Raw genomic sequence first — 72,089 nt, 5'->3', positions numbered from 1 at the left:
AGGTCCAAAGAGGATTCATTGTCTAGCAAATGAAGCAATGGTGGAGTTGCTACAATCATTCTCCAAGTGGGAGATTGTTGAGTATGGAGCATGATTGTTTAGAGGTCTTTGTTTCAGTCAGATGTATACCCCAGGGAGTTTGTACACTCCTCCACGTGGGGGGGTGCAGGGGGGACTTGTCCCCCCTACGTGGGTTCGGGGGGGCCGATCCCCCTCGGCTACGGGGTCTGGGGGCTAGAGGTCCCCCGGCAGGGGTTTCGGGGGCAGTGCTCCCGAAGCTAAAAAAAGATGTAAAATTGCGTTGTAAAAGTATAGTAATTTCTAGTCAATCTGGGCCATTCATTAGGCAGATGATCTAACGGTAGAACTTATGTTTAGTTTAGGGTTTTTTCCCTAGAAGGCAACCCCTCTCTTTGTATGAGGGAATTGTATTGCGTCTATGTAGATTTGTATTCTGAGTGAGAAAGAGAGAGGATATTGAGAGCGAAGAGGGTGTTATAGCGGATCTGCTGTAGGTTGTATCTCTTCAGTTTGATGGATAATATAAAAGGAAGGACTGGTTGTTTCTCCATGGACATAGCCCAAACTGGGTGAACCACGTATATCTGTGTCTCTCTTGTTTTATGTGTTTTCTGTGTTTATATTTCAACAATATTTTATGTGTTCCATAGCTCCGTAATATATAATTTACTAACAAAGAAAAAAAAGTATTTGTGTTGCTGCTAGTAACTCCTATTACATTTTCTTTATGATGTCACAAAAACCTACTTTCAAATTTCTTCCATTTTTTACTCAAATCTTGTTCTTGTTTGCTACATATATTTTTGCAAGCAACATCTTTGTGATCTTGTACCCCTAGAAGAGAAAAATGTGCAACAATTTATACAAAGGTGTAAACAACATTGCCTTTGATCTTCAGGGATGAACTCATATTTGTTTCTCTCTCTCTCTCTCTAGGTGTTATAGACATATTTCGGCACTGAAACTCCAATCACATATGTCCATAAAACAAGGGCTTCTAAGTCCCTAAAAGTGTTGTTTCATACCCTAAAGGAGCAAGGTCAGCTGATTACATCATCTCCCAGAAGTTCTCCATAAAAAACTACTCAGAACTGGTCAAAGCAGGACCATACAGACTGCCCAGTGCTAAGGGTGCGATGCATCTCACCTGCCACATGCAAAAAGTGCGATGCATACTGGAAAGCCCTTCTGTAGGGTGCAATGAGTAAGAGCAGACAAATGGCACAAGCAGTTTGCTAGGTGGAGACCGTGAGAATCTTCTAGAAGCTGCTCATTTGACACTTGCCACCCTGAATTCGCACAAGGATGAGTAAGAGATCATGAAATCTCCAAGTGGAATCAAGAACTATTAGAGAGATGACACTAATAAAAATCCCAGAAGCTGACTCACCCCCCGCAAATATCTATATGTGGATCCCTCATCCCAGAGATCTGGGGGTTGGAATTAGGAAATTTGCAAATAAGTGTTGTTGGTTTCTCTTTGAAGACATTGTTGGGTGATCTTTCTTTGTATGAGGTGAAGAGGGCTTTCAAGCTGGGAGGATGGCACTGGGTCAGACCAAGTGGTTGTAATCCTCTCTTCTACTACTTTTATCAATAAAGCTATTTGCGTTTTCCTCCATATTCTTGTGTATCTCTAAATATTGTGTTGATATATGCATTTGTATGGTCAATATATATCTGATCCTATATTTTTTACAGTGATAGATCTCTATGCTTTGATGGTATTATGTTGTTGTGATTCTGTAGGTTTTCTTTGGAGCGGGACAAGTAAGGAAGCAGTGGCGAGATTCTGTCAAAGGGGAAAGGAAATAAGCAAGGAGCCAAGCGAAAGACTGAGGTTGGTAGTCTTTGCTTCTTTCTCATCTATCTCTCGTAAAGGAAAATACAAGTAACTTTAGTTTGTTTGTTTCTAAGATAGCTACCCGTCTTAGTGGGACTAGTAGTTCTAAATAGACACTAGATTTCCCGATAACAAAATGGCAACTCCACTAGGGAGTGAATAGCTTGTTTCCTTGTCTATATTTGTTTGCTTTATAAACTACAGACAGAGCCTGAAGTTAAGCCAACTAGCCTTCGAACTACTTTTGCTATGCAACTTCAAAGTAGATCAATGCTGCTTCTGTCTATCTCCGGGTCTTGTTTATAAACTGAACAATTGATTTGCAAACATCCTACTTGCCCTGGTGGTGGCTCAAGTAACCTAATTAGATCAGGCCCTATGATTTGTATTTATTGACTATCATTAGCTTGGCCTAAATCCCTGAACTAAGCTGCAAACTGTGACCAAAAACCAAGTTAAAGTCTTGTCCCTATACCATCGCACCTTCTCTTCTAGGAAATCTGGATGCATCGCACCTCCCATGTGCAGTAGGTGAGATGCATCCTTGTTTCCCTATGTTACAGGTGTGATGATCAGATAAGACTAATTTTGTCTCCAGATTTTGGTTTTTTCTTCACTCTCTTCAACTTTATTCAGGAGTTTTGTTGTCTGTGATCAGTATACCACTGTAGAAACTCCCTTCCTTTGCATTATTCAACCTCCATTGTACAAAGAATTGTGAATGTTTTTATGTATTGTTAGCCATTTACAGTTCTCGTTTACAAATAAGTAGCTTAATCGAATTGTCGTCTTTTGATTTGGAAGTGTCGCAGGTGTCATTTTTAGTCAAAGAAAAGAATCCTACTATTCTTGATGTTCGATTACACTGTTACTCTTGTATTTGATTTGAATTAAAAGTTTTTCAAGCATCCAAAGTAGTTTTCGATTCAAAATCGCAAAGTGTCGTCATTGTCTTCTTTTCGTCTTTTGAAGAGAAAATTGCTAGTACTGTCGCTTTGAAAAGATAATTCAAATTTGTACTTAGCATTTTTTTTGTCATTCACACATTAAGGAAGTGAAAAACAAATACATGCATGTGCATTTGCATTTATACTGCTTGTTGATTTTGATTTAGGATAGTGCGTCTAGTGTGTCCTCTCTACTCTATGTCGAAAGAATCTTGCTTCTCTTTCCTTAGTAGCTAGGATTTTCATTGCAAAAAGAAGATTAAACGACTGTTTATCATCTTAGATTTCATTTTAGGAATTGTATATCTACATCACGCGGTGAAACTTAAAGGAAAAATTCTTAAGAAATATCAACAGTAAAATAGATTCAATGAACATAAAAACGGTTTGGAACCTAACGCACAACGTCTAGAAGTCTAGGCCAGAGACGTATTCTGGCATCGTAAAGCCTGGTAATTGTCGCTTTCATCGTAGGTTGGGTGATTCCTCCTCTTTGAGATGACAAGTGCCAGTACGGACTTGTGCTCCCACGTACTGTCGAGTATATATTGGGAGACCACAATAGGCTATATCCTTTATCCTTAGGAAGCCATGTCTGCCACCCTATCAGTCGCAATGCACTGAACACAGCATTCGAGAAGATTGACTGCCATACCGTAAAAAGTATTTTGCAGTCTTGCGATTGGTTTGGTAATCCCTCTGTCTAGATTTCTAGAGTAGTCTCTTTCATTCCTTTTCAGACTCCTTAAAGGAAAAGTTCCATCTGAGCACTTGTCACTTCAGGCTCATTAAAAATCGAAGGCGACTAGAGTCATCTTTAGCTTTTTCTCGACTCTTCAAAATTGAAAAAGCAAGTTTTGTCAAAGCATCTAAAATTCATTTAATTCGGAATAACATTTTCCCCTCTTATTTTGAGTTGATCAAATAATCCGCAATCGTGGAAGAAAGTCAATAAAAACCTCGTCGTTCGCGGAGACTGACGAGTCAGCCATCTTTGACTCCGGAAATGAAACCATTCCGGACCAAGCGAACTCATTTAACTGGGTCAAAGTCTCCTGGTTTGTTTGAAACTTGTGTTTCAACATCCTCTAAAACTCTAGTTACTCCAACTATTTCTAGCATCCCTGCCTCTACAGAAGAAGTTCCGCAGTTACAAGAGGACATTAGAACTGATCCTAGTATAACAGTAAACACTTCTATTCCTGAACCAGCTCCATCTAGAGATGATTCAGAAGGTGTTACCCCTCCAGCATTTGTCGCTACAGAATCTATACCTTCTTCGGCACCAGAAATATTTTACGGACCTGGCGGTCTACCTCTTCCACCTGGATTGATTGTTATAGAAGAGATTACAGAGGATCTTCCATCTAGTACTCCATCGCATTTTGGGACTAGGATCCACTTATATCCTTCTAATTCAGAAGTTAGTACCCCTTCATCGCAAGTTCCTGTAGAATCACTAGGAAGTCTTTTGGATAGACTCGATATGTCTGGACAACCATCGACATCTAGGACTCTATCATCCAATACAGTAGTAGCAGAACCTCCTACCGCCACTCCGACGATGTTACCTGGTATGCCATCTGTCCCAACTAGCTCTCAACCACTAGAGGGAGTCCACCCAGGGACTGTTTCGACAGTATGGTCTGTTCCCATTTGTTCATCTGGAATAATATCTAGAATTTCTTGTGTTGAGTCTCAGCAAATTGATCCTTCACGACAGTATCAATTTGGGCAGTCCGGTTGTTTCCAAAGGCCAATCTTTACTGTCAGCACTGGATTGCCGCCGTATGAGGGGCAGTATGCCCTTTCATTGTTCCCTTCGAGAGAACAACCATATGAGAGTTCTCAACCAAATTCGGGTCAAAATGGAATCACATCTAGTGGTTGGGTGCCAATACTGCCTCAAAAACCAAGAATTGTATACTCAATACAACTGAGTCTATCTGTGTTGAATATCCCCACTACACCAGCTATTGTGACAGTGCCGCAAGTACAAGCGTTTCCTGTCGTATGCTAGCCTCAAGTTTATCAAGTCGTAATACAGCAGCCTCTTCTCTCTACGATGACGCAACCGCAATCGCCGGTTAGTGGCTCCTTAACTGAAGCAACTCAGGCTCAAACGGGTACTATTACCCCTTATCTTGGTCAAACATCCAGTATTGGGCAACAACAAATGGTTTCACAACCATGGCTGGTGCAACACCAACAACCACAATTCCAGCAAGCTTACCAAGGACCTGAGCAACAAAGCTTTGCAGGTAATGGGCAGCCGTATTTTCAAAATAGTTATCATCAATCATCCTAAATTGGTTATGCCCAACAACCTTATCAAAGTTATCAACATCAAATGCATTATGCTGGTATGCAAAGACCCACTGCTCAGGCGATCCCATCTTATCCTGGGTACGCTTCACTGAACCTGAATCAACAGTTGCCCTTCATGGCGACTTTAGAGTTACCAGATCTAAATCGGCTAATGAACGATACAATTGCTTATGCCCCTTGGTGGCCGACAATTCCTCATAAACTTCTGTCAGATATTCCTAAATTTAATGGAAATCCGAGTGAAGATCTGTCGAATCATGTGATGACCTTTCATCTATGGTGTTCCTCCAACACTCTAAATGATGATTCGATTAGGCTTCACCTTTTTCAGCGAACGTTAACTGGTCCAGCAGCAAAATGGTACATCGAATTGCCTAGAGCTTCGTTTGATAACTTCAGTGCCCTTGCCACCACCTTTTTAACCCATTTTCAGTTACTAATAAGGTACGAAACAGGAATAGAGCTTCTTACCAATTTAAAGTAGACGACGGCCACTCACATATCTGATCATATTCATGAATGGTGACGTTGTCATAGAGTGGTTAAAACATATATCCCTGATTAGCTACTATATGAATGGCTTCTTAAGTCTTTGTTACCTTCTATTATAGAAGATGTGGCAAAGGGAGGAGTCGTCACTGAAGAGCAAGTCATTGCTCGTGCGCAATATCTAGACTTGATCTATACTTACTCTGGCATGCTCTACGATAAAATCCCTAATGCTCCTAGACCGGAGTTCTTTGTTCCTCCTCCTCCTAAATCAAACAAAGACTCTTATGCTGGTGATGGCGTGATAGGTACAACTAGCATGAAACCGTAAAGGCTACATCAAAGAAAGCTCGTACAGTTTCTAGTCAAAATGCAAAGGAGGAACTTCTCACCTCGGAGGTAAATGCCGTGTCGACTAACAAAGGCAAAGAACCAAAGCAACCAGGAGGCAAGAAGAAAAAGAAAGGGAAAAATAAGAAACAAGAGGAGTCATCTCTTGAAAAATCTTTTGCGAACCCTTCTGGAGAAAGGAAACCAGGTCATCCATGATTTATATGCAATGAGGATCATTGGACGAAAGATTGTCCACATAAAGCTGAGATTAGAAAATTCTTCAAGAGTTCAAAAACCTTGGCAGTATTGACTAATCCATTTCCAAACCCAGGAACCAATCTGGTTGCTAGTGAAAATGCTTCCCCATCCCAAGTCCTTATGCTATCTATTTCAAAACAGCAAAATGATGCTTTGATATCGACAAGGAATAAAGATTACGGGAATCCACAGCTGTCAAACAACAGGACTAATGATCAACCTAGTAGTTCGACAATAACTTCAATTGAAGTTATGCCACCCACCATTCCTGAGCTAACGATAAAACCGCCAAAGGGAGTAGTACACAAATAGACATTTAATCCTCGTGCCAGAGTAGCACAGCATTATAATATAGTAAAGGACTTGACCCAATTTCCGTCCACTATGTCGACACTTGAGGTACTATAAAATTGCCCCTCCTAGAAGTAGGATTTATTATCAGCAATAGGGGGGATTGACCCAGCAGATCCAATCTTGTGGCCTTTAATCATAAAGGATATGACCCTCAGTTACCGGCTCAACTCACTTTCCTTATTCAAGTGAAAGCCCTCAACAAAATTGTTCATCAAACAATTATTGATGAGGGGGCATTTACATGTATTATGTCAATGAGTTGCTGGAAAACTTTAGGCTCTTCACCCTTGTCGCGATCGTTAATGACGTTAAAAGCATTTGGTGGATGAACATACACTCCATATGGGATTTTAAGTAACTTGCAAGTTGAGCTAGGGGGCAAGACAATAGAAATTGATGTCGAAGATATTGACGGAAACCTTGATTACAAAATCCTACTGGGAAGGCCCTGGATATATGCTATGGCTGCCATTGTGTCGACATACTTCAGAAAGATTGCATTTCCCTTCCAAGGAGGGATTACAATCTTCGACCAACAAACATTTCTCCCCAACAGTTCACAAGTTATGGGAAGAATTCCGATGATCCACGGAAGCCCTCAGTCGCTTCAAAATATCGGAGTAGGCCTCCTAAAGGACGCTTCCTTAATGGGTACTTTTGCCCTACCGCCTCCGAGTAATCTGGCGAAAGTGACCACGATGGAAACCTGCAATATGATATCTTCTATATCTAAAAGATTCGGAAGATTCCTGAACATTTTGTTGGCATGGATCATCACCATTTTAGAAATATTGTAGCAGACAATTTTCTTGGCCTCAGGGGTAAACCCAAATCAACGCTCATCGAGTGTTAGGATAGATAGGTCTAAGGAATATGGCACCTCTTCAGATCCCTGGTCGCATGTACATTCTACAGATGAAGGAATCATTCAATCAATGATGATAGGAAAGGCACCATGGGAATATTACCACCATCTTCCCCATCTTCTGGATTACCACGAAGAATATTCCAGTGACCTTAATCATCCTTCAGTTTTTGATTTTATATCAAATACTGTAAATACGGTGGATTATGAGGATAGTTATTTGACTGTGTCAACCTCATTAAAAAATGAAACAACTCCCTTTCCAAATCGAGTCTTTGATCATGATCTTGTAAAATCCAAGTTGAGTCTTTCAAAGATTTCGAAGGTAAACCTTCATTCCAACCACTGCGTTGAATGCAATGAAGCTTGGGGGGCATGCACCTCGATTTAGGTCATTATGTTGGGGGCATGCGAACTTATAACAAGCATAGTTTCTCGTTTCAAGCTTGTGTAAACATGAAACAAAATTTGAGCATATGTTGTCGCATGGTTCAAGCTCATTAAAAAATGAACCAGGCCACGAGCAATGTTTTTGCAAAGTTCAAGCTCGTTAAAAAATAAACCTAGCCATGAGCATTTTTACGCGAAGTTCAAGCTCGTTAAAAAATAAACCTAGCAACGAGCATATGTTCCACCAAAGTTTAAGCTCATTAAAAAATGAACCCACCTTGGGTAAATAACCATTGTGATCGCATTATTATCAGCTTTTGAGCCTTGGTCGTGTTCTCACTATTACCTCCACTCTGTTTTAGCCAATCATACGCCTCCATTTGATTGTTTACCCCTTTTTTGAGGAACAGCTGTGACGAGTGATTCTATTAGCCATCTTCTTGACACTGCCATGATTGGAAAGTTCCAGCCCTCACCTGGAACCAACTGCTACCCAAAATATCACTTGTTCCTCAAAAACGAGTCTCCTTTAAGCTCATTTCATCTGACTCGTAAAATATGAAAAGATTGCCGAGCAATTGGCCTCTCCAGCTCGTTAAAGTGATTGGAAGTGCCATCCCTCCTCTAGATTTTAATCTTTTCAGACCTGAGGGATTATTACCCAAAAAGATCGAGCATTTGTATTGTTCGGCTCGTTAAAACTTTCAAAAAGTGATCCCTTTCGCATTGTTTTATACTTTTTCGGACTGAAGGGATTATACTACGAAAAAGGAATATTGGAGTTTCTTTTCTATCTCTTTTCAGACTCTCTAAAATTGAAAAGGACTGAGTTATCCTTGCCGTTAAACTTGTTAAAACAATAGCGACAAACTTGTCCATTCAGGCAACAGCGAGTTTCACTGTCTCTAGGCTCGTTAAAACATAGTGACAGGTTTGCTTGAAGGGAAAATTATAGAACAAGCATATGTTATCCTCCTAAAGTTTGACAAAAATAAAGAGGTACTGGTCAGAAATGACTGGGGAAAATTGGGAAGAAAACCTGAAGAAACTTTATTGGTAGTAGGTCGCTCTTGAACATGACACTTTCACTCCATCACCATGATTGAGTCGGCTTGGGTTTTTCCGTTCACCAGTCATATCACCATTGGTCCACCGTACCATCCACTTTTGGGGTTAATGCTGCCAATCCATTTCAGTGTTGCTGATATGTTAAAGAGAAGTCGCTCAAAGAATTCACCTACCCAGCTTGTGTCTCATCTGCTGCAATACCTTCACGCTTCATTCTTTCATGACCACCACCCTGAACCTTGTATCACCAGATCGTTTTCACCTCTACAAAATCATTTGCTCCATTCCGTGTCATAGATGTGGGATCCATCAATGCCCTCCTACGACAGGTCACATCTTGTCGACATCAGCTCATTATCTAAGAAGCTGACCTGGGAACAACCCTTTCAGTACTTTGAAGCTTGCATGCCTCAATGGCAAGTTTCTCACTTCCGGTGATAGGTTTACATTAATGGCCTTCAACCGAAAGATTTTGCTTGGTGTTCGACATTGACTCATGTATTTGCACCACGCGAACTGTATTGCAGTACCTTGAGGTTCATCATCATCATCGATGATTACTCTCACACCTATTAATAGCTTACATCATTGGCTAGTAATCAGGCGATGTCCTTCCATGTTCGACATCAAAACATATTTTCACATGGATCAACTTGTACTTTTGGGTGAAGATTGAATGAGTTTTGAAGACCCCGGATCTAGTTTCATCCATCCGGGCTACGATATGTTCAGGAAAATAAAGACATCAAATTTACATCATTGCTGCACAGATAATCATCCAAACTAAGGGATGATGGCTCTACCAGAATCATCAGTCTGCACACAAACGGTTTTATATCCTACGTACATGAAAATGAATTTATCAAGCTGAGCATGGGAATCCCCGCCTCAGCCAGATCATGAAAATATTATGAAGATAATGTATTGTATTGTATCTTATTACAGTTCACCTTCCAGTACGATAAACCTCAAATCCTCATTATAAAGCACTTCACCCGACATCAAAAGATTTACGACCTCATGCTTTAGGGGGAAACTGTTATAGACATCTTTGGGCACTGCAACCCCAATCACATATGTCCATAAAATAAGGGCTTCTAAGTCCCTAAAAGTGTTGTTTCATACCCTAAAGGAGCAAGGTCAGCTGATTACATCATCTCCCAGAAGTTCTCCCTAAAAAACTACTCAGAACTGGTCAAAGCAGGACCATACAGACTTCCCAGTGCTAAGGGTGCGATGCATCTCACCTGCCACATGCAAAAAGTGCAATGCATACTGGAAAGCCCTTCTGTAGGGTGTGATGAGCGAGAGCAGACAAATGGCACAAGTAGTTTGCTAGGTGGAGACCCTGAGAATCTTCTAGAAGCTGCTCATTTGACACTTGCCTCCCTGAATTCACCCAAGGATGAGTAAGAGATCATGAAATCTCCAAGTGGAACCAAAAACTATCAGAGAGATGGCACTAATCAAAATCCCAGAAGCTGACTCACCCACTTGCAAATATCTATATATGGATCCCTCATCCCAGAGATCTGGGGGGTTAGAATTGGGAATTTTGCAAAGAAGTGTTGTTGGTTTATCTTTGAAGACATTGTTGGGTGATCTTGCTTTGTATGAGGTGAAGAGGGCTTTCAAGCTAGGAGGATGGCATTGGGTCAGACCAAGTGGTTGTAATCCTCTCTTCTACTACTTTTATTAATAAAGCTATTTGATTTTTCCTCTATTTTCTTGTGTATCTCTGAATATTGTGTTGATATATGCATTTGTATGGTCAATATATATCTGATCCTATATTTTTTACAATGATAGATCTCTATGCTTTGATGGTATTATGTTGCTGTGATTCTACAGGTGTTCTTTGGAGCGAGACAAGTAAGGAAGCAGTGGCGAGATTCTGTCAAAGGGGAAAGGAAACAAGCAAGGAGCCAAGCGAAAGACTGAGGTTGGTACTCTCTACTTCTTTCTCATCTATCTCTCGTAAAGGAAAATACAAGTAACTTTAGTTTTTTTGTTTCTAAGATAGCTACCCATCTTAGTGGGACTAGCAGTTTTGAATAGACACTAGTTTTCCCGATAACACTAGGATGCTCCATTTTATAGGCATATTGTTTGTGCAGAATTCAAAGTACTTTGAACATCTCTTTTGCTATTAAAAACTTTATGATCTACAATTTCAACACATACCTTAGCTAAATCCATCTCTTGCCTAGTAGAGGAGTCAAAACATAACAGATTTCATTGACCTCTATTTTTTCAACAAATGATCTAAGAAAGGAGTGCATGCATCTATTTTCTCTTTTAAAGAAATAGACAATGGATCGAAACATCACAAAATAATACATCGAGTCCTATCATTTATGCACAATAAAAGTGATGACCACCAACTAATGCTTTCATTCCTTCACAAGCATGTCTTCAATCAACCTTTGCTCCAAACCCTTCAAATTTGTCTTGGACCCAACTCTTAAACACATCATAAGATAGTATATTAACATTTCACCATTGATATCATATTTCAAACTCAGGGACTGTAAGACATTCATGGTGACTTCTACTATGGATCACTGCCATGCCAAGCTTTCATACTCATAATATTTGCATGATGACTTTTGAATATATTGCACACTATTTCTTGATGACAAAACTTGTGGATAGAGCATGAATTTGGTATGAGGGATAGATCAATGATGGAAAAGATGGTTGAGGGTTAAGTCAATGATGAAAATCATGGTTGAGGGCTAGGTCAATGATGGAGAAGATAGTTTGTAAGAATGGTAATTGAAGTGGTTATTCATCATATTTTCCTAAATCTTTAATAAACTAAAAAGCCTTATGCAAGTCTTTTACGTCAACTTTTATCTTTTGAAGAACTTGAAATGTTGAAGTAGGGGTTGTAGATGTTGGAATAAAATCATTCTAACGGAAAATAGATTCTTGAATCGTAGGCTTTTGAAAATTCTGAAAATGACTTTTGATGCCATCCAATGTTGCACAAAAACATATGTCATGAACTCATTTTAAGGCAAAATTGAGTGCTTCAAAAGGGAAATGGTTTATTTTTACCTTTTTCACCACCTCGTACCTTCGAAATCCCCTTTTGATGAAGAAAATATGCTACTGTAAAAAAAAGACTGAAATATGGCCTAATCTGTCCACAATGGTGAGAAATGAAAATCAGCGTTAAAAACATGCTGAAAAGTCCTAGAAAATTGCACTTTTTTGGAATTATGCCTATGACTTACTCAATTTACCATATTCTGAGAAAACCTAGATGCTCAAAATTTTTTATTTCTACTCCAATCTTGAAATATTTGTGCAAAAACAGCCTCTGGAACAAGCTGCTAGAACAAAAACAAGCTGTTACAACAATAGTTGTAGAAACTACAATTTTCCGTAGATATCGCTGAAAATGTCAATTTTTGCAAAAAGTTGTTTTCTCCGAGTTTGAATTTCTGATTTGGATTGTGTACTACGTGATGAAGTAGAAACCATGAAACATAATGCATATTGACTGAAATACGCCCAATTTTATTCATTTTCTTTGAAAATTAAATGAATGAAAAAGGTTTGTAGTGGTGCCATCATGTTGTTGTTGAATTAAAGCATGTTATGAAACTAGCTGACAAGAAGATAGAAAAGAAAGATCAATGCCTTAGAAATCAGCCTCTTCGAGGGGGGAACCTACTTTACATTACACAAATGAACATTTCATGGATGATACAATTGAAAAAACCTCCTTTAATATATAGGAGTATAAGGGGTCACAATATAATCAAAGTTGACATAACAATAATAATATAAGGGCACAATGAGAACAATAGCAGGCTTCTATGGGGCACAATAATAACAATATGGGGACAATACAGGCACAACAATAACAATAAGGGCTACAATGACAATAGTAATGGGGGAATCACTAGTATTATAAGGACCTAAGATGCCCCTCTCCTTCAAAAAAGTGTTGTCCTCAATGCTTGAGTAATTCTGGATACTTCTGTATAAAATTCTCATCCTCCCATGCAGAATCTTCAATGGGTAAGTTCTTCCACTTGACAAGATACTTCGAAATTGATCGATTTCGCAGTTGTCGATTTCTTGTTTCTATGACTGCTTCAGGTTCCAATAGGATTTTTCCTTCCTCGTTAAGTTCTGGCAATATTGTTTGAACTGGGAGCTTGTCATTAACAACCTTCTTTAAGCATGAAACATGGAAAACTGGGTGCACTCGGCAAGTTGTAGGAAGCTCCAATTTGTATGCCATAGTACCAATCTTTTGCAATGCCTTATGTGAACCATAATACTTTGGTGATAATTTATTATCTTTCTTAGCTTGCTTGAGGGACATTTGTTTATATGGTTGTAGCCGTAGAAATACCCAGTCACCTATATCAAAACTTATTTCACTGCGATGTTGATTTGCTGGTTGTTTCATTCTATTATGTGCCAAAGTTAGGTTATCCTTTAAGAGTTGGAGAACTCGCTGTTGATGCTCGATGTGATCTTCCACTGCTTGAACCTTAGAAATTTCATTTAAATATGATGTGATGGATGGTGGGTCATATCCATAAAGTTCCATAAATGGGGTCATTTTTGCTGCACTATGGAAGGAAGTGTTATACCACCATTCAGCCAAAGGCAACCATTTGACCCATTGTGTCTATTTATCTGAGACAAAGCAACGAAGATATCCTTCCAAACATATGTTTACTATCTTAGTTTTCCCATCGGATTGAGGATGATAAGATGAGCTATGAGCTAACTAAGTACCAAGACAAGAAAATAATTCTGTCCAAAAATTTCCAGTGAAAATGGGATCTCTGGCGCTTACAATAATCTTTGGCTTTCCATGTAGCTTTTGAATTGTTTCCATAAATGCAGTAGAAACTGTATTGGCTTTAAATGGATGAGATAATGCACAAAAGTGTGCATACATGGTAAGTCTGTCAACTACCACCATGGTGACACTCTTGCCCTTGGACTTGGGTAAACCTGTGATAAAATCCATTGAAACCTCCTCCCAATGTTGACTTGGAATGGATAAAGGTTGTAATAGACCTGGGCTCTTAATTGTTTCAACTTTTTTTGTTGGAAAACCAAACATTCTGACACAAAATTTCGAATATCATTTTTGAAGCCATCCCAAAAAGGTTCCTTCTTAACCCTATGGTAAGTTTCTAAAAATCCTAAGTGACCTCCTAAGAGAGAGGCGTGCAATTCCATAAGAATCTTTTGTTTGAGTCGGGAATTCTAACATAGGTACAAGCGATCTTTGTACCATAACGAATCATTTTTCCTACTAAATGTATCAGATGTACTAGGAACATGTTGTAAATTTTGAATGAGGGCCCACATTTCTTCTTCAATTTTCCATTCATCCCTTGCTTCATTTATCCAATCTAGTTAGAAATGGCACAAATCAATGCTTCCATATCCTCATCCTTTCTTGAGAGTGCATCTGCCACAACATTTTGCTTCCCTTTTTTGTATATGATTTCAAAGTCATAACCTGTTGTAGTGGCTACAACCACCCTCCAAAATTTTGCCTTAGCTTTGTTTTGGAGCCTCCCTATAAACCTTTCACAACACATTGTCTTTCTTCATCAAGTACAGAAGCTTCCGTGTTTTTCTTGCACAAATACAACATTTCAATCAAGCTTGATGCATTCCCGTCACAGTCTGATCACGCAGACTTTCACAACAACTTGTCTTTCTTCGTCAAGTACAGAAGCTTCAGTGTTTTTTTTGCACAAAGACAATGTTTTGATCAAGCTTGATGCATTCCCGTCACAGGCTGATCACGTGGACTTGGTCCAGCTGTATGCTGAGCATCTCCCCCAAGGAGTTGCACAATTCTGGAAGGAAACTAACCTTCCCTCTAGAAATTGTGCAATTCTATTTGGCAGCCTATTGGACTCCAGAATTGTGCAATCCCGCTAATCAGGTTTCACCCAGAAAACTAAAAAATCCTTCCCAACAGGCCTGCTTAGCCCAGGAATTACGCAATCCTGGGCAGCAGTCAGCTGATTTATCCATAAATTGCACAAATCTCTGGGCAACCATCCCAGCTCCCATCCAGAAATGTGCTTTTTCTTTGAGTAGTTAAGCAGCCTCATGCATGAGTAGTTTGGTTGAATAGTTCCACTTGGACCAAGGAAACTTGACTTTCTTTTTCTTGGAATAGAAAAAGGTAACATGAAAAAAATCATCCCATGATTCAGGGAGCTATTTTTAGCAGCCAGAGGTTACATGCAAAATTGTTTTAGAACCTTTCCTCCAAGTGTCGCTTTGTCTAGATTTGTGGCATGCACATCATGAGCTTGAACTTATTTATTCAACACTTCAGAGCTCATTCTTTCACATTGATCTTGGAGCTCTGAAATCTCACAACACATCCAAGACTCTTCGACACATCTAGCTCAACTCTTCATGGGTAAGTGGTCTAAACTTGTATTTTTCATCATTTCTGTCACTTTTTGTGTTTTCTCTTGTGTGAGTGTTATTTGCTTGATTTCTTTGAATGCTTACTGTCATTTACATGCATACTAGTTTGTACTAGCATTGTTTCAGTTTTTGTTTCTATCTCACTGTTGTTGCATGCATGAAACTGTTTTGCATGAACAGTCACTGATTCGGCGACTTGCTTCACCCACAAGCATGTTGACCTTTTTACTAAATCTTTCATTCAATATTTTCATGCACGATCATTCACTTCTGATTTCACTTAGTGTCGCCATGCATTCTCTTTCATATTTTCTTTCAGTTGTCCGTCAGCATGTTTGGGCAGTCTTGGCCCAGACTCTGCCTCACCAAGAAAGCATTGTGCAATTCGGGGAAGGAAGGCTCTGTCTTCCTCTCCAGAAATGTGCATTTTTTCCTAGGCATTGTCCTCCAGCACTAATTTTTTCATTTATGAGGGACAGTGACTGCTGGCCCAGAAAATTATGCAATGTAGTCCCTAAGCCTGCAGTCATTTCCAGTTAGAATTGTGCATTGCACAATCCCAATAGTTAGCAGTCAACCTAGTTTGTGCATTGTGAAAATCTAGCATCCATTCTTGCCTCCCAGACAACCTAGACTGCCTTTTTCATAGTTCTAGTAGCTAGTCACCCAGCCTCCGAGAAGAAATTGTGCAATCTTTGCCTATCATTCTCCTGGTATGTGTTATGTCATTCCTTGAATTGGCTTCAGTTTTCGCTGTCAGATTTTTTGCCATGCATGTCACTTTTTCTCCGAATCGTTTAGGTGTTCATCCACCTCTTAGCAGTATAGGACAAATGGCCTCCAAGAGAGTAGGATCAAAGGACACTAACAGAAGTGCTACTGCAGTAGTAGTTGAGTAGGTGTCTGCATGTCTACCGATCTATGAAGATACTAAGTTGTTTTTAGATAAGGACATCAAGCTAAAATGGAAAGAGGTCAATGAAGCATTTGCAGTTACTTTTGGGGAAGACCTCGAAGATCATCAGATGTATGTGAACATTTACAAGTATGGCCTATACCAGATTGCATGCAGATACTACGCGTTCCCATCTGCGGACATGATACATTGCATCGTCTCGCACACTGATCCAAAAACGATGACTCTGAGCAGTGTTAGTGGTACGAATCTTGCCACCTTCTGGGCACTTGATTATGATGAGATGTATCAGATTTCGAAGCCTATGACTGTCATGGAGACTCCTTTCAGCTTACCAAGCAGCAATGCCAACTGTAGAGACATTATCAAGAACTAGGTAAAGCAGCCAGCTAGATTTAGGATGACACCCAACAAGATCTACAAGATGAAGATACTCCAGAAGGCATATCAATACTTGGTCATATTTGCATGTCAACTGTATGGCCAAGAAAGCACAAAAACCTTCCCATAGAGTTGGGTGATCGCACTAGACCAATTGGCCAGAGAGGGTAAACCATGTAACTGGACCAACATGTTGGCTCTTTAGTTGAAGGAATAGCTAACGAAGGCTCGACAGTCACCCGGAGGTATGCAAGAAAATATCTACATGTTCGCCTACATCTTAGATGAAATATGTGCTTGACAAGAGTTCCTGGCTTGGAATGGGCATGGTCACTGATAAATACTTCTGTGAACACATATTGTAATATGTTGTCCAAATGTAGCTTTAGAGGAGTAATCACACAGTTGTCCAATCATTTTGTCACCCCAGTTCACAAGATGATATTTGAACAGGATCTACCTTGCATGTCGAAGGAAGCAATGGAGGCACTGATAGAAATTGTTGATTGGTATGCCTCATCGTCTGACACCTTCATACGAATGTTCAGCATGGAGAAGCCTCTGCATGTTCTACCGAAGCTTGCCTTCGACATACTCGTCATGCAGGAAGTAGCATATCACATCTCGATAGGATTGACAACTAGACTACACCAGAAGAAGAAGGAACCTTGGCCTGATCTTCAGTTTCATATTGGGTTATACGAGATTTGAAGTTTCAATCAAGAGGATGCCGAAGCAGAACTATGAAGAAGTCTCCATTCGACCTCCAAAGTTACAATCCATATGACCACATTGTCTTGTGAAGGATAACTACACGAGAGTACCATTCAACTGGATCCATGGGGCTTGTCATTGGGTGGAGGAGGACCCATGGAGATATTGTTACAACTCCTCCAGACCTAATGAACTGGTCGACTTCACTGTGGAGTGATTAGTGAAGCAACATGAAGAAGCATCCCGGAGAGCACCAGCACAAGAAAGAGCAGTAGCAACAGAGGTAAGCATACCTATGCATGACAAGGGCAAGAGGAAGATTATCGATTGCATGGAGGAAGAGAAAATCTGCAAGTTCCAAGTAGATCCATTGGTAGAGAAAGAAACTATGGCTATAGAGGCAAAGAGACAACAACATGACAAGCGAATCGCACAAAGGAAGAGGGAGAACAGAAAAATGGAGGAAGAAGAGAAGGAGTTGCATGAGCTGAAGGAGCAACTTCGAAAGGAACAAGAGCTGTGAAGGTAGGAGAGGGAAGCGCAACACCAACAGGTATAGCAGGGGGCACAACATGTGCAAACATATATAACAATGCTTGTACTAGTAGTGGATTCATCAGAACAGCTAGCATCAGGCAGACATGGTGAACCATCGCAAGAGTAGGACTTCGCTTGTGAGATAGAGCAATCACTTCAAAAGCTAGATACAGATATGGAGCAACGGGAATTGGAATAGGACATCAAACCTATGCCTCATCACCAAGAGGTCACCTTACCTACTTCACCACATCCAAATGATGAGAAAGTCTCAAGCGACCGAGGAGGCACTGAGATCCTCAGAGATTAGTTGGAAGGAGAGATGCACAACATCTCATTTGACGAGTCTCAACATAGATTTGTTTAGTCTCGTAGAGTGTCGACTCTAGATGACCATACATCTCCTACATAAGTTGAGGAACGAGTGATTGCATCTGACATGCACAAACATCCAGTAGCCTTGGCTGATGCAACTAGAGTATATGTAGAAGCCACTAGCCCAAGTGTTCTCTTTCTGATAGCTGAGAATGAGCGAATGGATAAAGAACTTCAGACGAGCAAACAAGGAGGAGAGTTGGTGACAACGTCTGCCCAAGCTGAACTGAAGAAGGAAATACTATATGAAGTATTTCCTTTGACACAGTCATGTGAGAATTGTACTCCAAGTTTGGCATCATGCATAAGGTAGTCGTCCATCTTAACAGATGGCAGCAATGATGTGTTAGAAGAGCATGTATCTTGACAAACTTGCAGGTTGTTGTTGATTACATGCAAAAATGGAAAATGAGATACAAGGGAGCCCCGCTTCACTTACCTAAGATGATGAAGGCCAGTGTGGTCGAGCTGAAGGCACATATTTGAAGTCAGATCTGGAACTATGAAGAGCTTCCACAACTCATCTCTAGTATATGGGATTCCCATGCACATGTGGTTAAGAGTATGGATGTTGTGGTGCATGCACATGTGATCCCATCTATTGAGCCTCTCACCCAGGTGAAGACAAAGGCACAAGTCTGACTAGAGCTTGACTCATACTTCAATAGGTTGATGTGCATTGGTACCAGCCCAGACTTACCCATCAATGCAGACATCATGTAGAAGTATGTTGTTGGTCCAACCACATTGAGGACAATGATGCACATGGTTATAGATAAGTTGGATAGAGGATCCCAAGTAATGTACCCAGATGCTATGGAGGCAAGAGTCTGGTTCCAAAAAGATGTCACCTTGGAGCACATAGACTCCATCGCAGACTACCAATCTTGGCATCAGTATGTTACTGTTGATCAGTGCGGGGATGTTGAGGAGTCAGACTTCCATGGTTATCTAAGTCATAGTGATGTCTAGCATGGCTTGCTCAAGCCATTTCTCTCACATGGGTACATGTGCATTGTAATGTAATGTCTTCTCAAGTGTAAGTCAAGTGTCGATAGTTGGATGTAATAGTCATAGAGTAGATGAAGAGTCATGAGGTTAGTTGAGCTGTCACAGAGGGGAATGTCAAGGGTCACCCCACCGTTTGCTATAAATAGTCCCTCATAACTCATTGTAAAGAATTTTGGTCAGCCAAGCTTCTGATAAGAATATCTTGGAGAGAGCTTGGACAATATTGTAACAAACCTTGGCTCGTCCACTGTGCAGAGCTTGTACATCTCTTTGGAAAAGTAGGTGGTTGTGGGTGTAAAGTTCCACTATCAGAACTAGTGGTTGGAAATGGATGTATTGTATGACTGGAATTTACACTTCTTAATATAACAAGAGTCAACATGTTTCATGCATATGTTGTATTGTATTCTATGCTACCCATTTTACTCTAAATGATAGATGTATTGGTTTTATTATGCATACATGTATAACTATCTGTCTGTGTATGTATGAATCTTTCTGAAATGTGATGTTTATTTGACCATCACTTTGGATTTCTTCCTAACTTGCCTTCCTTGTTTTGATGTATCTTTACTCGTGTGTTCCCTTCTTAACTATGCGCTATCATAGGTTTCCATGGGGCACACTCATCTCAACCCCCATGTGTTAGAACCTCTCATGCACCTTCCTTGGCTCACTACAACTTTCACACCCTTTCCACCAACAGAGTTATCTTACTTGCCTCTATGCAAAATCCTAGTCAAGACATTACCATATGACCACTGCTGGGACTCCTACACCAAATGGTCTGAGGTCTAATTGGGACTACTTACCGGGGAGATCCATGACATGTTGGCGGTTCCAACACCATCAAGATTTATGGTGCTAGAAGGAGGACTAGATTAAAAGTTGTGTCCTCTCATCCTATTTTGAACCTTTGCATATATATCATGGATTCTTGCACTCTTCTCCCTCCATGATGTTTTTTTAACCATGAAGATGTCACCATCATGAGGGAGTTTTCTGATCACTTGTCCACTTACATGTATGATGGCGAAGGTGAAGTGGCCTCGACTGAGTTCTTACATGACTTTCTTTCCATGCTACATGAGGAAGTTGGAAGTTCTGACGAAGAGGCCAACTTGTTGCTTGCATACACACTTCGCAAATCTCCACATTGGTGGCTGCGTAGCCTACCAGCTGATAGCGTGCACTCACTTGAGCACTTCTATGATCTTATTGAAGACACTTTCCATAATTTTGATCCAGACCATCTTGACCAAAAACTATTACAACAATGGAAGGCTCTGCATGAATCGACTATAGACTTTTGGCAATGCTTTTGTGACCTAAAGTTTTAAGTTCTGAAGAGCCAGATGAAATTTTTCTATCTTTGGGAATAGTTCAAGTATTGTGTTAAGAAATCTACTCATCCCAAGAAGAAGTTTGAAATCAAGCCTCGCTTAACATTCTTCAGTGACGGAGCTGCACAATCTTAGATGTATGCGGTCACTAGCACAAGTGACTGTCCACCATCCCCTCATCAAATAGCTCCACCACTATAGAGTGATGTTGAGGATCATGCTCACACACATGTTTAGCTATCATATCCTCCCGAAATCACTTCGCTTAATTTTCATGCAGATTTGGTTGTAATCCCATCGTGTTTTCATATGCATTTTGTTCCACAACCTCCATCTTTGCACTTGGTTTTTTCTCCAGGTGATACTATCTCATGTTCTTCCATTTCGGACTCTACACTTATTGTGAATGAGGAACAAGCCACTGACAGAGATGGTGTTTCACAACCAACATGCGCTATCATTCATGAAGAATATGAGTGGGAGTTTGAGCATCAACACTCAGCGACAGATGACTCCCTTTCGTTCGAGCCTCCTCCATTCTTTTCTGACATCTTTGGTGAACCTGCCATCCATGATTTCGCATGTGTATCTTCATCTATGGATGCACCCATTGTTAATCATCCGCAGGACACACCGGATATCAGTCCATCATACGACAACAAAGAGAATAAGTTATTCATTGAAAATCCACTTGATCTTTCATCTATCTTTTCCAGAAACACAAGGATGATTTTGTCCACTTTTCATATACCCCTCTATTTGATTCATCAGATCATGAGGATGCCGATGAAATCATTGATTTTTTTTATCATGGCTCTCATGATCCATTTACTCCCATATTCAATCACGATCATGTTTCTATCACAATTGATTTTTCGAAGCCACCGGTTTATGATGAAGTCAAAACACCCAAGACTGTCGAGGCACTTCAGCCTGAGCCAATGCCTATGTCAAGCCCTTGCTCTCTTTAGGTAGGTCTCACTTCCGATCAGGAAAATGTTCCATCACCCAAGGTTCCTCATCAGTCATATGTATGCATTGAAGACCAATCTCACACATAGATCATGCTTCCTCCACTCGAACTACATGATGCTATCACTCATGCATTGGAGGAATCTTACATTTCAAGCACACGTGCACAATGCAAGTTGTCTTTGTTTCTTTAATTTGCTTACATGTCACAGTTAAGAGTGTGCATATGCTTCAAAGCTACACACAGTGTCGCACAGTACCGTGGTAAGTCCACAGGTTGCTCTTCATAGACTTGCACTCACTTATGTCCTGTGGGCATCTTGGAGCACAAAGTATGGTTGTCTTATTTTTTATATCTTTCTTGCTTGTTGTTTCACATAACTGGGTTGCTCGCAGAGCAAGCCTTCACCAACATGGGTCAAACAATGCTCTGGTGGTTGCATTGGAAATATCACTTCACGTTATTAGGCCCATGTACCATTAGTTTAGGAGTAGGAGTAGTGTTTGATTTCAGTTGGTTTTGTTGCATGCTTGTTTTGTTATTTGCTTTGTTCTCTTGTTTGTTTGCTTGCTTGTTTTCTTACTTTGCTTTCACTTTTTCTTCTACTTCTGCTTTGCTTGTTGTTTGTTAGTTTGCTTGTTTTGTTCATAGGTTAGTTTCACATGAAACCATGTATGACTCTTGAAACAAGATGGGTAAAGTACAAGAGGCCTTCTGTAGCTATCACTACTTGGTTATCTATCATCTTGCCTTTGTATGAAGAACTTGTTACTTTTATTCCATGCTACATTGAAGGAAAATACATACTGTTCGAAGTGAACCTTGGTGAAAACACAACGCTTGCATGCTAACTAGTGTCACCTACTCTAGTCAGTTGTTTTTGGGTTAACCTTCTCAGCTTAGTCAAGTAGAGTAAGGTGAGTGGGAAAACCTTAAAAGGCACGTCAGAGGTATAATAAACTACTTCTCTACTAGAAAAACTTCTTCTGCTCTCAATAAGTCAGGATCCTTCTTCCCCCTTTGAAATGAATAAGTGTTATGCATAGTTGAAAATATAAAAAATGAAAAAATAAAAAAGTGAAAAAGTTTGAAAAACTAAATAATGAATAAGGTGAAAGAAGAGAAAGAATTCCTGTGAAGAGAGGTGATGCAGGTAACCCTATTGCCGTACTGACCAAGATCACTGGTAGTGGAGCCATGCTTGTGTTCTTATGTGACTCCATCAGGGTATTGTCCAGGCCTGCTAGCAGCGGAGCAACACCAAAGATGAAGCTATGACTCTGGCAACTATACTGCTTGTGCATCAATATACCCTTCAACCCCAATCAAAACAACTGTGTTCCCTTGGCTTGGAATGTGTGTCAATCGACTAAGAGCTTTGCAGATGCTACATCTTACAATCAAGCTAGTGTGAAACCAAGTTGAACTAAGAACTGAATAATACTTCTGGAGGTGTTGACTTGATTTTCATGAACAAGGTCCATTTAGAGAGCTGGAGTTCTACCAGTGTGTCGCCAAGTGTTGTAGTGGCTACAACCACCCTCCAAAATTTTTCCTTAGCTTTGTTTTGGAGCCTTCCTACCAACCCTTCACAACACCTTGTCTTGCTTCATCATGTACACAAGCTTCAACATTTTTCTTACACAAAGACAGCCTGTTGATCAAGCTTGATGCATTCCCCTCATAGGCTGATCACCCGGACTTGGTCCAGCTGCAGGTTGAGTAGCTCCCCCAAGAAATTGCATAATTTTGGAGGGAAACCAACCTTCCCTCCAGAAATTGGGCAATTCTATCTGGAAGCCTGCTGGGCTCTAGAATTGTGCAATCCTGGCAGTCAGGCTTCACCTAGAAAACTGCATAACCCTTCCCAGCAGGCCTGATCATCCAAAGAATTATGCAATCATGGGCAACAGTCAGCTGCTCTGCCCAGAAATTGCACAAATCTCACAGGCAGCCACCCCAGCTCCCATCCAGAAATGTGTTCTACTTACTGGCCTAAGTTTGAAATTCATAGTAGCAAATCTGGTCCCTGTTTTATTTTTTTTTTCTTGGCTCCCTCGCTCAGCGCGCTTAATCCGTTGATAGTCATGTCGATCAACACGATATGCTGAGAAATAATCATGTCAATGCTTGTAAGTGAAGATTAGGTTTTTTCCCCAATCTTGGCCAATGTGATTTTCTCTCATGATTTCGACCCCGTAAGCCTTTTAGACCGTTTTCTCCTTGACTAGAAAGCTGCTTTTCATTTGGTTTTGTTTGTTTGTTGGCTTATCATCTTTCTTCTTGGTTTGTTGAGTCATTTGATGGTTAGTGACACTAGGGCATCTAGATCATCATCCATTTAGTTGATTGTGCAATCAGTGAGTCGAGTTGTTGGTGTACTTACTCCTTACATTTCGTTTGCGGTCCTTTTATGACTTTGAGCTCCATTACACAAGTTTGAAAAGTTTTCGTTTGCTTCTCTAAACGTCTCTTTTTCGGCATGGATTACATTTCTTGTCTTGTTTTTGGTAAATTTGGTGCTTCATTAGTCTGAATGAGTCTCTCTTTTCATGTTTTCATTTGCTTGAAGAGCTAATTGTCTCAAAAAAAAAATTCATTGAAGTGTTGTATACGAAAATTCATTTTGTTGTTTCATGAAAAAAGCATGAAATTCTAGTTTGTTGCATCATTATGCTATGATAGTCAACATCATTAAAGACTAGGATTGCATTAGAATTTGAAAAAGAAAAGAAATCTTTTTTACTTTTGAAAGGACTGTTAGAAATGTGCTTGTCCAAAAATTAGAAATTGGAATGCATTTTTCATTAGTTTATTTTTTCGAAAAGTGAAGTAGTGAAAGATCATTTTGCTTTCAGTTGCTTTGTTGTTTGCATTTGATTGTGTAGTTCCTACCCTCTCTAGTGTAGGCAATTCATCGAATTGAAAGGGTCTTGTCTCATTTAGTTACATTTAAAACACATATTTCATTAAAATTGGAAAATGTTTATTACAAGGACATCACTATAATTCAATTTTTTGGTTCTTTTGAAATTCTAGATTCACTATTTAATTCCAAATTTAATGAAATATGTGTTTTAAGGTTTTTTGAGTCACATTGATAAGGCTTGAAAACTAAGACATAACTCAAGAAAAACATTGAAACAAATTCAATTAACCTAAGGCGCATTTGACATCTAATGATTATATCTAGAAGGTCTAGGCTAGAAACGTGTTCTAGCATCTTTAAACCTAGCAGCTGTCATTATCTTCGTCATTAGATAATGCTAGTACATATTTCTGCTCCTTGTACCATCACGTATATAACAAGAGACCCCTCTAGGCTGCAATCCTTTATCCTTAGGAAGTCGAGTCGGTCGCCTTGCAAATGTGATACACTGAACACAACATTCAGGGAGATTGTCCACTCGTACTTCTCGGTTCATCAGGAGGTATTTTGTAGTTCATGGTTGCCTGGTAATCCTATTACCTAGATCATCTAGAGCAGTCATTTGATCCTTTTGACTCATTAAACTTAAAATATCATTCGAGCGCTTGTCCTTTCAAGCTCATTTCCAATCAAAAGCGATAGATTCATCTTTGTTTCTTTCTCGACTCTTAAAAAATGAAAGAGCACTAGTCTATTTATGTGTCTTAATAGTTGATTTCCCACAACCTGATAACATCCTGTTACTATTTTCTAGACAAAATCATGAGTTTCCTTTAAAGAACATTTTAAAGCCTTGAAGTTTATTTTTTCTGTCAACTAAGATAAGTTCATCGTGGCTGAACCATCTGGTTCACCTAGTTCCTCTTTCTCTTCTCCATCTAAAATATTACCTGAGGAGCCATTTCCTAAGTTACCAGAGTCACTCGAGGGCCAAGGTGTTGAACTCGGAATAGTTCTTAGAATTCAACCTTTGTCATCTCATCCTCCGCCTACTTTGGATATTGGGTCATCTGTTGATCTTGGCCCTGAATCTCCGGACTATCTCGTTTAAACTCTTTTCAATTCATGTACCACTGATGGTCATCTTGGACTGGTTATCTATCCTCTAAATCCTTTGTTTAACCCTATTGTGATATCACCGCAGCATCCTTACAGTCTGTATGATCAGTTGGGTGTTCCTTTGGAATTATCCTTTCATACTTCTTCAGCCATTCTTCGTTGTTTATTCCCAGATATGGAACCTAAAGGCAATGCTCTGGTCACCTCTCTGAAGGAGTCAGAAGTTTCTACCCCACACATTGTTGAGGAGGAATAACATTCTTTTTCTCATGAAGCTTTCCCCTATACAGGGAGAATCCCTGCTAGTGTGCCTCCTAACTATGTGTCTTTGACACAATTGGTTTCAAATACACCCAATGCCTCATCACTTTACCATAACCCTGTTTGGGCATCAAGCACCATGCCTACCTCAGGTCCGTTCATTGTGAACACGACCTCCTAGTGGGCATGCAAACCATCGCACTTGTATCATCAGTCCCAATCATCAACCCTCACGAATGTCCTTGTCAGTTCCATCTGGCCAGTGCCAAGCTATGCTGCTACCTTGGGGGGAAAACCTGAATGTTTCTAGGCACCACCAATGTGAGTAGCTCACAAGATCACATCTTTGGTATGAACCAACCTTATTCTGGACTTATTCACAACCCTGCTGATCCTACTGGATGAAGCAATGTCTAGTACAAACAGGTTCAAAATCCCATTGGTCCATCTGGGTCAAGCAATGTCCAGTATCAGCAACCCTATGAGGCTTAGGTCCAATACCAAACCCATTATGTTCCATATGGTTCTCAAGAAATGGTTAATAAACCTTACACCCTTCAGTCTAGGCAGTAAATTCAGCCTGAGTCATCCACTTTCCACTGTGGCTATGGCCAGATTTAGTTTGGGAATTTTCTAAGCACTGTTCAAGTACTCTCGCAACAACAAAGACAACCTCTACAAAAATAAGGGCAACCTTTTTTACTGCAAGTGCAACCTTTGTTGCAGTAAGGGCTATCCACGCAACCGCAAGGGGAAATGATCCCACAGCAAGGTCAATTGCAACAACCAAAAGGGAAACCCTTGCAACAGTTGCAGCAAACTGTGCAACAGCAGATGCACTATGCTCTGCAAACCTCCTAGCCCATGTCCTCGCAGGGCCAACCTTTGTAGCCCAAGGGCCAAATTTTGCAACTGCAAGGCCAACCCTTACAGTAGCAAAACCAACCCAGGCATCAGAAACCCTTGTATACATATCAGTAGGGTCAACCCTTGCAAGGGCAAGACTAGGGTCAAGTCCTACAGTAGTAGGCCCAAAACCCTAATGCCCTAGGTCAATAGGTTCAAAATCCTTTTGGTTAAGGACAGTAGGTATATAATCCCTATGTCCAAGGGTAACAAGTGTATCAACCTTATGCCCAAGGACACCAGGTCCAAAATCCTCTTGTTCAAGGAGAACATGTTCACCACCCGTATGTTCAAGGACAATAGATACAATATCCATATGTCCAAGGTCAATAAGTTCAACAACCTTTTAACCTGTATGTTGCTTATCAGCAACCTATGACTAGATAGTTCCAAGGTATTCAAGGTCAAAATCCTTTCTATGGTGAAGGTAACCTACAATGGGGGTAGCATCAGATGCCATATGGCCAAAATCTCCCACTGTGGGGCCAAAAACCTTTATAATAGGGATGGGCTCCTCTGCTCAGACCCGCTTACAGACCTCCTATGCCTTTTAATACTCAGTTGCCATTCTTAGCCACACTAGAGTTTCCTAATGTGTCTCACCTTACAAATGATCCAATCCTTCATTCGCCATACTCACCTCCAGTGTTGTCCAAGATACGAAGCGATTATCCAAAGTTCAATGGGAAAGAAAAAGAAGATCCTCAAGCCCATGTGATGACATATCACCTCTGATGCTCCTTGAAATCTTACATTAGCGATTCCATTTGTATCCACCTTTTCCAACGAACCGTCACAGGCACTGCAACCAAGTAGTACATCAAGCTTCCTCAAAGTACTTACCATGACTTTAAGTTTTTAGCCATGGATTTCCTCATGCATTTTTAGCTTTCGGTTCGCTATGAAACTGGAACCTATTTGCTCACATCACTTAAGCAAGATAATATGACACACATCCATGAATGGAGACATAGACGTCGCCTGATCAAATTTGAGATTGTTGATGAGTTGCTCACTGAATGGTTCACTAAATCATTCGTGGCCCCAATTGCCCGCGATATAGATATTAGTGGATGCATTGCTAAAGAACAAGCCATTGCTCGTGCCCAATACTTGGATCTAGTTTACTCCTAGTCTGGCACTTTGTATGAGTTATTACCTGATGCCCCGCTACAATCATCCAATCCCACGACATCAAAGTCACAAGCTGCACCTCATGTCGATGGAGTTATTCGTTCAGTATCCCAGACCCCTGCTAAATCTTCTTCCAAATAGAAGTCAATATCGAATGTTGTTCCCAATAGTTCTTCCCAAAGTCTACCTAGCCTTGGTAAAACCTTAGAGGTCCACACTGTCTAGTCTAGTGCAGTGGACAAATCCTTGAAAGATGAGAAGAAAGGCAAAGGCAAGGGTAAATCCAATGCCCTAAAAAAGGGTCCTCCCAAATTGTCTGCTGGTGAATCTTCACAATGGAAACCTAAGTATCCCTACCTCATTAGCAAAGAGGATCACTAGACTAAGAATTGTCCCTGATGATCCAAAGTTAGTCATTTTCTCAAAGGGACCCCCGCTATCCTCAAAGATCCATTTCAGTCTCAACAAACCCAAATGGTAGACCAACCTCAATCGTCTGCTTCATCAGGATCTCAAGTGTTCATGTTGAGTACACCTATTAATGTGGCTACTAGATCGAAATACTACCAAACTCCTACTTCGACAATTAGGAAAGAGAAAGAATCCACTCCTTCTTCTTTTGCCCTGAGTTCTGGCCCTCTTCATATCGAGCGCCCTAACCCTGTTCCACTATATGGCCACCCTCTCGAGGTGTGCTACGAAAATGCTCATACAATCCTAATGTTCGAGCCACTCAACACTATAGTATTGTTGAGGATTTGGCTCAGGCACCATCAGCTATGTCATCTCTCGAGGTGCTCCAAATCTTCCCATCGCAGTGGAAATATTTGTTGTTAGCTATCGGGGGTATCGATCCCACCGATTCCAATTCGATATGCTTTGATCTAGAGAACCATGTTCTGTGTTTCCCTCACCAAATTGCCTTCCTCATTGAGGTAATCATTAGAGAAGACCATCCACAGGACTATCGTCGATGAAGGTGCTTCCACCTGCATCATGTCAATCACATGTTGGAAGGCTATTGGTTCTCCTGCTTTGAGCCAATCCCTGAACACTTTGGAAGCTTTTGATGGGCGTGATTCACAACCCTTTGGTGTCTTACCTAACCTTGCCATCACTTTGGAAGGAAATACATTGCAAGTCGAGGTAGAGATTATTGACGCTAATCTTAATTACAATCTACTACTCAGCAGAGCTGGACCCATGCTATGCATGTTGTAGCCTCCTCCCTATTTCACGTGATTTGTTTGCCCCATCAAGGGAAGATTGTCCCTATCGACCAATTGTCTTTCTTTGCCTCTTCCTCTTCGAATGGCAATGTTCCATATGTCAAGCACACTAGTGCTCCCTATGAGAGTGTGGGGGCAGGTATTTTTAAAGATTCTGCCTTAATGGGAATTTTTCTGCTCCCACCTCCTCATGTTGCCTCTGTCAACATGGTCTTGGTTAGATATGATCCTTTGGCCATATCTTCACCAGACCTTGTTGATACCTTGGGGGAGGTCATGCCGCTTAGTCCTGTCGAAATCAATTACATAGAAATTGTTTTGGCTTTGAGTTCCACATCCTCTGATTCTTCTGTTTCGAAGACCTCTCTCGATATGTATTCTCAATCCCAATGGATTGGTGCTTTGGAATCACTTGATCCCATAGCTGAGACCTTCCTTGTTGATGAAGGTATCATGGAAGTCACGTCTCTCGAGGAGCCACCTTGGACCAATACTCATCACCGTTCCTCGTTCGTGCCTCGTTTGGCAGCCATGTCTACTGCTTTCAAAGAGTCCTCTTCTCCATTTCCTTCCCTCCTGCTTCTGCCACTGATCATGACTCATGAAGTATGGTTTGAAGGAAATTTGGGTAATATTACCCAAATGATGTCGATTGATATTTCTATCAAGCCTGGTATCATTGAACACAACCATATCGGGGTATCTTGTTCTCCAGATGAGATCAAGAATTATACTCATCTATTTCAGGAATTCCTTGATGTGTTTGCATGGTCCTATGAAGAAATGTCTGGCATTGATCCTAGCATTGTTTTGCATGAAATACCAACTTATCCTCATGTGAAGCCCGTTCGCCAATGGCTCCGCCCAGTGCACCCTAGGAAGGCTGCCAGTATTAAGGGTGAAGATGAAAAACTTCTCAAATATGGGTTCATCTATCCCATCCCTCTTACACATTGGGTTTCAAATATTGTCCTAGTGACAAAAAAACAAGGCACGATCTGCGTTTGCATTGATTATCGATATCTCAATCGTGTTTGTCGTAAAGATAACTATCCTACTCCCTTCATTGATCAAATCATTGATGAATGTGCTGGAAGTGTGATTTTTTCCTTTATGGATGGTTTTTCTGGTTACAACCAGATCCACATTGCATTGGCTGATCAGGAAAAGATAGCTTTTATCTATCCATGGGGTATGTTCATGTACAAAAACCTCCCTTTCAGCCTAAAAAATGTTGGGGCTATGTTTTAGTGGGAAATGTCCTATGCATTTCATGATATTCACAACATTGTCTAGCCTTACTTGGATGACCTTCCCGATCATTCTCGTAAGCGCCATGATCACCCTAACCATCCTCGACAATTTTTTTTGCACTGTAGACCCTACAACATTCGGTTAAACCCACATAAATGTGTTTTCTATGTAGAATCCAAATGCCTCCTCAGCTTTATGGTTTGCAAGGATGGTGTTCACCTTGATCCACTTAAAGTCAAGGCCATTGTAAATTTACCCCCTCCATCTTCATTGCACCAACTCCAGAGCCTGCAAGGAAAGGAAAATTTTCACCGTCGTTTTATACCCAATTATGCTGGGTTAGTTACAGGATTTACTTGGTTACTAAAACAAGGAATTCCCTTTGTATGCGATGAGGTGGCCCAAAAATATTTTGTTGATCTCAAGGTCGTCCTCGTAAATGCTCCTCTGTTGCATCCCCAAATTATTATCAAGATTACTTCCTTTACCTAGCTGTAGCCTGTAGCACCATTGCCATGGTCTTGGTCCAAGACAATGACAAAGGTAGTGAACATGTTATCTACTACCTTAGTCGTAATCACCTCGACACTAAAAAGTGTTATGCCCATGTCAAGAAGTTGGCTTTGGCTGCCATCCAGGTTGTTCAATGCTTTCAGCACTACATCCTCTTGCACACGACTATGGTGATTTCTGAATGCGACCCCATGACCTACATCCTCACTAGTCAGCTGCTAGGGGGGGAATATTCTAAATGGATTGTTATCATGCAAGAATTTGATTTGGTATTTATTACTACCAAATCTAAGAAGTCACTCGTTTTTGCCAAATTGATTTGTTCCCTTCCTTCTAAGTCTCTCCCTACTAGTGCAGATAAACAACTTCTGGATGAGACTCTCTTCTTGATTGGCACCCTTGATTTGTGGTATGGTGATATCATCGTGTATCTCCAGACATCCATGTTCTAGTCTGCATTGACTAAGGATGATCGTTGAAGGATTCGGCATCACTCCCAACCCTACCGTATTATTGGCAATACTTTATATCATGTCGGTGTCGATGCAGTTCTTTGTCAATGCCTTACGATCAAGGAGGCTGAAAGAGTTCTCAATGACTTCCACTCCAAGGAATGTGGTGGTCATATGTCTGGTTATGCTACTGCTCAAAAAATCCTTTACGCTGGTTATTTATGGTAGTCCATTTTCAAAGATTGCATCCTTGTTGTTCGCAAGTGTCATGAATGCCAAATTTACCAATGCAAGATGTGATCCCCACCCGCTCGTCGGTGCTGTTCATCTACACCCCATCATTACCATTGGTCCTTTTGCCAAATGGGTCATCGATTATATGACATCTAACCCTCATTCGAATGGGGGGCATGACTATATTATCATCACTGTGGATTATCTCACCAAATGGACCGAAGCAATGCCTAAATACTCTGTAGATGGTAAAATAACGACTCAATTCCTTTTCAACCATGTTATTTCCAAGTTTGGCGTACCTGAAGCCATTGTCACATACCATGGTTCCCATTTAATAGATTACATGATGGCTGAGATGACATCCTCATTGGGCTTACGCCACGATGGATCCATCCCATATTATCCTCAGGCCAATGGCCAAATTGAAGCCATGGATAAGGTTTTGTTTACAATGATTTAGGATTACAAGGTGAGGATTTGTCCACAAGTCAAATTTGCATCTCATTCTCTTTTCAACTTCGTGGGCTTACCGAACCTCGACCAAAGACACAACTAGTTTCACACCATTCCATCTAGTCTCTGGTCTAGAAGCAACATTGCTGATCCAATGCAAGATTCCTTCACTCAAGATAGTTGTTGAACCTCTCCTTGAAACATCACCTCAGGAAGAATGCCTCTTGTATTTAGAATGTTTGGATGAGACTCATCATCTCACTGCATTGGTTATCGAAGCACAAAAGAAACGGGTCAAGTCCCATTTCAATCAGTCAGTCTCCCCTCGTGCGTTTTCTGAGGGTGATTTGGTCTTACTGTACAACCAAGCTAAAGATAAGTTGGGGGTAGTTAGAACTCATGTGGCATGGGCCCTACATTGTGAAACATGTTTTGAGAAAAGGGGCCTATGAGCTTATTGATTATGAATCAAATCCTCTGGATAAGCCTAGAATTGGCTTTACCTCAAGAATAACTATACTTAGGTCATCTTGCATGGTTACTTGTGTACATTAGTGTGCCCTTAATTTTTTGCGCAGTGTGGTTTGCTATGTTAGTTTTCAAACAACTTTCTTGTTTAGTATCTTTTCCTTGCTTTGTATACATTTGCGACTCCTCACATCGGTTTTGCTGATGGTGCTTACTATAGTACTCGGAACCTATCATCTGTGGCATGAGCTATTTATGACCCTAACAGTGAGTTGATTGAACTTGAAGGTATCTATTTAGGTCATATAACTAATAACATTGTTGAATATAGTGCGGTCATCGAATTGTTGTCAGAAGCCAATGCTCTTGACATTCGAGAGTTGGTTGTCAACCTAGATTCACATCTTGTAGTCCTTCAACTCAATGGGCGCTATTCCGTCAGAAACCCTCAAATATTGAGAATGCATCTCTGTATTCGTCTACTGGAAAGACATTTTGATTACATTACATATCATCATATTCCTAGGTGCATGAATACATTGATATATGCATTAGCTAATTATGTGTTGGATAGGCATTTACGAAACATGTGAAAAGATAAAACAAACCATTTGTAACTTAGTAAGAAAGAAAATACAACACACACACAGATATATATATATATATATATATATATATATATATATATATATATATATATATATATATATATATATATATATATATATATATATATATATATATATATATATATATATATATATATATATATATATATATAGATATGGTAATAATTTTTGATACATCAAAACCCCAAAAAATAATGTGTGTCCAAAATAACATCGGCGTCTCACAGGCCTCATATATCCATGGCACACAGGCCTAAAAAAAAATGTAAGTTCTAGACCTAAGAACTAATCAACACAGTAACCATGGTAGCATGATACAACTCGTGCAACATGAGTCAAGAATTGGCGGATCCGATCTAATACTTCCATGCATGTCTCCAGTATTGGAGAGGAATGTCTCCCACCTGAGCATACTCTGGGATAACCCCTCATGGTTCCTTGCAATCTCCTCCTTGTTGTCACTCCCCTCCTGATAAGGAGTGACAACATAAATCGGGCAGGCAACACGCTTGGCTAATGGGGACATCCCAACAGGGCACTCTGGTCCAATGTCTGCGTTAACAAAGCGAAATGTTATAAACACATATATCCAAAAAATAATTAAAAATTTGAAAATTTGAAAAATGATTTTTTCACCTTCATTGGAAAAATCCTCTGCATCTGGTAGTGGCATGTCTAGATCTCCACAGAATTCGGTGCCATTACATGGCTAGTCCTCCATGACGATCTTCTGTCATCGTAGCCATGAAAAGAATGTAGGTTTGTATGACATGTGCTAGCCCCCAATGATCTTGGGCATTAAACGACTCTAGCAGGCCATCCACAGGTCGCGTGGAATGGGAGGATCTATCTCACTCAACTGGTACTTGAATAGTGGCACCCGTTCCAAGAAAAAGGTCACTAGTATATATCCAAAGAAAAGTTTCTTCAAGTTCCCCACCTTAGTTTTGGTAAGGTGGCACTTTATGTTGATCTTCATGTCCTCTGCCTAGTTGAAGATTGTAGGTGCTATACAATCGATGGCATACAGGAACTTTGACTTGTTAGTCTCGTGCACTACCTAGGACCCTCGCCACTCTGTTGATAAACAAGAGAAGCACTCTTAGTGTCAGATCCTAAACAGTGGAAATCTCAATTTTCCCACTCTTGGATTTGAGGGCCTGAGGACAATGCTTAGCGAGAAACGTGAATATTCTTACCCCAATAAGTCATGGTCCATATAAGTTGACTCGTTCTGCTATTCAGGACAATCCTATAATGAAGTATATATTTGAAGTTTCTAACTCCAACTGCTGGTCACCATGATGAATATTTCTTGATTTATGTCCCAGAGACTAATCAGGTACCGAAGCAACTTAGGTTGGGCCTACATCATTAGCGTGAGAAAGAATTTGAGGAGCCCACAAGCCCTCAAAGATTCCAGGAAATTTGGATCATTCAATGCCTGGGTGTCCACATCTTCATGTTCCTGTTCTTTCTAGTCTATAATTTTCAGCAATTCTTTCCTGAAAAAGCCATAGATTTGAGTTAACAATCATGCTTGGCCCATAAATTTCAAGTTTTAATTGTGGTTTTCTGAGGAAATAGGTGTTTTCCTATTCATGACCCTGGCACACCTGTTTTAAAAACAGTTGCACTGACGGCGCGATAGGCCATGTTAATTACCCTCAGCTCGCATTATGTTAATTACCCTCGGGTGAAAAACTTTTGATAAATCCTCCCTCAAGAAACCTAAAAATGGTTTAAAACAGGAATAAAAGACATGAAAATGAAGCTCAGGGCTCTGGCTCTTACCTGTAACTGGTGACTCGGTGAATGACCTCCCGAATCTTGCACAATATGCTTGGAACAATTAGCGCAAAAGTCAGTAAGAAGTATTTACAGCAAGTAAAATGGTAAATGGTAAAAAATATTTACTTTTCCTCCTTTTTATTTAGTTTTTCATGAAGATATTAGGTTTTTTGTAAATATTTTACCCTATTTTTCCTTAAGAACTAGATAACGAACTTTACATTTTTGCACAACAATAGGTTATGGATGTTCGACAATGACGACGAGTCATGTTTCAACTCTTTTCTCGACTCGTTAAACTTATATGAAAAGATTGTCGAGTATTTTTCCCTTTTTACTCATAAAAGAGAATAAAATGGGGGCTCCACTTTCAAGCTATTTTCTGACCCTTTAAAAGTGAAAAGATAACTGAGCCTTTGTCATTTCGAACTTGTTAACAGATGCGAAACATTGTGTGCCCACTATAAGTTTACCCCTTTTCGAAGCTGAGATGCACTATTTATGAAAAAGGTACTCCTTGACTGAAATGGTCAAGCGGTTCTCTCAAGTATCATTTTCTACATTTTCGAGCTTGAGAGACACAAACATACAAAAAGGGACCATGTGAAGTTTTCTTTTTCATGTCTTTTTCAAACTCTCTAAACATGAAAAAGATACCGAGTTATACCTTTGTTCATCCCTCACTCTAGTTTTTCCTTCACGCTTTAGGGGCATCTGTTACACAACTTTTTGTCATTGTCCCTGCAATCCCCATTCCTTGATCCTAGAGGACCTATATAGTGAACCCTACATGCTTGCCCTTCATGAAGAAACTCCCATTGTGTCCCTCTTCATGAGCAGAACAACTCCCTTTTGCACCATTTCCCCAAAATCTTTTGTTTTTCCCAGATTACAAGACTGATGCTAATGGCCTTTCTCCTCCTCGCACTGATATGAAGGGATTAACATTGTCCCTAGCACTAACCGAAGTGACTAAGATTTCTTCCAGTCACGTCGGTCCTCTTATGGAAAGCTTTTTAAATAAAAAGCCAAATCCTCCTGCTCTAGAAGCTTCATAACGGATGTCTGGTAAATGGTTTGGCCGGATGGGGTCGAGGATGTCAATTCGGGATCCTTTCCCCTCTAATGATGGAACTACCTCAAGAGATAAGATCTTCTCACATGATAAGAAGATCCATCTCCCATCCATTCATCCTATATAAACCTCCCTTTTTCCCAAGCACAGGCTAGTGTTCATGTTGGTGTGCTAGTGCTAATTAAGTTTGGAGTAAACAACAAGATATTCATAGTTGTACCTCTCCAGTTGTGTGAGGAAGAAGTTTGAATTTGGTTTAGTGTGAAGCCTAAAGGGGAGAGCCTTAAAACTATTGTTGTTGAGGCCATCATGGAATGCTAGAAGAAGTGTGTGGGAACCTAGTTTTGTCGAAGGAGAACAGAAACGTCAAGACAATGGCTGTAATCTCTTCTTGATTCAATATATATGCATCTATCAATTGATTTCCTACACGATTTTTCATCTTACATGATCATGTTTAATGTTTCTTGACTTCTTAAGTAGATTGAATTACAATTTGTCTAGTATCTGTTTAGGTCATACAACTAACAATATTACTGAATATAGTGTGGTCATCGAACTATTGTCATAAGCCATTGCTCTTGACATTTGAGAGTTGGTTGTCAACCTAGATTCACAGCCTTTTGTCCTTCAACTCAACGGGAAATATTTCGCCAGAAACCCTCAAATTTTGAGAATGTATCTCCATATTCGTCTACTGGAAAGACATTTTGATTACATTACATATCATCATATTCCTAGGCACATGAATACATTAACATATGCATTAACTAATTATGTGTTACATAGAAATTTACGAAACATGTGAAAAGATAAAACAAACCATTTGTACCATAGTAAGCAATAAAATATAGCATATATATATGTGGTGATAATGTTTGATACATAAAAACCCCAAAAATAATATGTGTGTCCAAAATAACATCGGCGGCTCGCAGGCTTCAAAAAAATGTAAATGCTAGACCTAGGAACTAATCAGCATGGTGATCGTGGTAGCATGATACAACTCATGCAACATGGCTCAAAAATCATTGGATCCAATCCAATACTCCAACCGTATGTCTCCAGTGCTAGCGAGGAATGTCTCCCACCTGAGCATACTCTAGGATACCACGAGTCAACCCCTCAAGGTTTCTCACAATCTCCTCCTCGTTGTCACTCCCCTCCTCATAACGAGCGACAACATCAATCGGGCGGGTGACACGCCTAGCTATTGGGGACATCCTAGCAAGGTGCTCTGGTCCAACATCTGCATTAACAAAGAGAAATGTTATAAACACATATATACCAAAAACAATTAAAAAAATCACAAAATTGAAGAAAATGATTTTTTCACCTTCATCATCAAAATCCTATCCATTTGGTAGCGACATGTCCAGATCTCCATGGAAGTCAGTGCCACTGTATGGCCAGTCCTCCACAATTATCTTCTTTCATTGTAGCCATGAAAAGAATGAAGGTCTGTATGACATGTGCTGGCCCCCAGTGACCTTGGGCATCAAATGACTCCAGCTGGCCATCTGCGGGTTTTGTGGCATGGATCTATCTCAGTCAACACGTACGGAAACAGTGGCACCCGTTCCAAGAAAAAGGTCACTAGTACAAATTTGAAGAAAAATTGCTTCAAATTACCCACCTTAGCTTTTATCAGCTAGCGCTTTATGTTGATCTTCATGGCCTCTGGCCAGTTGAAGATCGGCGGTGTTGTGCAGTCGATAATATACAAGAACTTCGACTTGTTAGTCTTGTGCACTGTCCGGGACCCCACCACTCTGTTGATGGTCAAGAGTAGCACTCTCAGTGTCAGATCCTGAACAGTGGAAATCTCAATCTTCCCACTCTTGGATTTGAGGGCCTCAGGGCAATGTTTGATGAGAAACATGGATATGCTCACCCAAATCGGTCATGGGACATATAAGTTGATTATTTCCCCTCTTCAAGATAGTCCTGTAATGAAGTATACATCTGAAGTTTCTAAATCAACCTCCTGGTCACCAATGACGAATATTTCCTTATTTATGAGCTAGAGACTAATCAATTAGCGAAGCAACTCAGGTTGGGCCTATGTCCCTAGCATGACAAAGAATTTGACGATCCCACAGGCCCTCAAAGCTTCTAGGAAATTTGGATCATTCAGTGCCTCGGTGTCCACATCTTCATGTTCCCTTTCTTTCCAGCCTACCATTTTCAGCAATTCTTTCCTGCAAAAGTCATAGATTTGAGTCAGCAATCATGTTTGGCCCATAAATTTAAAGTTTCAACAATGGTTTTATGAGAAAATAGGGTTTTTCCCTTGTCATAGTGCTACCGTGCTTGTTTAAAAAATAGTTGCGCCAACAGTGCAATAGGTCGTGTTAATTACCCTCGACCAATGCGATTCCATGCTTGAAAGTCGCGCCAACAGAGGGCGAAAAACTTTTGGTAAATCCTCCCTCAAAAAACATAAAAATGGTTAAAGACAATAATACAAGACATGAAAATGAATTTGAGGGCTTTGGCTCGTACCTGTAGCTGGTAGCTCGGGGAATGACCTCCCGAATCTCCCTCGATCTACTACGAAACAATTAGGGCAAAAGTCAGTAAGAAGTCTTTACAACAAGCTAAAATGGTAAATGGTAAAAAATAATTACTTTTCCTCCTTTTTAATCAGTCTTTCATGAAGATATTAGGTTTTTTGTAAATATTTTACCCTATTTTGCCTCAGGAACTGGATAATGCAATTTACCTTTTTCCGCAACAATAGGTGATGGATGTTTGACGATGACAACGAGTCATGTTTCAGCTCTTTTCTCGACTCATTAAACTTATATGAAAAGATTGTCGAGTATATTTCCATTTTGACTTGTAAAAGAGAATAAAATGGGGGGTCCACTTTCAAGCTCTTTCCTGACCCTTTAAAATCGAAAAGATAATCGAGCCCTTGTCATTTCGAACTCTTTAACAGATGTGAAACATCGTGTGCCCAGTATAAGTTTACCCTGTTTTCGGACTGGGATGCACTATTTACAAAAAAGGTACTCCTTGACTAAAATGGTCAAGCAGTTCTCTCAAGTACCATTTTCTACATTTTCAGGCTCGAGAAACACAAACAACAATAGCAAACAACAATCGTGATAATAGACAAACTGTAATTCAACCTACTTAAGAAGTGAAGAAACATTAAGACATGAACATGTAAGACAACAAATCATGTAGGAAATAAATCGATAGTTGCATATATATTGAATCAAGAAGAGATTATAGCCATTATCTTGATGTTTCCATTCTCCTCTGACAAAACCAGGTTCCCACACACTTCTACTAGCATTCCATGATGGCCTCAACAACAATAGTTTTAAGGCTTTCCCCTTTAGGCTTCACACTAAACCAAATTCACACTTCTCCCTCACACAACTAGATAGGTACAACTATGAATATCTTGTTGTTTACTCCAAACTTAATTAGCACTAGCACACCAACATTAACACTAGCTTGTGCTTGGGAAAAAGGGAGGTTTATATAGGATGAATGGATGGGAGATGGATCCTCTTCTCATGGGAGAAGGTCTTATCTCTTGAGGTAGTTCCATCATTATAGGGGAAAGGAGCCCAAACTGACATCCTCGACCCCATCTGGAAGCTTCAGCTCTTTATTTAAAAAACTTTCCATAATAGGACTGGGACGACTGGAAAAAGGCTTAGTCACTCTAGTCATCACTAGGGACAATGTTAATCCCTGCATATTAGTGTGAGGAGGATAATGACCATTAGCATTATCTTGTAAACTGGGAAAAAAATAAGATTTTGGGGAAATGGTGCAAAAGGGAATTGTTCTACTCATGAAGAGGGACACAATGGGAGTTTCTTCATGAAGAGAAAACATGTAGGTTTCACTGTAGAGGTCCTCCAGGATCAAGGAATGGGGATTACAGGGACAGTGAAAAAATGTTGTGTAACAGATGCCCCATAAAGCATGAAGCCCGAACTAGAGTGAGGGACAAAATGCTTTATAATCAGTGTGGGGAACTGTACTCTGCCATCGGAAAACCTGCAGGCAAGTATAGATACATATACATAACTGAGAGCTCTGTCAAATGATAAATGAATTGTGGCATGGACGCAGCCATGCAGAGAATGATCATGTGAATGGATCCAAGTATGGGCGCAACCATCCATCAGACAGGATCATAATGAAACCAAGGTATGGTCGCAACCATCCAAAAATGAGAAGGATCACAAATGATAGCACATGGTATGGTCACAACCATCCATCTAAAAGAGACATGCATATCAGCATAACCATGTCACATCACTTTGCAACCTAGAATTTTGTGATTTGAGTCGAGGTTCTTGCCCTCCAACATGACCCAATCAAGGTACAAATCCTAACACGTGAATAGATGCATTGATGTTGAAGATGCTAGAAGGTCGCTTAATTACCAATCAATGATGTAAACTATTAACAAGCATGAGAGAAATCACCAGTAATGAGAATGGTCCTCAAGCTACTACCAGCACAATCCATGGAATGTGAATAGAGGAACTGAAGTCAAACACCTGTGAAATCACTTGATCGAAAGCTGATGATTTGAACTTGTCATTGAGTGTGAAGAACTTGCCATTAGGGCACACAAGCACTAAGGTACTAGAAGGGAGTCTCTCGGTCAACTTCCTGGATAATGAGTTGAAGTTGATAGAAAGCGACCATGTCGAAGGAAGGCCATAATGTATCCCACATCATTGACATGAGACAAAAGGATGCAAAATGATTTTTGGATGATACAGAGAATCAGGGGTGAATGTAATTGCAGAAGGACAACTCTTGAACATATCGACGACAGGACTCGAAGTTTGGCAGCTTTTGGATCCATAACATTGGTGGCCATGATGACGTGGCAGAGATTAAATGGAACGAAAAAATGAATGGCCCAACCCTGGGAGGTCAACGATACAAAGGAGGATATCATAACCCTACACGAAGCAAAAAGTGTCATGTTCAAGAGTGAGCTGCCAACACAACCAATTAGATTTCCAAATTCCCCCCCACCAATTCTGGTAGTTACCTCAAAGACATCTTACTGACATTTTACCTAATTGTTCTGGAGCAGATTGCGGGAGATCCGGGAGGTCATTCGCTGAGTCGCCAATTACAGGTAAGAGCCAAAGCCTTGAGCTTCATTTTCATGTCTTTTATTCCTGTTTTTAACCATTTTAAGGTTTTTTGAGGGAGGATTTATCAAAAAAAATTCACCTGAGGGTAATTAACATAGTGCGAGTGAAAGGTAATTAACACGGATTATCGTGCCATCGGCACAAATATTTTTAAAACATGTGTGCCAGCGCCGTGAATAGGAAAAACCCTATTTCCTCAGAAAAACACCATTAAAACTTGAAATTATGGGCCAAGAATGATTGTTGACTCAAATCTATGGCTTTTGCAAGAAAGAATCACTGAAAATGGTAGACTAGAAAGAACGGGAACATGAAAATGTGGACACCCAGGCACTGAATGATCCAAATTACCTGGAAGCTTTGAGGGCTTGTGGGCTCCTCAAATTATTTCTCACGCCACTGATGTGGTCCCAGCCTGAGTTGCTTTAGTACCTCATTAGTCTTTAGGACATAAATCAGGAAATATTCATCATTGGTGACCAGCAGTTGGAGTTAGAAACTTCAGATATATACTTCATTATAGGGTTGTCCTAAATAGGGGAACCAATCAAATTATACAAGCCATGATCAATTGGGGTAAGCATATCCACGTTGCTCGTCGAACATTGTCCTGAGGCCCTCAAATCCAAGAGTGGGAAGATTGAGATTTCCACTGTTCAGGCTCTGACTCTGAGAGTGCTTCTATTGACTATCAACAGAGTGGTGGGGTCCCAGGTAGTGCATGAGACTAACAAGTCGAAGTTCCTGTATGCCATCGACTGCAGAACACCTACAATCTTCAACCGGGTAGAGGCCATGAAGATCAACATAAAGCACTAGCTGACTAGAGCCAAGGTGGGGAACTTGAAGCAATTTTGCTTCGAATCTATATTAGTGACCTTTTTCTTGGAACGGATGCCACTATTCAAGTACCAGTTGACTGAGATAGATCCTCCCATGCCATGCGACCTGCGAATGGCCCACTGGAGTCATTTGATGCCTAGGATCACTGGGGGCTAGCACATGTCGTACAGACCTACATTCTTTTCATGGCTACGATGACAAAGGATCATCGTGGAGGACGGGCCATACAATGGCACTGAATTTTTCGGAGATCCATACATGCCACTACCAGATGGAGAGGATTTTGATGATGAAGGTGAAAAATCCATTTTTTAATTTTTTTAATTATTTTTTGGTATATATGTGTTTATAACATTTTGCTTTGTTAATGCAGATGTTGGACCAGAGCGCCTTGCTGGGATGTCCCCATTAGCCAGGTGTGTCACCCACCTGATTGATGTTGTCACTTCTTATTAGGAGGGGAGTGACAACAAGGAGGAGATTGTGGGGAACTTGGAGGGGTTATCCCAGAGTATGCTCGGGTGGGAGACATTCCTCGCTAGTACCATAGACATGCGTGGGATTATTGGATCAGATCTGTCGATTGCTGACTCGTGTTGCATGAGTTGTATCATGCTACCATGATCACTGTGCTGATTAGTTCCTAGGTCTAGCACTTACATTTTTTTCTAGGCCTACGTGCCATGGATATATGAGGCCAGCTAGATGTTATTTTGGACACACATATTATTTTTTGGGGTTTTGATGTATAAAAAATTATCACCATATATATATCTATATATATATATATATATATATATATATATATATATATATATATATATATATATATATATATATATATATATGTATGTATGTATATGTATATGTTGTATTTTCTTGCTTACTATGGTACAAATGGTTTGTTTTATCTTTTCACATGTTTTGTAAATGTGTATCCAACACATAATTAGATAATGTATCTATCAATGTATTCATGCACCTAGGAATATCATGATATGTAATGTAATCAAAATGTCTTTCCAGTAGACGAATACAGAGATACATTCTTAATATTTTAGGGTTTCTGACGGAATTGTGCCCGTTGAGTTGAAGGACTACAAGCTGTGAATCTTGTTTGACAACCAAATCTCGAATGTCAAGAGCAATGGCTTCTGACAACAGTTCAATGATCGCACTGTATTCAACATGTTGGTATTTGTATGACCTAAACTGATACCTTGAAGTTCAATAAACTCACCATTAGGGTCATAAATAGCCCATGCCACGGATGATAGTTTCTGGGTACTACAATAAGCACCATCAGAAAAACCGATGTGAGGAGACGCAAACATATGCAAAGTAAGGAAAACATATTAAACATGAAAGTTGTTTGAAAACTAACACGCCAAACCACACTGCACAAAAATGAATGGCACACTAATGTACACAAGTAACCATGCAAGATGACCTAAGCATAGTACTTCTTGAGGTAAAGCCCATTATGGGGCTTATCCTGAGGATTTCCTTCATAATCAATATGCTCATAGGCCCCTTTTTGCAAAACACGTTCCACAATGTAGGGCCCATGCCACATGGGTTCGAACTTGCCTACCCCCAGCTTATCATTAGCTTGGTCACACAGTAAGACCAAATCACCCTCAGAGAATGTGTGAGGGGAAACCGACTGATTTAAATGGGACTTGACTCATTTCTTTTGTGCTTCGATAACCAATGCAGTGAGATGACAAGTGTCATCTAGTTGTTCTAAATATAAGAGATGTTCTTCCCGAGGTGATGTTTCGGGGAGAAGTTCAACAACTAGCTTAAGTGAAGGAATCTTGCATTCGATCAGGAATGTTGCTTCCAGACCGTAGACTAGATGGAATGGTGTGAAAAAAGTTGCCTCATTAGTCAAGGTTCGGTAGGCCCACAGAGTTGAAAAGAGCATGAGATGTCAATTTGACTTGTGCATCCCAATAGTACGCTGATAATATGGGGTTGAGCCATTGTGGTGCAAGCCCAATGCGGATGTCAGCTCAGCCATCATGTAATCTCTAAAATGGGAGCCATGGTATGTGACAATGGCTTGAGGTACACCAAACCTAGAAATAACATGGGTGAAAAGGAATTGAGCCACCATTTTACCATTTGCAAAGTATGTATGCACTGGTTCGGCCCATTTGGTGAAATAGTCCACAACAACGATAATATAGCCATGCTTCCTAGGTGAATGAGGGTTATATGTCATATAATCAATGCCCCATTTAGGAAAAGGACAAACAGTAATGACGAGGTCTAGGTGAGTGGGTGGGGCACGCATCTTGCGTTGGTAAATTTAGCATTCATGGCACTTGCGAACAGCAAGGATGCAGTCCTTGAAAATGGACGGCTAGAAATAATCAACGCAAAGGATTTTTTGAGTGGTAGCATAGCCAGACATATGACCACCACATGCCCCAGAGTTGCATTCATTGAGAACTATTTCAGCCTCCTCGATAATAAGGAATCGACAAAGAACTGAATCAACACCGACACGATATAAATTATCGCCAATAATGCGGTAGGGTTGGGAGTGTTGCCGAATCCTTCAGCGATCATCCTTAGTCAACGTGGACTGGAATGTGGACATCTGGAAATACATGATGATATCACCGTACCATGGATCAAAGGTGCTAATCAGGAAGAGAGTCTCATTCGAAAGCTGTTCATTTGCACTAGTAGGGAGAGACTTAGAAGGAAGGGAACAAATCAATTCGATGAAAATGAGTGACTTCTTAGATTTGCCAGTAGTAAGTACCAAATCGAATTCTTGTAGGATGACAATTCATTTAGAATATTTTCCCCCCAGTAGCTGACGAGTCAGGATGTAGGTCATAGGGTTGCATTCGGAAATCACCGTAGTTGTGTGCAAGAGGATGTAGTGCTGAAAGCGTTGAACAACCTGGACGAACCCAAAGCCAACTTCTCGACATGGGAATAACGTGTTTCAGTGTCGAGGAGATTATGACTAAGGTAGTAGATAACATATTCATTTCCTTCGTTGTTGGCTTGGACCAATACCATAGCAATGGTGCTAGGGGCTGCAGCTAGGTAAAGGATTTAATATTGATAATAATCTGGGGGATGCAATGGAGGAGAATTTATGAGGATAGCCTTGAGATCATCAAAATATTTTTGGGCCACCTCATCCCATACAAAGGGCATTCCTTGTTTTAGCAACCGGGTAAATCCTGTAGCTAGCCTCGCATTATTGGGTGTAAAACGACAAAGAAAACTTTCCTTTCCTTGCAGGCTCTCGAGTTGGTGCAATGAAGATGGAGGGGATAAATTTACAATGGCCTCAACTTTAAGCGGATGAAGGAAAATACCATCCTTGGAAATGATAAAGCCAAGGATTCGTCCAAATTCTATGCAGAAAACACGTTTATGTGGGTTTAACCAAATTTTGTAGTGTCTACAATGCAGAAAAATCTATCGAAGATGGTCAGGGTGATCTTGGAACTTACGAGAATGAGCAGGAAGGTCATCCAGGTAATGCTGGACAATGTTGTGAATATCATGAAATGCATAAGGACATTGCCCACTGAAATGTAGCCACAACATTTTTGAGGCCAAAAGGGAGATTTTTGTACATGAATGTACCCCACGGATAGAGAAAAGTTGTCTTTTCCTGATCAGCTGGTGCAATGTTGATTTGGTTGTAACCAGAAAAACCATCCATAAAGGAAAAAATCTCACTCCCAGCACATTCATCAATGATTTGATCAATGAAGGGAGTAGGATAGTTATCTTTAGGACAAGCACGATTGAGATCTCGATAATCAACACAAATGTGGATCGTGCCTTGTTTTTTGTCACCGAGACAATATTTGATACCCAATGTGTAAGAGGGATGGGATAGATGAACCCAACTTTGAGAAGTTTTTCAACTTCACCCTTAATAGTGGCGACCTTCCTAGGGTGCACTAGGTAGAGTCGTTGGTGAATGAGCTTAGCATGAAGATAAGTTGTTATTTCGTGCACAACAATGCTAGGATCAATGCCACGCATTTCTTCGTTGGATGACACAACCACATCATAGAATCTTGAAATATGTTGGACACCTAATCCTAAATGGGTTAGTGTGGAAGCCGAAAAGACTAAGCAATCAAGAGACCTTGGGATCTGAAACCCAAGAGTCACATAATGTACTATAAATGTAAATCTCTTGTTAATAAAATTGCATTGCATGATTTATCTTTCACATTGTCTTTGTTGTACATGTGTGTTTATCATGGTATCAGAGCAGGCGTATTCCTGCCCTGTATAATTAATTTGAGCCATTTGTTTATGGCCTTTCTATGCAGTGTATTTCTGCCTATTCCTTTATACAGACCTGTGCATTATCTGCCACATCTGCTCTAATACAGTCCGGCCTGCACCTTGCTCTTCTGTTGCGCTGTCATTCTGACCTGATTTGAAACGTTTGGACTATCCTTGTACCTGTGCTCTGGGCCTGACACGGTATCTCTGCGCTTGTCAGCTATGCGTTTTATATATTATCCCATGCAAAAATGCAAAAACGCTTCTGCCATTATTCTTTGTATCAGTTCATCGAATCACTGCACCTCATTATAACCTGTTAGTGAGTAGAGCGACGATTATTTCTCAGTTGCATCACCAGAACTCTCCACTGGAATTGCGCACTTAACCCCTCTATTGTATTAAATTCATTGCCTGCTACACAACCCAATCGATTTCGAATATGTAACGCTCTCTGCCTCTGTCGTTCTGTCTCTGCGCTATAACGCTCTCTGGCGCACCAGCGCTGCCTCTGTCCTGACATAATCTGCTCTCTGGAATTTCACCAAAGAGCAGGCGAACAATTTCAGCCTATTTATTGCACTGAATACGGAAGCCCCGAGCAGATGCTGGAGCTTTACGAGCTGCTTGTAATAGACTCTCTTTTGCATCTGTGTACTCTAGCTGTATTGTTCGTATTCTACAAATATCGACAAAATTGTTGATTTGAATGAGCTACAAACCACGGAGCTTTGGATCGTAATTTCTCTGCCTGGTCATAAAGGTTGTAGTGCAAGTAATTTCGAAGCAGGAGATTCAGCAATGTTTCCTGACCCAGCTCATCATGTTGCAGTGTTAGAATATCAGGGATAGCAGAACGAAGCACCTGCAAAGAGATCGGGAGAGGCACGGTCCACCGTCTGCTCTACCCCACCGCTGAGCATCATAAAGTCGTAAGAGGTTTGGAACCTGGGAAATCTAATTCCCGGGCGAAGTCTATTATCAAAAACACGGGAGGGAACCTCAGATCCGCGTGCGCCTGTTCAATTGTCGGATCCTCCTCCATCGTTTGATGTACGCAGGAAGAGGCGACCAAAGAAAGTCTACAATCTCGAAATAGCGTTAGCTCAGACCCGACTCCTTGATTTTTCTGTCATTCTTCCTGTTGTTGGAGGATCAAGTACGTGCATTTGGTTGAACGATGAATTTCCAACTGTGAGTTGCTGTGTCGACTAGAGGTGTTGTGGTGTGTTGAATTGTGTGTATCGGAGGTGCTATGCACTGAAAATGGATGATGGTATGACATTGACTGATGTGTTATATATATTGAAATGTTGTGTATTTACGTTGTGAGATTTATGTTGAATGTTGTGAATGCTATGGTATTTACGCACACATTCAGAGTGTTGTCACCATAACACTACTTGGTATCATCCTCCATCATTAAAGGCTCATGTTCAAACCACGATGAGACCCATTTCCGCACCTCTCCTGAGTATTTTCTTCACTCTATGCCTGTTGAAATCGTCCACGCTTTGGTCCATTAACCAGTACGAATTCCACCCATTAACATACAATTCGTTGCCATCCACCACAAAGTGAGATCCATTCCGCTCCATTATTGTCATGTCCTTGATAAGGGTCTGATCAGGGTGGGGAATTCGATCCTTCAGTTTGAGGCCGATTCTTGTCTTCAGATTTAGGGTTTCATACCAGCAAGGATTGTCATTTCGTTCCTGTCATTCCAGGTTCTAATTTCAGTGTTGAATTGTTCTACAATTTGTATGGAGACCATCAAGAAGATAGATCGATTTTCCTGAGGATGAAATAGAGCACGAAAATCCCTGGACTTTTTCACGAGTTCTGTTGTGAACAAGGGGAACGAAACTCCTCTTTATTTTTGTTGGACAAGGTATCATTTTTCCTGACCAGTTTGTTGACTAGCGTGCATCAGAGATGTAGTGTACCAGATTGAACCAGCTGTGCCAAGCCACCAGTTCCAGGTTCTCCTATACGTTGTGCTATCACTGATCAGCTGTGTGACAGAGCTCACCTGGAGGTTTTTCATCTGGGCAGATGAAGGATATTTTGGCAGGTTGCCCAAGTTGTATTATGTGTTGGTGAAGGAAATAGCGCACATAATCAGAGACCACCTGCGAATCTGCAGCTGAGCCTGAGCGGCAGAGATAAACATTATCTGTGAGTTGAGTAATCTTATCTGAAGCTCGATTTGCCACATACATTCCTGTGCTTGTCCGCGAATCAGCTCCGAGCACCACTCCTCCATTGTAGGTCACTCCGATAATTGTTGTCCCCATGGAGTGAGGGGCATTCATCCAGTCATATCAAGAGCCAAGGCACTGCCAATAAAATAGGAACGATTCTCCCTCACTCTGCTGGTCGAAATCTCTGAAGCAGAAGTTGGGTTGAAGAAGCAAACGCAGTAATGAAAACCAACCACCATTAGTACGAGTTCCATGGAGAATAGAAGGGACGAGTTTCTTATCCTGTGACTGGACGAGTTCTCCTTTACAGTGGGATTGAGCTACTTTAGTAGGAGGTTGAAACACCTGTTAATAAATTGCTGGAAGCTTATAATGGTCAAGTTATTCTTCTGAGTGTGAAGAGGGAAGCATTTACACCATTCCAGAACCGTGGTCACTGTCTTTTATAGCTGAATGAGCCACTAATAAAATCTGGGCCAAGTTGCTGTAGTTAACTGTGCATTGGGGCTGCCTGTCATCACAAAGAGGCTTGATTTGGGGTTTACTGTTGACTGCATAAAGTTTCGAGTTGTTGCTGGTAATGTTGGAAGAGCCACGATCCTTATTTGAGTTGCCTTAAGCTGATTGCACCCTCTATTAATTGCTGGTTGAACAAGCTGCTACAATCTGGAAGTCTGGACTGAGATTTAGTGCCTGGGCAGTATACTTCCCAAGCTGATATTCCTCTTAGTGGGATGCAACGGATGCATATGGTATTAGTTGAGTGCCTTTTGAATACCTTCGGTGAAGTTTTTTACATCATTGGGGTCATTTACAATAAAAAAGAGGTTGAGATTCTTGGGTTTATTATTGAAGGAAGAGGTCGAGCTACCCTTGTGTATATTCGTGGAGTTTGAGCCGTGTCTCCATTGTTGGTATTCGCAGATTTTTTTATTCTTTTGCATTCGTAAGCTTCCAGAAGGGATATAGAGGCAAGTTCTATAAAGTTTGAAGGAATCAGCTACGTAACTTAATTTAAAAAGTCTAGTCAAATGTGAAATTTCTACAGAATTTAAAGAACAAAATCTCTGAAAGTCTGGTATTGGACAATGTATTTTTCAAACTGATATTCTTAATTTTTGAAATCTTCAATAGCTGGGGTTTGTCTAAACTTACTATAGTCTCCACTAGGATTGTTGAGTGTTCATTTCTTTGTTGAGACAATGGCTAGATTTGATGATGCATTAGAGTTACTGAATACACTAATACACTCCTCTAGTGGTGGGAAGGTAAATGTTAGCAAAGACACTCTTTGTGACATTCAGACCTGCCTGCATGATGCACAAGAAAAGATCGATTTTTTGCAGCTTGAATCACAGCTATAGCAAGAAGAGCTACATCAAAATAGACACCATTCTGAACCTGTTTTTGTTCAGAACATTGAGACAACCACCCATCAGTAGCATGTTAATAATGTTACAGTTCATTCAAATAAAGCAACAGTTGTATATGCAGATGCAGAAACTCAGTCTGCACTTCCCAAGCCCATCATCAGACCTTGGGAACAACTTGTCCACAACAAGCACAGAACTGGTCTTGGATATGACAAGGACTTGTCCTTTCATATTCCAGACTATGCCAAGCCCATTCAGTTTCAGAGTGCTGGATTCATTCATGACAGTTCACCTGCTCCTTATGACAGTTCAGCTTCAGTTATTCCAGATTCTGCCCCTCTTCCACAACAACAACAACAACAAAAACAACAGATCGTAAAATGCCAACACTGTGACCGAGTTGGCCATTTGAAAGATCATTGTTTTGATCTTCATCCATGTAAGCACTGTCATAAAAATAGCCATCCTTCACACAGATGCTTCAGAAACAAACGTCCTGCAAGGACAAAGAGTCATCTTGGATGGATTGCTTCTTGGCAATGGGCATCAACAGCCAAGAAGATATTCCAAACACATGTCAGAACTTGTTCCAGAATATTGAACAGTCTTGCAGTTGAGTTTTCTCCATCATCTCACCTTGTATGTGACAGGGGGGGAAATGATGGTCATCTACAAGCTTCAAAGTCACATCAAGCGAGCTTGAGCCATAACCTGCCACACCAGTTTCAGAGTTGTAGCCAGAGACAAAGATGCCCCTGAGCATGCCTTCAATTGGCAATCTGGGACACTTCCTCTAGCAGAAGACTTCAGCTTCTTGCCAGTTTTGGAAGAGTTCCAGCTTCTTTGCTGTCCATGTGTGTTTAACAAAATAGATGAGTATAAGTCTTGATCTCATTTGGAGAACAAGAGAACTCCGATATGGACATGTTCAATGATACCAGGCTTGATAGAAATATCAATCGGGATTGTTTGGGTAATATTACCCAAATTTCCTTTTGACCATACTTCATGAGTCATGATTGGTGGCAGAAGCGGGAGGGAAGGAAACAAGAAGAGGTCTCTTCGAAAGTGGTAGACATGACTATTGGATGAGGCAGGAACGAGGAACGATGATGAGTATCGGTCCAAGGTGGTTCCTCAAGAGACATGACTTCCATGATACCTTCATTAGTAAGGAAGGTCTCAGCTAAGGGATCAAGTGATTCCAAAGTGCCAAGCCATGGGGATTGAGAATACGTATCGAGAGAGGTCTTCAAAACAAAAGAATTAGAGGATGCAGAACTCAAAGCCGAAACAATTTCCACGTAATTGATTTCGACAGGACTAAGTGGCATAACCTCACCCCAAGTATTAACAAGATCTGCTGAAGGTATGACCCAAGGATCAGATTTGAATGAGACCATGTTCACAGAGGCAACATGAGGAGGTGGGAGTGGAAAAATTCCCATTAAGGTAGAATATTTAAAAAGGTCTGCACCCACACTCTCATAGGGAGCACTAGTTTGCTTGATGGATGGAACATTGCCATTCGAAGAGGAAGAGGCAAAGAAAGATAGCTGGTCAACAGTGACAATCTTCCCTTGATGGGGAAAATGAATCACGCGAAATGGGGAGGAGGCTACAAAATGCATAGCATGGCTCCAGCTCTGGCCGAGTAGAAGATTGTAATTGAGATTAGCATCAACAATCTCTACCTCAACTTGCACTATCTTGCCTTCCAAAGTAATGGCCATGTTAGATAAGATACTGAAGGGTCACGAGTCATGCCCATCGAAAGCTTCCAAAGTGTTCGGGGATTGGTTCAAAGCAGGAGAACCAATAGCCTTCTAGCATGCGATTGACATGATGCAGGTGGAAGCACCTTCATTGATGACAGTCCTGTGGATGGTCTTCTCATTGATGATTACCTGAATGAGAAAGGAAATCTGATGAGGGAGACACAGAACATGGTTCTCTAGATCAAAACATATCAAATTGGAATCGGTGGGATCGATACCCCCGATAGCTAACAACAAAGATTTCCGCTGTGATGGGCAGCTTTGGAGCACCTCGAGAGATGACATAGTTGATGGCGCCTGAGCTAGATCCTCAATATTATTATAGTGCTGAGTGACTTGAGCGTTAGGATTGTATCAGGATTTTATAGCAAACCTCAAGAGGGTGGCCATATAGTGGAATTAAGGCTACGACACTCAATATGAAGAGGGCCAAAACTCAGGGCAGAAAAAGAAGGGGTGGCTTCCTTCTCTTTCCCGGCTACCGGAGTAAGAGTTTGGTAATATTTCAATCTAGTGTCCACATTAATAAGCATACTCATCATGAACACTTGATATCCTGAGGAGGCAGATGATTGAGGTTGGTCTACCATTTGGGTCTGTGGAGACGGAAATGGCTCTTTGAGGACAATGAGGGTCCCTTTGAGAAAATGACTAACTTCAGATCATTGGGGAAAATCCTTAGTGTAGTGATCCTCTTCGCAAATGAGGCAAGGATGCTCAGGTTTCCATTGTGAAGATTCACCAGCAGACGATTTGGGAGGACCGAGTTTTAGGGCACTGACTTTACCCTGGCCTTTTCCTTTATTCTTATATTTCCAGGATTTTTCCATTGCGATAGACTGGAGAGTGTGGATCTTTGAGGATTTACCAGAGATAGGTAGATTCTAGGAAGAATTATTGGGAACAACATTCAGGACTGACTTCTGTTTGGAAGAAGATTTAGTAGGGGTCTGGGATACTGAACCAATAACTCCATTGACAGGAGGTGTAGCTTGTGACTTTGATGCCATGGGATTGGATGATGGCTGCGGATAATTGGGTAATAACTCATACAAAGTGCCAGACTGGGAGTAAACTAGATCCAAGTACTGGGCATGGGCAATGACTTTTCTTCAGTAACACATCCACCCATAGCTATATCATGAGAAAATGGGGTCATGAATGATTTAGTGAACCATTCAGTGAGCAACTAATCAACAATCTCAAATTTTATCAGGCAATGTCTACATATCCATTAATGGATGTGATCTAAGATGTGTGTCGTAGTATCTTTCTTAAGCAATGTCAGTAAATAGGTGCCAGTTTCATAGCGAACTAGCAGCTGAAAATGCATGAGGAAAGCCATGTCTAAAGAGTTAAAGTCATGGTAAGTACTTCGAGGAAGCTCGATGTACCACTTGGCTCTAGCACCTGTGAGAGTTCATTGGAAAAGGAAAAGACGAATGGAGTTGTCAACATAAGAGTTCGAAGAGCACCAGAGGTGATATGTCATCACGTGGGCTTGAGGATCTTCTTTTACTTTCCCATCAATTTTGGACAATCGCTTGGTATCTTGGATGACACCAGAGGCCAGTATGGTGAATGAACGATTGGATCATTCGTAAGGCGAGACACATCTGAAAACTTTAGTGTGGCCAAGAATGGCAACTTAGTATTAAAAGGCATAGTAGGTTGGTAAGCAGGTCTGAGCGGAGGAGCCCATCCTTACTGGTAAGGATTTGTGCCCCATAGTGGGGGATTTTGGCCATATGACATCTGATGCTGCCCCCATTGCAGGTTACCTTGACCATAGGGAGGATTTTGACCTTGAATTCCTTCGAACTATCCAGTCATAGGTTGCTGATAAGTAATGTATGAGTTAAAAGGTTGTTGAGATTGTTGACCTTGGACATATGTCCCTGAACATATGGGTGGTGAACCTGTTTTCCTTTAACAAGAGGATTTTGGACCTAGTGTCCTTGGACATAAGGTTGATACACTTGTTGCTCTTGGACATAGGGATTATATACTTGCTGTCCTTGACCAAAAGGATTTTGAACTTGTTGACCTAGGGAATTAGGGTTTTTGGCCTGCTACTACAAGACATGACTCTGGCCTTGCCCTTGCAAGGGTTGACCCTGCTAATATGTATACAAGGATTGCTGCTACCTGTGTTGGTTTTGCTGTTGCAAGGGTTGGCCTTGCGGCTGCAAATTTGGCCATGGGGCTGCAGAGGTTGGCCCTGTGAGGACATGGGCTAGGAAGTTTTCGGAGCATAGTGCATCTACTACTGCACGGTTTGTTGCAACTGTTGCAATGGCTTCCCTTGCGGTTGTTGTAGTTAGCCTTGTTGCGGGATCATTTTCCCTTGCTATTGCATGGATAGCCCTTGTTGCAAAAAAGGTTTCCCTTGCAGTAACAAAGGTTTCCCTTGTTATCGTAGAGGTTGTCCTTATTGTTTCAAGGTTACTTGAATAGTGCACAGTAAATTACCAAACTAAATCTAGCCATAGCCACCCTGGAAAGTGGATGAGCCAGGCTGAATGTATTGCCCAGACTGAAGGGTATAAGGCTGATTAACCATTCCTTGAGAACCATATGGAACGTAAAGGGTTTGGTATTGGACCTGAGACTCATAGGGCTACTGATACTAGACATTGCTTGACCCAAATGGACCAATGAGATTTTGAACCTGTTGGTACTAGACATTGCTTGATCCAGTAGGATCAACAGGGTTGTGAATAATGCCAGAAGAAGGCTAGTTCATACCATGCATGTGAGCTTGTGAGATACTCACATTGGTGGTGCCTGAAACCATAAAAACATTTAGGTTTTGCCCCTTAGGTGGTGGCATAGCTTGGCCACTGACTAGAGGGATGGAGGGACTAACAGAGACATTCCTTGAGACCAATGATTTAACCAGACAGGTGACTAGGACTGATGATACAGGGGGGTTTGGAATTGTGGGTTTCACCAGAACTGAGGTAATAGATTGTTGAGAGGTCTTGTTCACAATGAACAGACCTGAAGTAGGCATGGTGCCTGAAGCCCAAATAGGGTTATGGTAAAGTGATGACGAACTAGGTGTACCTGAAACCAACTGTGCCAAAGACACATAGTTAGGTGGCACACTAGCAAGGATGCTACCTATATAGGGGAAACATTTAGGGCGAAAAGTATGCTCTTCCTCCTCGACAGTATGTGGAGTAGAAACTTCTCACTCCTTTGGAGAGGTGACTGGAGCATCACCTTCCGGTTCCATATCTGGGAACAAACGACAACGAATGGTAGAATAAGTACGAGGGAATAATTCAAAAGGAACACTTGGATGATCATATGGACTGTGAGGATGTTGCAGTGATATCAAAACAAGGTCAAACATAAGATTCACAAGATAGATAACCAGTCCAAGCTGATTGTTAATGGTTGGTGAATTGTCAGAAGTTTGAATGCGATTGTCTGGAGATTACGAGCCAAGATCAGCAGATGACCCTGTATCCAAAGTAGGTGGAGGATGAGATGACAAAGGTTGAATGCTCATAAAAATTTCGAGTTCAACATCTTGGTCCTTGAGTGGCTCTGGTAACTCAGGAAACAACTCCTCAAGCAATCTTTCAGACGGAGGAGAGGAAGAGGAGGTAGGTGAACCATATAGTTCAGCCATGATGACCTTGTCTTAGTTGATAGAGAAAATAAACTTCAAGGCATTAAAATATTCTTTAAAGGAAACTCATGATTTGGTCTAGAAAATACTAATAGGATGTTATCGAATCGTGGGCAGTCAATTATTAAGATGCATAAATAGACTGGTGCTCTTTCATTTTTTAAGAGTCAATAAAGAAACAAAGATGACTCTATCGCTTTTGATTGGAAACAAGCTCGAAAGGAAAAGTGCTCGAATGATCATTTAAGTTTAATGAGTCAAAAATATCAAATGATTGCTCTAGATGATCTAGGTAAATAGGATTACCAGGCAACTGTGAACTACAGAATACCTCCCAGCAAACCGAGAAGTATAAGCAAGAAATCTCCCCGAATGATGTGTTTGGTGTATCACATTCGCAAGGTGGTTGACTCAGCTTCCTAAGGATAAAGGATTGCAGCCTAGAGGGGTATCCCGTTATATACTTGATGATATGTGGAGCACAAATCTATACTAGCACTGTTCAATGCCGAAGCTAATGACAGCTGCTAGGTTTAAATACATCGGAACACATCTCTAGCCTAGACCTTCTAGATTTAATCATTAGATGTCAAATGCGCCTTAGGTTAATTGAGTTAATTTTAATGTTTATCTTGAGTTGTGTCTCATTTTTCAGGCCTTAGCAATGTGACTCGAAAAACCTTAAATGCAACTAAATGAGACAATACCCTTTCAATTCGATGAATTTCCTACAATAGAGACGGTAGGAACTACACAATTAAATGCAAACAACAAAGCAACTTAAAGCAAAATTATCTTTCATTACTTCACTTTTTGAAAAAGTAAAATAATGAAAAATGCATTCCAATTCCTAATTTCCTGACAAGCACATTTTTAACAGTCCTTTCAAAAGCCAAAAAGAGTTCTTTTCTTTTTCAAATGCTAATGAAATCCTGGTCTTTAATGATGCTGACTATCATAGCATAATGATGCAACAAACTAGAATTTCAGGATTTTTTGATGAAACAATGAAATGAATTTTTCACATACAACAATTCATGAAAATATTTTCGAGACAATTAGCTCTTCAAAAAAATGAAAACATGAAAAGAGAAACTCATTTAGACTAATGAAGCACCAACTTTACCAAAAACAAGACAAGCAGTGTAATCCATGTCAGAAAAGAAATGTTTAGACAAGCAAACGAAAACTTTTCAAAATTGCGTAATGGAGGTTAAAGTCGTAAAAGGACCACAAACAAAATGCAAGGAGTAAGTGCACCTACAACTCAACTCACTGAGTTCACAATCAGCTGAATGGATGACAATCTAGATGCCCTAGTGTTAACTAACCATCTGATGACTCAATGAATCAAACAGAATGATGATAAGCCAACAAGCAAACAAAACTAAATGAAAAGCAGCTTTCTAGTCAGGGATAAAATGGTCTAAAAGGCTTACAGGGTCGAAATCATGAGAGAAAAATGCACTGGCCAAGATTGGGGACAAACCCTAATATTCACTTACATGCATCAGCACGACTACTTAACTGACAACAATCGCTAGAGGTCAGTTAGCACAACTGTTTCTCAGCATATTGCACTGATTGGCGCAACTGTCAGCGGATTAAGCGCGTTGAGTGAGGGAGCCAAGAAAAAAATAAAGAAAAATTAAAATAGGGACCAGATCTGCCACTATGAATTTGAAACTTAGACCGGTAAGCAGAAGAAAAGAAACATAACCAAAGGGAAAAAGTGGAACTAGAAAAATTCACATGAAATCATGAAATCTCAAACAAGACAAACAGAAGGATTGGCTCCCTAGTATGGTCGCCAACTTGTGGTGAAGTAAAATTATGAGTGCGAAAACAGACAATTCCTCTAGCCTGATAATGGGTCTAGCCACAACTAATACATTCTATGGAATATTTCCTTAGGCTAGAACCAATTAATAGGGCCTACCTCTTAGTACGCTTATCGCGTTTGATGATGTCCTTGCTCACTCGCTCCAGCTATCTCTCGCTTCCTTCTTCAAAAACCTAAAACAAGTAAACAACAAAAAACAACAACCGTGATAATAGACAAATTGTAATTTAACCTACTTAACAAGTGATAAAAATTAAGCCATGAACATGTAAGATGAAAATCATGTAGGAAATCAATCGATAGTTGCATATATATTGAATCAAGAAGAGATTACAACCATTGTCTTGACGTTGTCGTTCTCCTCCAACAAAACTAGGTTCCCTCACACTTCTGCTAGCATTCCATGATGGCCTCAACAACAATAGTTCCAAGGCTCTCCCCTTTAGGCTTCACACTAAACCAAATTCACACTTCTCCCTCACACAACTAGAGAGCTACAACTATGAATAGCTTGATGTTTATGCCAAACTTAATTAGCACTAGCACAATAACATTAACACTAGCTTGTGCTTGGGAAAAAGGGAGGTTTATATAGGATGAATGGATGGGAGATGGATCCTCTTCTCATGGGAGAAGGTCTTATCTCTTGAGGTATTTCCATCATTGTAGGGGAAAGTAGCCCAAACTGACATCCTCAACCCCATCCAACCAAACCATTTACAGAACTTCTGTTACGAAGCTTCTAGAGCTGGAAGCTTCAGCCCTTTATTTTAAAAACTTTCCATAAGAGGACCAGCATGACTAGAACACAGCTCATTCACTCCGGTTGGTGCTAGGGACAGTGTTAATCCCTACATATCGGTGTGAGGAGGACAAAGGCCATTAGTGCTGGTCTTGTAAACTGGGAAAAACATAAGATTTTGGGGAAATGATGAAAAAGGGAACTGTTCTACTCATGAAGAGGGACACAATGGGAGTTTCTTCATGAAGGGAAAGAATGTAGTGTTCATTGTAGAGGTCCTCCAGGATCAAGGAATGGGCAGTACATGGATAGTGACAAAATGTTGTGTAACACCTCCCTACCAACCTTTCACGACACCTTGTCTTGCTTCATCAAATACACAAGCTTCAGTGTTTTTCTTACACAAAGACCGCCTATCGATCAAGCTTGATGAATTCCCCTCATAGGCTGGTCACCTGGACTTGGTCCAGCTACAAGCTGAGGAAATCCCCTAAGAAATTGTATAATTTTGGAGGGAAACTAGCCTTCCCTCCAGAAATTGCACAATTCTATTTGGCAGCCTATTGGGCTCCAGAATTGCGCAATTGTGTCAGTTAGGCTTCACCCAGAAAACTGCGTAATCCTTCCCAGCATGCTTGCTCAACCCAAGATTTACACAATCTTGGGCAGCAGTCAACTGCTCTGCCAAGAAATTGTGCAAATCTCCTAGGCATCCACCCCAACTCCCATCCAGAAATGTGCATTTTCTCCCAGTAGTTGAGCAGCCTCATGCATGAGTAGTTGGGTTGACCAGTTCCACCCGAAATCAAGGAAACTTGACTTGCATGCATGACTTTCTTTTTCCTAGAATAGCAAAAGGAAACATGCAAAAAGTCATCCCATGATTCAGGGAGCTATTTTTAGCAAACGAAGGTTACATGAAAAATCATTTTAGAGCCTTTCCTCCAAGTATCCCTTTTTCCTATATTTGTGGCATGCACGTCACAAGCTCCAACTTATTTATTTGACACATCATAGCTCATTCTTTCACATTTGGCTTGGAGCTCTGACATCCCACATCACATCCAGGACTCTTCGACACATCCAGCTCAACTATTCATGGGTAAGTCGTCTCAAATTTTCTTTTTCAGCATGTCTGTCACTTTTTGTGTTTCCACTTATGTGAGTGTTCTTTTCTCGATTTCTTTGAACACTTGCTATCATTTACATGCATACTAGCTTGTACTAGCACCATTTTAGTTTTCATTTGTATCTCACTATTATCACATGCATGAAACTATTTTGCACAAACAGTCGTCGATTCGGCAAATCGCTTCACCACATGCATGTTGATATTTTTACTAAATTTTTCATTCAATATTTTCATGCATGATCAATCATTTCCTCTTTCACTTAGTGTCACCGTGCATTCTCTTTTAGATTTGATTTCAGTTGCATGTCGGTGGGTCTAGGAAGCCTTGGCCCAGACTCTGACTCACCGAGACAACATTGCGCAATCTAGGGAAGCAAGGCTCTGTTTTCCTATCCATAAATGCATATTTTTTCCCAAGCACTATCCTCCAAGACTGCTTTGTGCATTTCTGAGGGACATTGACTATTTTCCCATAAAATTGCACAATGAAGTCCCTGAGCCTGCAGTCATTTCCAGCTAGAATTGTGCATTGCACAATCCCACCAGTTAGCAGTTAGCCTGGATTGTGCATTGCGCAAATCCAGTGGACAATCTTGTCTCCCAGATAGCCCAGACTACCATTTTCATAGTTTTGGTAGCCATTCAGCCAACCTCCCAGAGTAAATTGCACAATCTTTTCCTATCATTCCCCTGTATGTGTTATGTCATTCCCTGAATTTGCTTTGGTTTTCGCTCACAGATTTCATGCCATGCATGTCGCTTTGTCTCCAAATATTTTAGGTGTTCATCCACCTCTTAGTAGTACAAGACCAATTCCCTCCAAGAGAGTGGGATCAAAGGACACTAATGAAAGTGTAGCTGGAGTAGCTAGTGGGCACATGTCTGCATGTCTACCGATTTATGAAGATACAAAGATGTTTCTAGACAAGGACATCAAGTTGAAATGGCAAGAGATCAATGAATCATTTGTAGGCACTTTTGGGGAAGACCTCAAAGACTTTTAGGTGTATGTGAACATTCACAAGTCCAAATTGTAACAGATTGCATGCAGATACCCTGCATTCCCATGCATGAACATGATACACTTGATTGTCTCGCACACTGATCCTGAGATGATGACTCTGAGTAGTGTCAGTGGGACGAAGCTTGCCACCTTATGGGCACAAGATTATGATGAGATGTATCATATGTCGAAGCCCGTGACTATCATGGAGACTCCTTTCAGCTTACTGATGAGCCTCATCATTAGGTAATTATATCGGCCTTAATTCACCTCCTAGCTTAGTCAAACCAACTTTTCTCACAACTTATTACATGCTTTTGATTATATTTTGTTTATGAGATGAGCTAGAGTTGGATATTATGCCTAGTGGACTAATTGCATTGAATTCAAGATTGAAGGAGAAAATCAATGAATTTTTGTAAATAATAAGGTTAAAAGTTGAATGGGACAAGGGAGAGGGATTGTAGGAGGTAAATCCTCCTCATTTACTTATCCCCCATTCAAATATTCCTCTATCCATAACATCAGCTTAGAGTGTAAGCAACCAAGCCATGAGGATTAGAAGGTAGCTGAGCAAGTGAGAGACAAAGAGCTAGTTTATCTCAAGTTCAGGAGCCAAGCCTCCTTGATTTTAAGTAAGTCGTTGGGGAATTCAGTTGTATAAGAATAGAGGCCTAGAGCCTCATTAGGATTCAGATTTTTGTTGTAAAACTCTAAGCTATTTTCGAGCTCCAAATTTGTGAAAGTTTTATTAATGTAATTTTTTGTTTTGGTAATAAGAATGAGTTTTGTTTTGAGCTAGCACTGAGTTAACTCAGAGGGCTAAATCTCTTGGGTTAGGGCCCAACCCTAGTAACCAAGTCTCCTCTTTCTTGTATATGTATGTTTACTATGTTTTCATAGATTCATTGTTAATTTTATTTTAGATGCATTTCCATTGCAAGCAGTGTAGATTGGGTTGGTTGTTTATCAGTTTTCTTCCATTTGTGCCTTACTTTAGTAGGAAGTTAGTAGGGATAAAAGGAGCACCACAAGGTTTTCATCAAGTGTCTCGGCCTCACTTCCTCCCTCTAGGATCATGACTTGAGGAAGGGACCCTTATGTAGCCCCAAAAACATAGATTTCTATTTCTTTTATAACCTTTGGAGTATGTTGTCTTTAATTAGTGTTTCGTCAGTTTTTCAAAGTATCACTCCATTGTCATCTTTTGGATCTTCATTTTTGTAGTAGATCTCATCCATGCTTTCATTCCTTTTAGAAAATTTCCTCATGCATAATGTAGGCAATTAGTTCATTAATTCTTCTTTTCTAGTTTATGAGAATATTTCTTGTTTACATAGATTTTTGGAAAATATACATGTTTTATGTAGCTCAGGTGCTTCAGGAGGAGACAAAGACTTCACAGCTAGCAACCACCTTCCACTCCATCCACCATAGCCATCCCTTGTTTTCACTATTGGAATTATGACACAGGTTTGGCGCTATGACACAGGTGTTGTCCTTGATGGCAACTCACTTAGATGACAGATCATAGTTCAGGCTCTTAGAATGAAGGAAAAAGAGATATACATAGGTTCCCCTTGACCAAGCCACCTATACACGCGGGTTCACCGACCAAAAGGCACATATGCGTATACACGCACTTTCACACAAGGAAATGCGTGTACACGTTGACAACTTGGTTTTTGGTCTGTGGTATTTGGTCCCTGGTATTTTGATCCATGGTATTGATCCAAGGTATCTTGACCGAAGTATTGACCCCAGGTATTTGGTCCAAGGTATTGCTTCTAAGTGGTTTTGGACCATGGTATTGAGTAAGGCCTAAGACTATAAAAAGAGGAGGAGATAATTAGGCAAAGGTACTCAAGTATTGAATATCTAATGAAGAGAAAGATCGAGAATACTGGTGATTGGTTTATGGTACATAGCTGGATCTGAATCAAGGAGGAGCCTGAGCACCTGAAGAAGGATAAGTCCTATTGAAGGGTCAAGATCTTAAGGCTTGAAGAGAAGTATCATTGTGTGGTTTTTGATCTTTTATAATTTGCGCATGTTTTGATCTATAAATCTGATGATCTGGGTATAAACTGATGTCTGAATAGTTGAAAAGGGTAAATCATTTTTTACAGATCTGTACACAGCTTCAGTATAGCAAAGGTGCGTATACATGCTGATTTGGCAATTCAAAACAGCGTATACACAGGTTTGCCTTCATATAACAGTGTATGCCCACAGATTCAACACATTGAAGTAGCATACATCTCATAAAATATGTTTTAGCTACTTTGTTTACTGTTGCAGTGTTCTGGGTTCTGGTTGGGTTCTGGTACTATTACTGTATTCAGAGAAGTGATTGTTTGATTCAGTTTTGGTTAGTGCAAGGGAGATTGATTGATGCAGATGTTTGATTGATGCTATTGATGGATCCAGTCTGAAAATTTATGAAACGTGGTCCCTGGAAGAAAAGAGAAGGTTGTAGCCTTCTATAGGTCAGCACCTACGTACTAGTACATCAACTAGTATAAGAGCTAAGGGGGTTGTAGCTCCCTTCCAGGAGAAGCTGGAGAATGAGAGAAGTTGTAGCCTTCTGTAGGTAGAAGCCTGCGTACTGGTATAAGACTGCACCAATATAGAAATATTGTAAAAAGAAGCTTCTTATTAAAAGAAGATAGATATGAATTGTAGCAGGTGGTTTTCACCCACATTGGGTTTCCACCTTATATCTTGTGCTCTTGTGTGTGTTTGTCTGCTCTGTTTTTTTTTCTCTACCTGTTACTGCTTATATGGTTCTAATACACAGATTAAAGATCAATTGACTAAATAATAAGTTTACAAGGTATACTATGGTTGCTCTAAACACAGTTGCGTATATACGCAAGTTTCATTAACAGAAGTAGCATATATAAATCTGTTTATGGAAATGAAATATTTTTAATTTGCTAATATTGGTTCACCCCCCCGAGTGTTATTTCCAACATTCACCACCACCTTCACCAGTTTTCATCATTTTCCATAGAAATTCTTTCAAGCTCATTAAGTGAATCCACCCATCTCCTATATTTGTTGTTGACTTCTGAGTGATCCTATATCTTCTCCCACTCCATTCCACCCATCAACCACCTTTCCTAAGCCTTCTATCACCTCCAACACCTCACATTTTTCTCTCGGTTGTATCCTATAGGTTTACAAGGAATCTTGTACGTTTCTAGTACATCCTGTAGGTTTTCCTGAAATGGCTTCTTTTGAGGCCAAATTGAGGGAAAACCTCTAGGAAGTCACCAAAAGCCTCCCAAGGGTCTCCCACACCATCCAACCATCTCCTAACCCTTCTAGTGATCCTCAAACATCCTTAATTCACTGCCACATCACCAGAAGAAATTAGTTTTCATACTTGATTTTGCATGAAAAGACAAAAAGACAAAAACAAATTTATTTCAGTCTCTTTACTTGCACATTAGTTATGTTTGATGCTTCTTACTTCTATACTTAGATAGTATCATTTGGTTAATGTTAATTTAGCATTTTTGCAAAGTATAGTTTCTTAGCAGTTACTTAGGAAATGGTGTGATTTAGCATTGAGTTTCAGTATTTTCCATTATTATAGTAGAGTAGCTCTTTTTTAGAGTAGATTTACCTTTCTTCCATCAAGAAATCAAGATTCTTCAGATTCCATAGAAGTCTAGCTTGAAAACCCTAGTGGTCCCTGCCAGTTGAAGAGTGACAACAAGTAGAACCATCACTTTTACTTGTGTATACAACACTGTCACCTCCAAGTTTATACGAACCTCGGGTTGATAAAGTAAAGTTGGTAGCCAAGGATTTAGAACATTCTTGCTGCAATATTGGCACTCATCACTTTTTGGTACCATTGCTGGGGAGGTGTCTAAGTAAAATGTGATTACTGCTTTCTTTTCTTCTATTTCTTGTCTCAAATATTCTACCATTAGTTTGTTTCTGCAAAAGTAATTTAGTTGTTTTCTTTTTTTCATTCTTCATTTTCTGCTTTCCTTTCCATTTTGCAAGCAAGATTTCAACTCAGCAAGTAATTTTTTCATTCAGATAGTAGTTTTCATTCAATCAAAAATTTCAATTCTATAAAGTAGTTTCCAAGTTCAAAAAAATACATAAAACCAAACCAAAAACATTTCCTTTCATGCCTCGTAGGAATAGGGATAACTTAGGAAATTTTTTTCCAAATATCCCCACTGCATCAAACAACCAACCTTCCCCCTTCTTTGGTGGCTGTGAACTGGAGGAACCCTTAGGTGAGAAACTTGACATATTTGAAGAACCTACAGGGGAAGAAGTAGAAGAAGAACCCATTCCTACTGAACCATTGACTGAAAATAGAAATGATAGAGGGAATAGAGAGAGAGGTGAGGGTGCCTTCCCCATGAGGGAAACTAATGGGGATTCTAAGATGAAAAATATAAGCCCCTCTGCCCTACCTCATTTCCATGGCTTGACCACAGAAGACCCCGACACTTTCCTATTTGAGTTTGTTGTTATATGTTGAACCTATGACTATACAGATGATGAGCAGAAGTTAAAACTATTTTCATCTACCCTCAACGATGCAACATTGCGCTAGTTCATGGGTTTACCTGGCGATAACATCACAACTTGGACTCAGATGCAGGAAGCCTTTAACAACAAATATCGAGACTATTATCAATTAAAGGATACTAAAGAGGAAATTTTCAGGATGACCACAGGCAATGATGAATCCTTAGAGGATTAGGAAGAAAGATTCCAGCTTAGTTACAAAAGGGCCAGGTTGTTAGGTCCCTATACTACTAGTGTAACCCCTTATTGTTATTAGTACAACCCCCTTATTATATTGTTGTGCCCATGTAATCCCCATATTGTAATTATTGTGCACCATAGAAGCCCACTATTGTTATTATTGTGCCCTTACATTATTATTATGTCAACTTTGATTATATTATGACCCCTTAGGCTCCTATATACAGAAAGGAGGTCTTGTCATTTGTATCATCCAAGAATTTTCATTTGTGTAATGTAAAGGAGGTTGCCCCCTCGAAGAGGCTGAATTCTAAGGCGTTGATCTATCTTTTCTATCTTTTTGTGGGTTGGTTTCATAACATTTGGTATCAGAGCTTTGGATTCTAAGGTTTTGCTACTCCAAACAGGTCATTGTGGAATTTTCACTATAACATTTTTTCTGCGACGTTTCGGAAGCAAAAAAAAAATCCCATTTGAGCTGTAATAGTTCTGAATTTCGGGTCCAAATTTTAGAGCTTGTTTCAATATAATTTCAAAGATATGATCTGAGGAAGTTAGGGCTTTTGCAAACTCCCGAATTACATTCCAAATAGGTGACCCAGGTAAAATCATCATAATGTTTCTTCTAAGCATCATATTGAAACTTCGTAAGACATTTCAAAACGAGGAAAACCTCTAGTTTTCTATATATCAGTTTCAGGTACTAAGGGCGAAATAGGGACATGTTGCACTTCATACAAGGTTGCTCTACTGAACTAGTCTATAATCAGGTCACTGTGGGGGATTTGGTATAACTCTTCCTTGGAGAATCCAATCTTGATCAGACTTACGAAGTTAGAAAGCGGACTGAAAGGGATACTGCAAGAAGCAATTTCAGATATTCAAGATCTGCGGTTACAGAGATATAACAGATTCAATATCGAGATCGTACAAAGAGAAAAAGAGGTGTGTAGTTTTTTTTTAAATTTTGCATAAGACTGGTTTGAAAAGTTAGTTTGAAGGAATTCAAAGGGAATGGTGAAGAATTATTAGCATTAATTTATTCACCTAAGAAAGAAAATGGAAACACCTACTAAGAAACCTGAAAGCTCTAGTATGACTCGTGAAGAAGAGGAAAAATGCAACATGATATATCAAAATTACAAGACCAAGTACAACAAATTTCACTCTCAGAAAAGGTAACTGTGTTATGAAACCAACTCACAAAAAGATAGAAAAGATAGATGAATGCCTTAGAAATAAGCCTCTTCAAGCGGGCAACCTCCTTTACATTACACAAATGAACAATTCTTCAATGATTCAAATGACAAAACCTCCCATATATAGGAGTCTAAGGAGTCACAATATAACCCAGCCAATCTAACAATAATAATATAAAGGCACAAAAATAACAATAGAGGGATTATATGGGGCACAATAATAACAATATGGGGACAATGGGCGCAGAACAATATTAATAAGGGATACAACTACAATAGTAATGGGGTAATCACTAGTATTATAGGGACCTAACATGCCCCTCTCATTCAAAAAAGTGTGTCCTCAATGCTTGAGTAGTTCTGGATGCTTCTGTATGAAATTCGCATTCTCCCATGTGGAATCTTCAGCGGATAAGTTCTTCCACTTGATGAGATACTTCGAAATTGATCGATTTCCTAGTTGTCAAGTTCTTGTTTCTGTGACTGCTTCTGGTTCCAATATAATTTTTCCTTCCTCGTCAAGTTCTAGAAATATTGTTTGAACTGGGAGCTTGTTGCCTATAACCTTCTTTAAACATGAAACATGGAAAATTGCGTGCACTCGAGAAGCTGTAGGAAGCTCTAATTTGTATGCCATAGTACTAATCTTTTGCAACACCTTGTACGGAACATAATACTTTGGTGATAATTTATTATCCTTCTTAGCTTGCTTGAGGGACATTTGTTTATATGGTTGTAGCCATAGGAATACCCAATCACCTACATAAAAACTTCTTTCGCTGCGATGTTGATCTTCCTGTTGTTTCATTCTATTATGTGCCAACACGAGGTTATCCTTTAAGAGTTGGAGAACTTGTTGTTGATGTTGTGGAGTACTAAAGAAGGTATGTTTTTGGTAATTATTTCAGCACTATTTCATTAGAACTTACAAACCTTTTGCATCATGAACTAGGTAGATGATAAGGAATTATAATAAAACCTGTAAGATTAATGTGGAAAATGGAAACACTGACAATTGTCATTTTATCGTGCAGGAAGAAGGAAAAACAAAATACTGTTGTTCCAAAGGAAAAGACAAGGCCAGGATAACTGCTGTCCCTTTGACAGGGAATCGTATGCAAACAAGGCAAACCAATTCAAAGCGTATCAGCGCTGGAAAGGAAATGGAGATATTGGCTTGGTGCAAGAAAGTAAAGAGATAACTGAGGACCAATGGTTCGGCGAATCCCTCGGGATCCTTTGATCCTGAGGGATCGCTACTTTAACGATTTTTGCACCTAGACATCTCCGCCTTCACTATTATAAAAAGGGGCAGCACTGTTAGCCTGGGGGAGTCGGTTATGTTTTTATGTAATTTCTCTTAAGATTGAAACTTTGATCATCGAGCCTCGTTGAGAACTGATCTACTGTAATTCTGTTTTATGCATTAATACAAAATTGGTTGCTGTTTCATCTCTGAGTTTGAAATAACTTCAAGCGGTGTGCCCCTGGAGGCTAAGGGCTTGGCCCTGGAGGAATACTTGCTCTTGTACTATTACTTTTGGTTTATGCGTGGTTTTCTTATCAGCATTATTTGGTAATATGATATGTTCTGTTATTTTATATCACAGCTCTGTTACATTTGATTTACTGAGTAATATCCTTTCTTAGGACAGAACCATTATATTCGCTTTGCAACGTATTGCTATTCCTTTAAGCTCTGATATAATATTGCTGATCTTTACAAAATATTGTTGTTGTTCAATTACAGAGTATCTGTGTGTACACTTATTCATGGGTATTATTGAACTCATCTTAGGGATTATGTTTCCTTGCGATTGTTAAGTTTGTAGACGTTGCTGTTCTATTACAAGATACAATCGTACTCCTTATAACTAAGATTGATAACTAGATTACCGAGATCAGATTACGATTAAGGTGTGCCGTGTATGTGTGGTTTTCAAGAGCTGTTCTATATTCCATCATTAATCAGTGCTGTTCTATTTCGTGTGCTGCTCAATTCATCCTTAAAGTAGAGGATTGCCATTTGATTTCTATAGGACACGATTATCGCATTTGATCTTGTAGACTAAGGTGTTGTTGCTTATTAGACTTAGTTGCTGTTCCATTTCTTATTTGCTGTTCCATTTTAGGTTTGTTGTTCCATTTCTTATTTGCTATTCTATTTCTTATCTGCCATTCCATTTCTTGTCATTCGCATTATTATTGCTTTGGTGTGTAGAACGATCTAAGACTGTAGTGGGCATTGACATTTACTGTCTGGCCCCCAGATCAATGATCTATTCCCTACTTTCCTTTAGTTCCATCAGTTTACAAAGGGATGAGTTACTGCTACTGAACCCTTGAATGATAAATTTCTTAGTTTTCTGAATGCATGGTTTAGTCTTTCAAAGTAGTTTGCTGTAAACAAGCATTCGTTTACTCTTATATTTTTCAGCATTGTACTACTAGCATTACTCTGGCAAATGATAGCCTCAGACTGAGACACTCTTTGAAATAACAAAACATTCCTGGATTGACAAATTAATGTGAGGTAATTAGAGGTGAAAGAGACCCTTTTTATAGCTCCACATTTTGGCGCCATTGTCGGGGAAAGAGTGTAGCCATTTGTTTCTTTTCAGAGTAGTGTAAGAATTTGTTAGGGAAGAATTGGGTTTCAAAAATGGAAGGTAAGAACCTACATGTGGCGCATGTAACAACCCTGCTCCCCTGCCCGCTTTCCTACAGATTTGTTGTTGTTTTGTTTGGGTAGAACCTAGCAGTGATTTGTGTGCATGACTAAGCAGAAAAAGCCAGAAAAGGATTCCAAACCTCTACCTAAGCCAGAAAAAGCTAAGGGGTCGGTGACCCTTGGCCGATCAACCTTCATAGACGAAATCTTTAAGAAAGCAGAATCTCAGCCTTCAGTGGGACCCAAAAAATTTATTTCCAGATAGCCTACTAGTTCCCTTCAGGCCACAGGATCACCATTTGTAGCCTTTGCTGAGGTGCATAGTCAAACTGAAGAGTAGGATTTCCAAGAAATTGAAAATTCTACTCCAGAACTATTGCAAGAAGGGAATTTCAGTAATCTTTGTGAAGGAGGAGGAGAGACAGGGGAAACTAAGGAATCGAGGTCTCCTCTTGGGAAAACTCAGCCATTGAATAGCCCAGATAAGGGAAGTGCTGCAAAGATCATTTTTGAAGAAACCCAATCTCCTCAGACATTAGGCACTCTCATTATCCCAGATAGAGGAAGCGCTATTAAAACCATTCATGTTAAAGCCATTCCCTCTCAACCTAGGAATATCCTCCTAGATATCCCAGAAGGTTATTGGCATATATTTGACCAAATGGCTCAAAACGAGCCAAACACCCAAACCTCTACATTGCAATACCCCATTGTGGATACTGCAGCAAATGCACCTATGAAAGCAATCCCTCTTCAACATATCCATACATTCCACAGTCTTACATCAGAAGATCCGGATGCATTCTTATTTGAGTTCGATGTGCTGTGTAGGGGATATGATTATACCACCGATCCCCAGAAACTAAAATTATTTCCCTCTACATTAAAAGGGGTTGCCTTAAGATGGTTTATGGGATTAGGTGGCGGGGTTATAAATAACTGGGATCAAATGAAAGAATCTTTTCTAAAAAAATATCAGGACTATTGCAGGTCTAGAGAACTAAAAGACGAAATATTCGAGATGGCAGCTAGACCAAATGAAACATTAGAGGAGTATGTGGCACGTTTCCAGTATAATCTTCCAAGATCTCCTTATGCATCCCTACATTTACCTGATAATGTGTTAAAAAACACATTAATTAGGGGTATGAAGGAACAATGGATTGAAACATTAAACATTATGGGGAAAGGAGATATTTATCAGGAAAATTTTGCTGACATCATTGACTTATGTATCAGGAGCTCGAGAGGTAGCACAAGACTAAAACCGGTAGAACATGATCAGTTTGTAAGAGATAATAAAATTTCTGCAGAAAGAGTAACGCGTGTAGAAATTGGAAATTTATTGGAAAATTTTAAAACTGATATACTAGGGACACTAACTACACAACTTGATATTATGCATGCCAAACAAAATCAAATGGAGGCAGAACAGAATTTGGCAATCTTCTGTCCCCGATGCAGAAAGAAATGTAGCCATAAGGAGTGTCCACTAGATGCAGTCCAAACATGTGCCATCTACACAAAAGACCACCTTACGGAAAGTTGTCCCTCACTTCCCATATTAAAAGCAGTATACAAGGAAGAAGAAGAAGAACCAGAAGCGGTGTATTTGCTCAATCAATGTCGTCAGTGGTAGCCACGACAGTCTGGTATGTTTTCAGACCCAACTTCTTCTTTTCTGTCTCCACAGTATAATGCTCAACAATATAATATGTGAAAAATCAACCTCAACCTCCCTTTCCGAATTGGTCACCATAGTCATTTCCTTCATCAACCCCGTGGCCGAATTTTCCCTATGCCCCACCATATTGGCAAAGTAACCCATACCCAACACAATGGACCTCTCCTACTTCACAAAATCAAGTCTGGAAGACAAACTGGCAAAGACCGATGCATCAGCTAGTAGGAACCATTCCGCTCCCTCAACCTACACTTCCAGCCTTACAACAAAATCCCCAGTCTAACCTGAGACCGCAACTCCCAGCCCAACCCAACCCCAATCCAAATAACAGACCGGTCCAATCTATCCAAATAGTAGAAACACCAGAAATAGGAGATGACCTGAGGGAGTGTAATGATCTTCAGCTAAGATCTGGGCGTATTATTGAAACTGAGGGAGACAAGACAGTCCATGTTGAAAACCAGTTACCTAGAGAACAACTGTCACAAGAAGAGGATGTGAACAAACATCAAACTCATAATCAAGAAACCACATCCTCTCCCCCATTCCCAGAACGATTAATCATACCTCGACCTATACAATATCCTGATTTTGACATTCTGGGAGAATTACAAAATTTGTACATAAAAATTCCATTCCTCCGAGCCATTCAAGACATCCCGATATATGCAAAGACTATCAAAGAATTGTGTGTAAAGAAACCAAGGAGGAATATAACAAATAATCCAAGAGTCCAAGTAGTTGGCACTCTATCTGACTTATTATTAGGAAAAGAAGCACCCATTAAATACGAAGACCTAGGAAATCCTATAGTAACCGTGCAAATTTATGGTCAAACCCTCTCCGATGCATTAGTTGATCTAGGAGCTGCAATCAATATCTTAACAACCATTACTTGCCAAAAGCTAGACATTACATCTGTAGAATCCACGTCTACTTTACTAGAACTGGCTGACCGATCTGTGGTGAGGCCAGAGGGCACACTACATGATGTAATGGTATCTGTTGACTCCTGGGAGTATCGGACCAATTTTCTGATAATAAATCCCAAAACCCGACTTGATGGACATCCATTGATTTTAGGTAGACCTTGGCTTGCAACTGTCGATGCTTATATTGGCTGCTGACAGGGCAATATGACCATAACCAGAGGAGCAAATATCAAGAACTTAGTTTTATATCCTCCAGCACAGCCAAGTGTCACAATAATGAAAACTAATAGGCACCCTGTATCATACCTTACTGATAACATTAGATCTCCATTAACTATACAAGAGGCACTTGATTTCAAAGACCAGACAGAAGACGATTCCATTAATAGTTTTATTAGTCAAACTGAACTCAGATCCCACACACAGTATCACATGATAGAGGTAGCATTCAATAACGAATTAGAAGAAGATCCTCTTAAAGATACACATGATAAAACAATGCCTATTACCTCTGTTGCAAATAGTAAAGTTGTGGAAATTGAAACAGGAAAAACCTTAAACATTAATGCCAACCTCACCTTCGAACAAGAAACGAAGCTCATCCATTTGTTGAGGAAATATAAAGAAGCATTTGCATGGGACTACCCTGATATGAAAGGAATTGACCCCCAATTATGTACACACCACATTTACATAGAAAAAGATGCGAGACCTGTTCGCTAGCCTCAAAGGAGACTTAATCCTCATCTAAAAGATGTGGTCAAAGCTGAACTTCAAAAACTTTTAGATGTCAATTTCATCTATCCTATATCCGATAGTAAATGGGTCTCTCCGCTTGTGTTGGTACCAAAAAAGAATGGGAAATGGAGAATTTGTGTGGACTAC

The sequence above is a fragment of the Pinus tabuliformis genome, chromosome 4_1, assembly GCF_031772625.1.
Source record: "Pinus tabuliformis cultivar Carrire ecotype Pingquan chromosome 4_1, CPIR1, whole genome shotgun sequence".
Lineage (NCBI taxonomy): Eukaryota > Viridiplantae > Streptophyta > Pinopsida > Pinales > Pinaceae > Pinus > Pinus tabuliformis.
Note: the sequence above shows the minus strand (reverse complement) of the source record.